Below are 72089 nucleotides of genomic sequence, written 5' to 3' on the forward strand. Positions count from 1 at the left end.
CAAATCAAACATTTTCTTGTTTTTCTTTGGGTGGGTAATGTTTTTTTTTTTAAAAAACAGCTTAGGCCTAGTTTTTGAAACCTACTGATTCAACATAATACCTTTGATGTTTTTGTTAAGCCAAAAAGCATGTTCAAACACGTAAACATTTCACACATTACAGGATTAGGCATTACGAAAGTTGGCCTTTTTTGTGCCAGGTTACATGTGACTAGAATTTAGTAAAAAACAGTCTTTTTAATGTCAAACAAAAATTTAATACACACCAAACACATACAGAAAGTCAAGCAATTCACACAGTGAAAAGACAATCCCCAAAAAACCCAACACCAAAAGCAAACAAAAAAAGAAACAATCAAGAACTGATGAAATAAGTAGCAGGACAACATAAAGCCACAAATGAGGCGATGAAATAATTGATTCCAAAGTAAGATCCAATGTGGCCACATGTACACAATTTAGTGGAGCAGGTAGTAGGCATCGTTTTGTCGAGGTGTGTAAAGGAAGACAAGAAAAGTTAAAATTAAAAAATTAATTTAAAAAAGGAACATTACAATGGTAGATGTCGACATTGTGTCAATTAAGTCAATGTTTGACAATAATTTCCTGAAAAAACGGGCCACCACATCATCGCGTATGGCCCCCCCACATACTGTCCTCCGACCAACCTCGGGGGGGCCATCCTCAGGCAAGGCATCCTCTGGCTGCATTGGGACACCACTCCTTATGGCGATGTTGTGAAAGATCCCACACAGGACCACAATTTTAGAAACCATAGCCGGCAAATACATGAGTTCGCCACCAGAGCGGTGGAGGCATATGAATCGGCCTTTTAAAAGGCCGATACAGTGCTCCACCACCTGCCTGGTGGCTGTAAGTGAGGAATTATACTCACTTTGTGGCCATGGTGTGGGAGCCAAATAAGGAGTGAGCAGCCAGGGCGTGCAAGGGTAGCCACTGTTTCCTGTAAAAAAACAAATACAACAATCAGGATCACTGTGTATCAAGCTTTGCATTGGTTTCAACTAAAGGGCTCCACTTACCCAGAAGCCACGCATCACCAGCTTGTAGGTTGTCTAATTTATGCCAAATCCCTGATTGCCGGATGACGAATGAGTCATGTGCACTCCCGGTTAATTTTGCATTCAGGGACAGGATCTGGAGGGAGGCATCACATACCACCATTACATTCAGTGAGTGATAGTGCTTGCGGTTCCTAAAAATTGCCTCCAGCCGTGCTGGAGGCTGAAGTGGTATGTGAGTACCATCCACAACCCCTATGATGTGTGGGAAGCCAGCTATTTGGTGAAAATTGGCCTTCGCCACACTAAGGGAACCCATATCCAATGGCATGTTAATAAAATGATGGAGGTGCTTGAAAAGGGCCTCCATCACTGCCCTCAGGATCCTTGAAAAGGAGGATTGGGAGATTCCGGCCACTATTCCCACCGTGGTTTGTAAGGATCCTGAGGCACAGAAATGTAACACTGCCATTAATTGCGTAAGTGGTGGTATTGCTGTAGGACTGTCAATTTGCTGCTCCAGATCACTCTCTATTAATGAGAGAGTGTCTATGATGATTTGTGGAGGAAGACGGTATCGTCTTAAAATCTCATCATCGGGCATTCCAAAAAGGGTGACACGTGTTCTATATATCTTGGGCCTTGCACGCCTACGATGCCTACACCTGGGACGAGGTTGAGGTTGGTCGGGTTCCGGAAGCATGACCAAAATAAGACGACCAACATCAACCTGAAATGGTAAGCCAGGTAGTTAATGTTTGTGGAAAATGATCTTTCAAAAAAATACTTATCTTTGCCGCAAAATCCAAAGATGCTTACATGCCGGGGTATTGTCATGAGTGCAACAACCTACATTTCAAAATTAGAAATTCGGTTTAGAATTTTGGGGGGACAGATTTGAATTTTTAAAATTTTGCAAAATGCATTCAAAGATAGGGGGGAGCACACATTATTTTGAAAATGCACCCTACATTGAGTGGACAAACAAGAATGCCCAAATTTATAATATAAAAATCATTCTTGCGCTAAATAGTTCGCATTTTTACATGGGGAATAAGGAAACATTCTTGTGCTAAATAGTTCGCATAAACAAAGGAAATATATTTGGCTAAACATTACGCTATATTTAGTGTTAATACATGATTGTTAAACCTAGAAATAAAACAGTAATGTACAAAATATGGCCCTCATTCAGAGCCGTACGCTCTGAGCAGAGCGCACGCTCTGAATGAGGGCCGGGCTCCATTTTCATGGAGCGTCCTCCTGGACGCTCGTATAGCTGTGGGTCACCACCCACAGGCTATACGAGCGTGCTTTGTGATGGCCGCGATGGTCGAGACCATCGCGACCATCGAAATTGCGAGCCGGAGCCTGCGGTTGAGGTTTCAACTGCAAGCTCCGGAGTGATTTTGGCTCTATCAGAGCCAAAATCACTCCCACTGACATCACTAGTGATGTCAGTGGGCCGGCTTCTGATGGGAGGCGTTCCCGTGGGAACGCCCCCATCAGGGAGGCATGCCCCCGGCACGCCCACCAAAGGGGGCATGCTGTCAATCAACATTGACAGCACGCCCCCTTTGATCGGACACAACGAGCGAATGACTTTCCTTCGCTCGTCGCGTCTGGCGCATGCGCACGACGGAGCTCCCTCCGTCATGCGCATGCTCAGTCCATAACATCGACCCACTTGCGAGCGGACAGCCGCTCGCGAGTGGGTCTGAATCAGGCCCTATATGCGAAGACTAACACCTCAAATTTTGAAAATCAGGAAAAAAGATAAACTTACAGAAATTCGACTAATAAGTCAAAGTCCAAAAACTTCAATGGGGCCCAGCCAAAATAACTGTAAAAAAAAAAAAAATTAAGAACATTTGGTTTGTAGATCCCTTATTTTTTAAAGGAGTTGTAAAAAATACTTACTCAAAAAATATCCGACAAAGAAAATAACCGCAATAAAAAAAAGCGAACGGAAAATCAGGAAAAAAAACCAAGAACCAACTACTATGCCAACAATCCGCCTCAATCCACTAATCCCGCCAACAATCCACTACTACACACGAAACCTCCAACAATCATCACCCGCCACCTCGACTCGAGTCGCCAAAATCCATAAATAGTCTTTATTTTCCCACTCAAATTAAGGACGGATCATAGGAGCGCACAATCAATGATGAGGTTGAATAATACGGACGCATGTATAAATACGTCACGGAAAATCAAAAACGGTCTGCTGTAGTTCAAGTTATTGTGCTCAAAATGGCTACAGAGCAGCAAAACAATGGCCAAGAGGCGCCTGGTAAGTATTTGACTCTTTTCGCTTAAATTATTATTTAGACCCCGAATATAGAGAAAGTTGAACATCTAAATTTAAACAATGTTTTTGAAAAAAGGTGTTGAGGATGCCATGGAAGAGGCTGCTGGGCCGAGTAGGCCAACAAAAGAATCCAAAAAAAAAAGGCAGCCACAATTCACAAGAAAGGAGATGGAGGTTTTGTTACAAATGTGTGTTGACATCCTGCCACAGGCAGATCGGAATATGGGTGCAAGCCAGAAGTGGAAAATGTGGGAGGAGATAGCCAGTGCTGTCAATAGGGTGGGTGAGTTTGAACGTCTACCCTGGGATGTCAAACGCCGGTACGTCAAAACTACATTTTTTTCAAAAGTGGTTACAGGGCCAAATACTGCAGGAATAATGCCAACTTTTTCACCCACAGATGGACCGATTATAAATATCGGCTGAAACAAAAACTGGCGGACAGGGCTAGGCATGCAAGGGGGACAGGTGGGGGTCCCACCCCTGTGTCATTGGAGCTTAATGACTTGGAAGAGCTGGCACAGGGGTGTGTGCAGTATGAGGAGGTGTTTGGCGTGTCCAACATGGATACGGACATGCCAGACTTTGCGGCTCCTCATGTTGTCCCAGGTAAATGTTGTTATGTTACCAACTCTGAAATGTGTTTGTGAGAATATGTAGATTCTAATGTTACTCTTTTCTCATTTTTCTCAGAGACACAGGCGAATGAGTCTGCTCCAGAGGGGAGCCTTGGCCGCAGAATTTCTGCTGGCTCTGCAGGGGAGGAAGCAGTAGATCCGGCTGGGGACCCTGCAGAAGCCAGTCAAGGGCAATCCCCCTCGCAGGCAGTGGCCCTCCTCACGGATCTCAATTTTAAATCGGATCACCACACAGAGATTCTGCTGAGGATGGACGCCAGTCTGCTACGGGTGGCGGAGGCCATGGAGCAAAATGCTTCGGCCAACGTGACCATTGGTCAGGCCTGGCGGAAAATACCAGGGCCAACATCCGAATTGCCAATGCCCTGGAGCAGCTCGATCGCCAGCACATGGTGGAGCCGCCCTACCTTCCTGCCGTAACATCAGGATCCTCCACCTCTGGCACAACAACAGCCATCCCTCCAAATGTGCCTAGCCCTCTGCCTACTCCAGAGGCCCCAACATCTGCCTCTGGAGAGGCCAGCCAAAGGACATCCCGGACCCGGTCAGGCTCCCACCCTACCCCAGCCAAACGGGGCAAAAAGCGATGACAGCACTGGCTAATTTTCCCACAATCCTTCTGTGCTTGCCCCATATTCCTTAAGGGCCAAAACTTCCCTCTCCTTTCTTGTGAATTGTTTTTAATGTGTGTTATTTTATTTATGCAAAATGCCACTATTGTTTTTTTATTAATTTTTGGCACAATTTTTGACGTAAGCCAGAACTGCAAACTGGCAAATTAATAAAAAAAAAACAGATTACAAAGGGTTAAAAATCATTTAGGAGTTTAAAGGAACACTTTGCCCAAACAAAATGGATAAGAAATTTCCGGGACCATTAAAAATGTGGCTAAAACACAAACATGATGACAATATTGTTGCAATAACACAAAACCCCCCCCAAAAACCCCCAAAAAATAAAAAATAAAAAAATTGGTACGCTATTTGATTGTCTAAGCCAGAAATTAGCAGCTGAGTACTTCACCTGTGTACGGTTTTGTGCTACTAAAAAAAAACTAGTTGCTAAACACATTACAAGCTTGTTTTCAATTCTAAGTTGATTGCTTTTCTGGCCCGAAATGATAAATCGAAGAAACATCGAAGAGGCACGGGAGGGATGACGAGACCATCGACATTGTGGTAGAGTATACCAGACCACAAGCTGTGCGAGCAGTTTGAACGGAAAGTGGATCAGACAGTGACGTATGACTTGTTCCGATCACATTTGCCGTTCGCATGAGATAATTTAGGGACGCCCACAAAATGCCACGCCACGCCTGCGTTTTCCCATCTCCACCCCCGTCACCGCCCCAAAACAGCCTGTTCTGTCAATCACATTTGACATGTCACTTCCTGTTCGCTATTCGACAAACGACTTAAAAAAAGCTCGTAATCAGCCGTACGCACATGCGCAGTGTAACACCGGCGCATGCGTGGTTTAACATCGGAACGCTACGAGCGTACTGCTGCTTACGAGCGGCTCTGAATGAGGGCCCAAATTTGCTGAAGGCCCTGTTCATCATAATGTCACTGCAGCTGTGTAAAGGCATCTGCTGCTTCCCAAAATGGTAAACTAATGTAAATTCACAGTACTAATGAAGCTAGACATTATCTGCTCAAGACACAATAAATAATAAATCAATCAATCATTCATCCAAATAAAAAACAATGACATATATAAACATAGATGAAGTACAGTACAAAAAAACACATTACCATATTATCATTGTGGATTTTACCTAATCTCGTATGGTTGTATATGTCATCATTTATATATTTGTATGATTAAATTATTTTTTATTTCATGTACATTTTTTTATTTCATCATTTATTAGTGCTATGCATTTACATTTGTTAATAAAATTTTACTTATGACAAACTATATGGAGATGTATATAGAAGTCCCTGGTAACTATTTACACCCTACAGATAATTGTATATAAGTGAGGATGCTTTGCTGGAGGTGGCCAAGAGAAGTATCACAAATTGGCACTTAGAACTGTCTTACCAGGGGGTATATTTACTATGGCTCGATTTGAGATTCATTTTTATGAACTCTTTTTTATTTGTCTTTGAATTCTTCTGAGATTGAATTGAACTCGAACAGCAAAATCCCTTAGCAAATCTCAAAATTACTAATAATGGATTTTGCTTTCAATTTTCAACTCGAATTCGATCTTGTTTCAGTTTAAGAAGGGATTTGCTGTTCGATTTTGCTTGTTCATGTCCAAATTGAATAGCAAATCCCACTCCAAAACGAACTGCAAATCCCCAAATGAATAGAACTGCTTCATGCTTTCATTTTCAGCATGAACAGTTAGTTTTCACACAGATACATGCATACACCAGTGTGATGCCTGCATGTATCTTACTGTAACAAGCTTGGAAAGAGTTACTGTTTAAAAAAAAATGATGTGGGCCCCCCCTAAATACACAAACAGCCCCAGACTTTTCATAGCTAGTCCAAGAAATTGCGTAGGGTTCCACTGTACTTAGCACAAGCCTCAGATCCGGTCATGGTTCTGGGAATACAGGGGAAAAAATGCTTAGGGTCCCCCTGTAATTCCCACAACCAGCACCAGATCCTTTCTAGCTTAATGTTACAGCCAGGGAAACCCTAACACTGGGTTCCCCAGCCGAAACATTATTATTATTATTACATTTTTTTATAGGGCGCCACAAGAGGTCCGCAGCGCCATACATACAGTAAAGGGTACACAGAACATTACATTACAATACAGTAACCAACTTATAAACAGAGCACAAGTAACAATTAGCAACACAATTCTCCATACACAATACAGCTGGGAAGGTGAAGGCTGTCATAGAAGTGCTAGAGAAGAAGGCTGTGAGACAGTGAGGAGGAAGACCCTGCTCCTACCAGCATGCGGGGCATTAAGGGCTTGCTGGTACCTGTAGTTCACCTGTAAAGAAATGTTTAAATAAACACAATACACACACACCGTGACAGTATAGTTTTATTACATACATACATACTCACACATACTCACCTACATAACCTGGACTGGTCCCCTTCTTCCTGTAGGCATCCTCGACCTTGGTAAAATAAAAAAACGAGAAACGCAACCCATGCAATAGTCAACAACCATGATGGTTGTTACCTCCCGAATTAAGAGCTCAGATGCGGCTTCTTCCTTTGTAGAACGTGTCTGAGCATTCATTGGCTGAGAGAGGTCAGCCCCCACCTCTCAGCCAATGAACGGCTCCCTCCATTGAAGTCAATGGAGAGCCGCAGGGTTACGAAAGTTGATTCTGCAGTTCCCACCATTTACTTCAATGGTGGGAGCCGTTCAGTGGCTGAGAGAGGTGGGGTACGACCTCTCTCAGCCAATAAACGCTCAGACATGAGCTCTTCATTCGGGAGGTAACAACCATCGTAGGATCCTATTCTCTATGTGAAAACATCGATGTTTTTCAGAAATTCGATTTAATTTCAAACTCCTTTTTCTGTTCGATTTGACATTTGATTTGGCCTTTAGTAAATCCTTTCATTAAAAAATCAAACCAAAATCAAACCAAAACCGATTGCAAAATCGAATACACAACAAAATCGAACTTTAGTAAAGTTACCCCCAGGTCTGGAAACTTGGCCTGGCAGCCTGCTCTCTTGTTCAGCGTGCTGCCCGCCTCCATGGCGTCGCATGCTGGTGGCTCACTAGCTCCAGCTGTAGTATCTGACATTGGGACAGTGCTCCGATTTCTCCCAGCCAATTAATGCATGAAGTGGCCGGACTCTGGAGCCTACACAAACAGCATTGCAGCCGTGTCGTCAGGGTCGGCCCAACCCTATTTGATTCTGTACACACACACTCGCCACACTCCACAAACATCTGGCATTTTGTAACCAGAACTTCTTGAGAGCTGAGCTAAATGGCATTCATCAACTAGCAGTCCCTTTCAATGATCCAAATCTGTTCCAAACAATATTGTAAGGAGAAGCAATAAGCAAACTAGTTTTTACATTATTTTTTGTATTAATGTTATATAAGTATAAATCATCAAATTATAAATATGACTTACTTGTCCTATAATAGATTCAATTAGACAGAAGTTACTGTTTCTTCAATGAAAAGAGAGCAACAACAATGCTGGTCCTGCTCTCTTCCTTCCTACACCCTTCAGCCAGTGCAGAGAGTGGACACTGGAAGCTTACCAGCTAGAGCCACTCATCCATCTCTATAACGTCTCAAAAATTGTTGAACCATAGTCCAAGTTAGTTCGTCCTCCGAAACCAATACAGATTACACTCTACACAGTCACAGCCAGTTTGCCATTAAAACTTTGCCAGGCAGCTGAGCTCTGTGTTCTTTACCTAACATGACCTTTTAGGGGTGGTCCACTGCTCATGGATAGTGCTTACCTCCAGAACCAAATTTTCCAGCCAGACTCTGCTTTGGGTCATGGGTGATGTGTGGGCAACCATGGTTTGCCTTTATATGTTGGCCTGACCTTTTTCACTGAGCCACCCTGCTAGATCCCATAACAGCCAATATGTAGTATTAATTCTGAAGGAAAAGGAAAGCATTTACACACGACTTTGTACAACATGACTAAATTGTCTTTGAAATAACTTTGTTATGCCTTTACACAGAGGTAGAAGAGTGTAGAGAATGTCCTGTTCTTCAGGAAAAGAGTCATTACACCAAAGACTATTCCATATGTTGACAACTATAAGAGACCATTGGTATTCTAACCATGCGTAAACAACCGTGTATTTGCTGTGCAGAGTAAACACTCAATGAAAACTCTTGTTGGTATTATTGGGAGATATGTCTTCTTTTCCTGTTCATGACTTTTTAAAAGAAGTTGAACTTCTTTATTTACAAGCTGGTTATTGTAAAACAGTTCATGAACAAAGCCCATTAATCATCGGCACATAAGGAAGGCCTGGTACAATAGCTGATCTTTGTTACTTTACACACATCTTAGGCATCACTTTCAGGTCAAGCATGCATACATCTCTTTTTCATAGAAATGAGTTTGCAAAAGAGAAAAACTAGTGAATGTATAACATTGAGAAGACATTGCAATGTTCTCGGTGAGAGAAAGAGCTTGCATTGCAGAGTGTTAAAAATAAATGATAAAGTCATGTAAAACTAAAAGCAAAAAAAGAGGGAGAGGGTGCTATAGAAATAAAAAGTCACTACTTAATTAATAAAGTCTATAAAACAGCAAGGCATTTCATGGTCATTTCTGATTCATTAATTGTATATCTTAACACATTTTAATATATATATGTACAGTATATACATATATATATATATATATATATATATATTAGGGATGTGCAGGCTCGGATAGGTTCGAGTTTGCACGTGGAGTTCGGATTTTTCCCTCCAAAAAAACGGAACTCAGAACGAGGCAAAACGTCATCTTACATGGACGAACATCATCATTCCTGGACAAAAGACCAGGAATGATGATGTTCGTCCATGTAAGATGACGTTTTGCCTCGTTCTGAGTTCCGTTTTTTTGGAGGGAAAAATCCGAACTCCACGTGCAAACTCGAACCTATCCGAGCCTGCACATCCCTAATATATATATATATATATATATATATATATATATAGGTAACACGTGGACCGGCACTCCTAGCAGAAGGTACAGCAGCCGGGGTGCAAGCTCCGTTATGACAGGCAGAGGCAGGTCACAAATTCAACAAAGTAGTACTTGGGGCAGCACTCCACGGACTTTACAGCAACACACACTTGAAGCAACGTTTCAGATTTAATAAATCTGAAACGTTGCTTCAAGTGTGTGTTGCTGTAAAGTCCGTGGAGTGCTGCCCCAAGTACTACTTTATATATATTTTGCATTTTTGCAGTATGTATTAGGGGAAGTGAAATTACGTAAAGATTGTTTTGTTTAATTCTCCGATATGCAGGGATACTTATATAAATGATTGGGACCTGGTACCTAGAAGTGCGTGACTGGGTCATATGGGGGTATGGCCACGACACGCCCCATCATGGATATGTAATACCTGAGGGGTTTGAATTTGTAATACTACCTTGCAGCTTCATGGCTGTGGCCACAACAAATTGGATGCACCTCCCTGGCTGGCCCAAGCCCCAGGACAGGCCTGGGTCTTTGTACCAACCCCACTCCCTTCACTGTGCCAGTGTCGATAATGCACATATAAATTAGTGATTTGCAGAATAAATTAAAGGACTGTACAGCACTATAATTAATATATATATATATGTATTTATATAGTGTACAGCATTATAAATAATATATATATATATATATATATACCGTGCGGCTTGAGAAAAGTATAATATATTTAATCACAACACAATAAAAAAACAATAAAACATTTTGTATTGCTAGATTTGGTCAAAGACCTTATTGACTTAATGGTTTCTCTTCTCAATTAATGTATTTACAGTACTTTGTTACTTTATTTATAATACTATTGATTAAATAAAAGTTGTTGTTTTTAAAAAAAAGTTAAAACATACTACAGTAATATGCAATCATAGGGCAACAATGAGACCATGTGGAAATTCCCCCAGTATAAAACTGCCAAGTCTTCAAAATGTATACACCGATTCTTGGTATGGAGCACTAAGGCTCAAAGGGTGAATGTTCAATCCTAATTGACCAGTATATTAAACAGCTGTTATATTACCGGTTTGCAGTCGGGATGCCGATCGTCGGTATCCCGACCTTCTAATCCCGGCAAGGGTCTAATGACAGGCATCGAAATCCCAATGCCTGCCATTTTATCTACGCCAGGAGCTCGAAGCCCGGCATCCCGATTGAAGGTAAGCCGGGTACGGACAGCTGCGGGGGGGAGGGTTAGGTTAGGGACTCCCGGGGGGGGGGACTTAGGGTTAGGCAGCCCCCTGGGAGCGTTAGGGTTAGGCATGGGGAAGGGGGGGTTAGGGTTAGGCACCCCCGGGGGCAGATTAGGGTTAGGCACCCCCCTAACGCTGTGGGTAATTCTGTAAAAAATAGTCCTCCACTTTGGGTTTTCAATTTACAAATAACATACCGTTCTTACGTATAAAATGGAGTATGTACTACCCAAAAAGGGTTCTTTATCCTTTATGTAGCTGAGTATACACAGGAATGGAATTCTTGACTTATTCAAAAATATATTATCAATAATAGTAAGAGATGACTTTGAAACCAAGTGGTTTCTTTAACCTATAAGTTCTATTTTACCGTCATTTAATTTTTATTAACTGAACTTGATTGTTTATTATTTTATTTTATCATCTCCTCTTTTATGTTTTATATTCAATATTTTTTAAACTATTTATATGAGATATAGGGCCAAATGTAATAGGTAGTCTGTTTTAGTAACAGTACAAACTCGCACTTTCTCGCACTTTTAGAAAGTGCGAGTTTGTACTGAAACTCGCAAATTCAATAGCCTGCGAACTTTTCAGCTCGAGGCTACTGCATTTACGAGTTTAGGCAAGTTTAGGACTATGTAAACTGACACCTTTTAATGCGAGTAGCATTAAAAGGTGCGAGTTTTAGAGAAGCCATCACAGATCAGTGAGATCCGTGATGGCTTCTGTGTGTGTGTGTAAAAAAAAAAAAAATGTGCACCCCCTCCCCAAAAGCATAACCAGCCCCGGGCTTTATAAAGCCTGTTCTGGTTCTAAAAATACAGGGGCCAAAATGCGTAGGGGGCCCCTGTATATTAAGAACCAGCACAGGGCTTTGTTGAGCTGGTCCTGGTTCTGGAAAATCAGGGGACAAAATGAGTAGGGGTCCCCTGAAAATTCCAGAACCAGCACCGAACTCTGTCTAGCGGGGGGATAATGCCACAGCCAGGGAAAACCTTTCACCGGTTTCCCCGGCCAAAGCATTACCCCTGACCGCTAGTCAGTCCAGGCCGGGGATCCCTGGGGAGTTGGGTACCCCCCCAATAAAGGGGTACCCCTCTCCAGGGCACCCCAGGCCTAGACTGATAGCCCGGGGCTATCCCCGGCACCCTAGGGCGGTGGGTGCCGGGTTGATAGTGTAAAGTGTAAAGTGTAAAATTAAGTTTTCAATATTGTCTTTATTTGTAGAACCACAAGTACCAGCAAGCCTCCCCTGCATGCTGGTATTTGGAGAACCACGGGGCATTGCGGGCCCGCTGGCACTTGTAGTTCCACAACTAAAGAAATACGTAAATAAACAAACATACACCGTGAAAGTATAATTTTAATAAAACATACATGCACACTCACACTCACACTCACACATACTCACCTAGTATCCGAAGTAATCCATAGGGGTGTACCTGAAAAAAAAATCCATACTCACCTCTCCTATGCGTAGATCACGTCCACTTGTCCGAGTAGGCAATCCAGGGGTTAAAATAAAAAATCGAAAAAAAAACTAACCATACGGACTGAGCAAAGGTATGTGTGTACACATACCTTTGCTCCGCGTAAATGACCGGGGCACACGTGTGCCCCGTCAGTGAAGGGGCCGCCAGCCAATCAGGGAGCATCTCCGTCGGAGCAGCTCCCTGATTAGCTGAATGCGGCCAGCCTGTGTGTTCCATAGACGTCTATGGTGAGAAATCCCCATAGACGTCTATTGTGGGAACCGCTACATCGTAGCCGCAAGATTAATTGAGGTTAATCTTGTGGTTACATCACTGATACAATGTCGCAGCAGTGGGTGTGTGGAGCAGTGGCAGCAACAGGGCCATGCGCAGAAGCATCAGTGGGCGACAGAGGGATTCACTGGTGCTGGGCATGCACCTGAGAAAATCAAATCAGTAAGACAAAGATGCATGGACGTATCAGTGAGATCCATCAAACTCACTGATACATCCCACTGATACGGAGTTGAAATTTGGCATGGGCTGGTAGAATTGTCGCTCGGTGCTGCTTGTCAAATTTCAGGGCAAAAACATAAAAATTGGGGACTTGGGAGTAATCTAAATTTCCAACTGTCAGTTTTTTCTGACACTCAATTAGGACCACTTTTCTGCTGTTCTCTATGGTGGATTTTTGGAAAGGCATAACTCAGGGTAGGGGGCAAATTTAGACTTGGGGCTTGTTTTAGTAGGTAACTATTGTTCAACGGTAGGTGTCTCTGGGGTTTAGGTAATTGAGAAAGTTACAGTTTTAAAACTATTACCTCATGAATCCGCCATTATAGAGATAAGAAGTTTCAACTTGATATGCAGCCTCAGTAGGAGCCTCCATTAGGTGTACTCACTGTGGTTTCACTTGAGTGCACCAAGATGGCAGGTCAGTGTGAGCGGTAGCGGTGGATGGGCTTGGGGGAAAAAAGCAGCCGTAAGTTATGGCAGAAACCCAGGGGGGCAGAAAACTTTAGCTGTGGCCGGGACCCCGGGGCGTTAGTGGCTGCGGTGGAACAGGCAGAAGGACTTGGAGGAGGTAGCAGCAGACAGATGCAGGCTCGGATCTGAAAGATCCGTGATACCTGCATCTGTGTATAAATAAACACAAAAGCACGGATGGGATCAGTGACACCCGTCTATGCTTCTGTGATTAAAAAAAAACCTGGGTAAAAAAAATAAAATAAAAAATGGCATGGTCCCCTCCCCAAAGACAACAACCAGCACCGGGCTTTGGAAAGCCAGTACTGGTTGTGCTAAATACAGGGAACAAATGACATAGGTTTCCCCGTATGAAGCACAACCAGCACCAGGCTTTTCAGAACCAGTCCTGGTTGCCAGAATATGGGGGACAAATGACGTAGGGGTCACCCGTATTCAGCACAACCAGCACTGGTCTGTGAGCCGGTCCTGATTCTGGAAAATACATGGAGAAAAAATGCATAGGGTCTCCCTGTATTTACCAGAACCAGCACCAGACTCTTTCTAGTAGGGGAGTAAAGCCACAGCCAGGGAGCCCTTTCACTGGGCCTCCCAGCCGAAGCATCAACCCTGACCGCTAGTCAGCCCAGGCCGGAGATCCCTTCGGAGCAGGGCTTCGGCTTCTTTGCTTAGTGGGTGGCAGCCTGTGTCAGCTCTTTTGCATGGCTGCTGCCCACTAGGACTTCTTACGTCTTAGCCAGGCGGGCGCCAACCCGCCAGGGCTTCGGCCTTTTCGCACTGGGTCCCTTAGCTGCTGCTTCCGATATTGTAAGGAGCCGTGATCGGCTCGCGGAGGCCATCTATGAAATTCCAAGATGGCCACCGCGAGCTAATAACGGTTCGCAACGTCATTGGTGGTGGCTCCCGGCAGCTGCGGGACACGGTGCCTGTGCGGGTGTCAGTGCCAGGCCTGGAACTGAGATAGTTTAAAAACTGTCACTTTCTAATTTACCTGAACCCCAAAAGCACGTACCCTGGCACAATAGCTACCTAATAAAACAAAACCCAAGTCTAAATTCCACCCCTACCCTGAGTTATGCCTTCCCAAAAAAACCCCATAGACGATAGCAGAAAAGTTGTCTTGTTCAGAATGTAGAACAATGTGACAGTTGGAACTTTAGATTAATCCGAATTCCTCAGTTTTAATGTTTATGCCCTGAAAATTGGCATGCAGCATCGTGCGACAATTCTACCCGCCTCTACAAAATTTAAACAGCTTTTGAGTTGTAGCCCCTTAAACACCTTGCCCCTCCCCCCTTTGGAATTCTCTACGGAGAAATCTGTTTTTTTGGATGCAGCATTAATATAAGAGCATGACTGTGCCCTTATAGTATATATATAAAGGGGCGTATCTATAATGGGTGCAGGGTGTGCGGGGCACGCGGGCCCCTGGCTCCAGGGGGGTCCCGCACTGCACACCCTGCACCCATAATATACTTACCTCTCCGGAATCCCACGTCGGCGTGTAAAAATCCCACGTTTGCCCCTGCAACCATAGAATATCAGTGTACTTGCCAATAAAAGCATTCCCCCCATAGTTTTTCATTGATTCTATGTGGATTGAAGCATTGAGCCCTGCTTATTTGAGTTGTTTCTGCCTCATGATTGTGTTCCTGAGCTGATATTGACTTGTCCTGACTGATTACAATCATGTTTGTATTGTAATATTCAGACCTACTTTATTCCGGAGGAGATCAGTCTAGTCACCACTTTCCAGTCAATGCAGTAAAACCCAATGATTGCTAAATGAATAACCCTGCATCTGCCAAGAAATGGAGCTCACATACTGTACGTGAAAAAGCACTAAAAATATCTGCCCTGTGATTAGCAGCATGATGGCAATTAAATGATAACATGTCATCAATGTAAAACATACCTACTCTCCTAAAATACCAGGGGGACTCACAATTTACTGGGTAGTCCACGGTGTTGGTGGTCCATCCGCATCCCGCCCACTTCCTAGGGAAGATGACAGGATGGGGAGAGTAACTGCAGGATTTGCAGGTCTTTAGGGAGGGGTCGGGGCCAAAATGATGCAATTCAATGAAAATTACGTGACGCTGCTGGCCCCCGCCACTCATTGGCTAGCTGTAACTAGCTGTAACTTCTCTACCAGCTTCTCTCGGAGAGGAGTTACATAAAGTATTGTATTATGTAACATGGGACTTTATTTTAAAATTATTTAGTTACTGATAAATGTAGTTTTTGGAAATTACTGTAGATACCTTGTTAAATATCTGTACTACATTTGCCACACAGAAGTAAGCAGAGGTACCATGATTTAAAAATAACTTTTACAAATATTAATGCTATATGTTAGTTCTACAGCAATAGTAAAGTCACAATAGTTATAAACATTAATCCTGGCACTTAATAACATAATGAGCTTAGCGGCTTATATGTAATACAAATAACATTCCTTATCACTGCTATTTGCGGTGATTTCAGAACAAGTTTTAGGGCTATTAGCAGCTGTCCCAGCGAAGTCTAAAACCTGTACTTTTGCCGCTAAAGTAGATGTGAAAGGTAACGCTGTTGGGTTCTGTTCTGGCAGTATCCTACCGTGCATGAGCGACCTTACATCACCTTACGTGCGCACCATGAGAGCCGGAGGAGCCAGAGGGATCTAAATCGATCACTTTGGACTTCAGGAGAATTTTCAGTATGAAAATGGATTTTGCTTTCAGAGTCAAGGCCAAAAACTATTAATTGTATGGGGACTGCAGTGTAATCCAATACTAACAGTGACAGAGGGAATATCTGCAATTATCCTTAATAAATAGACTTTTTACTTAGTTTAGTGATAATCTGCTTACAGATGACTTTGCACCAAAGTTACTACTGGTGCAAATGTACAATGATGATGATGATGACGGTTATAAAAACAAATGAATTGATGGGGGTGGTACTGTCACATAAAAGTACACAACTCTGCATACAGGAGCATATATGCATGTTTATCTGTGCACTCATTGCAGAAAAAGTACGACCGACTCACATGTACTTTGCATCAGCCCCAATGTGTTTGCAATTTTCATACTATTTCGAGGTAAGAGATATTTGCAAACAGCCATAAAAAACTGTCTTTAGGAAAACAAATCTATCTATCTATCTACCTACCTATCTATCTATCTATCTATCTATCTATCTATCTATCTAAAATCATATGTCCTGACTGAAAATCTGGGAGTATAATCCTTCCATGACGTAGGTGCCCATGAAGAAGGGATTTTTAGAAATTGACTCTTAAGGGGATGAAAAGGGCTAAAATGTTTCCTCCCCTGTGCAATGTCCTGCCTGACTTTCTCATCATAGTTGCAGCACAGTTCAGAATTCAAACACCAACTGTCACCCCAAGTGCTGCCAAACATCACTGGCAGTTGGTGTGGTTCCCCTATTTGAATAGTGACGGAGGGAAATGTGTTACTACAGAGGTGAGAGAGGAAAATGTGTTACAACAGCAGTGAGAGGGGAATGTGTTACTATAGAGGTGAGGGAGGGGAATATGTTAATACACAGACGAGGGAGGGGTATGTGTTTCTATAGAAGTGAGGGAGGGGAATGTATTACTACACAGGTGAGGGAGTGGAATGTATTACTGCACAGGTGAGGGAGGGAAATGTGTACTATACAGGTGATGGAGAGGAATGTCAAATGTGTTACTATGGGGTGAGGGAGAGGATTGTTACTACAGAGGTGAGGGGTAAGCAAGGGTAATGTGTTACTACAGATGTGAGGGAGGGAATAAGTTACTGCATGTGTTAGTGAGTATAATGTATTTCTATACAGGTGTTACAACATGGGCAAGGAAGGAAATGTGTTACTACAGAGGTGATAGTGGATAATGTGTTACGACAGAAGTGAGGGAGTGAAATGTGTTAGTGCACAGGTGAGGGAGGATATGTCTTACTATAGCAGTGATGCATTACTATAGAGGTGAAGGATTAATGAGTTACTAGAGTGGTGAGATGGAAATAGAAACAGAAAATATCTAAGGTCTACCTGGGTGAAACCGGGTACATTAGCTAGTGTATATAAATATAAACACCATTGTTTTTCTTATGAAATTCTGCATGTTTGATATGTCACATAACGAGAGTATATTGATCATAAATGCAGTGGGAAGTGGTTTGGTTACCAGAAGCACCACCACCCTGAGGGTATAACTTCCAAAGTACTGGAATTTCTAGGATTGCCTTGTAATGTAAAATAGAGTGCCACATAAACAATGCACAGAACACTGGTCATTTATACCATGTTATTATAACCCCTTAAACTTAATGAGAAACTTCAAACATTAATTTACCCAAGTCTATATAAATTTCCCACAGAAAACACTGAACAGTAATCATTCATTTTGCACTAAAAATAAATGCACCAAGCAATAGGAAACTATTAGCTTTACAAAAAAAAATCCTTCCATCCTCAATTAATGTAATAAATATTCCCAAAATTATTATAATAGTCTCTCATGTACTATGTGAGAAACCTAGTGGTGGAAAATAAACTATATACATAAAGATTCTTTAACATATGGTCAGATATCTTGTCCTCCTATTTACTGATTTATCTTACCTTCTAGGAACTAATACATCAGTGGCATTCATCATTTCTATATAATTTGCTGAGGAATGCTTTGTATCAAATATGTTTGCCAATCTGTGAAATGAAACACAATTTGAGTGATACTCATGATGCATATGTCTTGCATTATTGTTCATAGTTAGGGAAATGAATGTCTCCATGAAGAAATGTTGGTTTAATTGATATCTGGCATCTCAGTCAATGGCCTGACAGCTGTAGAGCATTTAGCAGAGTTAGTCCTGGGATTAGGATAGAATATCTACGGAAATCATCTTGTCTGTAGCTCAGACGTCATGCTCGGGTGCACAGATGACTGAGAAAGTGAATTCATTTCAGCTGCACCTGAGATAAAAGAAATTAAAACCTCAATGGAATCTTTTAGGTACACCACTTTTCTGAGGCATATTCACTATATGACAGCTGGGGAAATAAGGACAGACATAGGGAAGATGACACTACAGATTTTCAACTATGAATATATCTATACAACATATTGTATAAGTAGATTTACTAATCTTTAATTAGGAATATGATCAGGATCTTTATCCATCACCCATTGGTTGATTCCTCCTTTCAGTCTCCTCCCTTCCATGTCCTCCATTCTTACTGCGTATTTGACAAAATTACATTTTGTACAACCCCAGTTTTCCCCACTAATTATGTAAAATGAAGTAATTGATTTGAATGTATGTTTAACATCACGGACAAGACGTAATAGGATGTGAGTTCTTTGTGTGAACTCTGACCTTCTCGCACATTTAAAGTTGTTTGTCTCACAACTTGACAAATGTAATAGCCTGCAAACTTGTCAGTTCGAGACTGTTAAATTATACGAGTCCAGGTGAGTTTTCTCCTATGAAAATGCTGACCTTTTAATGCGACTAGCATTAAAAGTAGAGATGAACGGGTCCGGTTCTCTGAGAACTTGACCCGTCTGAACATAGTGATGCCAGGCAGGATCCGCGTCGGATTTTCACAGGTTTTGGATTGCATATAAGTCCCTCCCCATGGTGATCGGTGCCATTTGCTGCAGAGAGGGTGGGCTGTGTGTGCTTAGTATGCTGTCCATCCAAGGGTGTTCTGCCCATCCAGGGGTGTGCTATCCATCCAATGTGCTGTCCATCCAGGGGTGTGCTGTGCTGTCCATCCAAGGGTTTGCTGTCCATCCAGTGTGCTGTCCATCCAAGGGTTTGCTGTCCATCCAGTGTGCTGTCCATCAAGTAAAAAATATTTGTTAAAAAAAGTATTTTTTTTTGTGCTGTACCCCAGTGTATCCATATAAGCACTGTGTCACAGAAGGCGGATGTACCCCCCCCCCAGTGTATCCATATAAGCACTGTGACGTTCCATGCTGTACTGCAATGTATGCTTCTGTACCCCAGTGTATCTATATAAGCACTGTGAGGCTGCAGGCCATACCCCAGTATATCCATATAAGCACTGTGATGCTACAGGCCGTACCCCAGTGTATCCATATAAGCACTGTGATGCTACAGGCCGTACCCCAGTATATCCATATAAGCACTGTGATGCTACAGGCCGTACCCCAGTATATCCATATAAGCACTGTGATGCTACAGGCCGTACCCCAGTGTATCCATATAAGCACTGTGATGCTACAGGCTGTACCCCAGTATATCCATATAAGCACTGTGATGCAACAGGCCGTACCCCAGTATATCCATATAAGCACTGTGATGCTACAGGCCGTACCCCAGTATATCCATATAAGCACTGTGATGCTACAGGCCGTACCCCAGTATATCCATATAAGCACTGTGATGCTACAGGCCGTACCCCAGTATATCCATATAAGCACTGTGATGCTACAGGCCGTACCCCAGTGTATCCATATAAGCACTGTGACACTGCAAGTCATACCCCAGTGCATCTGTATAAGCACTGGGACGCTGCAGACCATATCCCAGTGTATGCTTCTGTACCCCATTATATCTGTATAAGCACTGATACACCCCTGTATTTTCCATAACCAGCACAGGACGTTTTTTAGTGGGGGGTGTGATGCCATAGCCGGGGAACCCTTTCACCGGTCCCCCGGCCAATGTATTACACTTGATCGCTAGTCAGCCCAGGCCAGGGATCCTGTGGGAGGTAGGGACCCCCCAAAAAAGGGGTTCCCCCTCTCCAGTGCACCCTAGGCCTAGGTTGATAGAGCGGGGCTATCCCCAGCAACCCTGGCCGGAGGGTGTCGGGTTGATAATGTAAATGTATGTATTGAAAATGTATGTGTTAATTGAGGTGAACCTTGCTGTTATCAAAGGCAACAATGTAGCTGTTCCCACTATAAACTTCAATGGAGCTTTCCCAGTTTGTATTCTATGGGGAAAGCGTGACAGAAAGGCTGACCACTCACAGCCAATCTGCGGGCAGCTCCTCCGGAGGCTAATTGACTGGTTGCTCTTGCAATGACAGGACTCATGTGGGTCCCGGTCATTCATGCTGAGGAAGGGTATGTGTAAACACATACCCTTTCTCCTGTCTGAGCTGGTTTTGGGTGCCTGTCTTTTTGCTTTTAACCCTGTGAATGTCTACTTTGACAGAAGAGGACGTGATCTACATTAGGAATAGGTGAGTATGGATTTTTTTTACAGGTGTCGTGGATTCTACTGGACAAGTGGCCATGAATGGCTACAGGGAATATAGGTGAGTATGCGTGAGTGTGCATGTATGCTTTAATAAATTTAATTTCACGGCGTGTGTGTATTGTGGTTATTTTAATATTTCTTTTACAGGTAATCTACAGGTATCAGTGCTCCTTTAATTCCTCACATGCTGGTACTTGTGGTTCTCCAAGTACCACAAAAGACTATATTATTACTTCTTTTTTAACACATACATTTACACTATCAACCCGGCACCCACCAGCCACGGGTGCTGGGGATAGCCCCAGGCTTGGGGTGCCCTGGAAAGGGGGAACCCCACCTCCCCAGGGATCCCTGGCCTAGGCTGACTAGCTTTGGCCAGGGGACCCAGTGACAGGGTTCTCCGGCTGTGGAATTACATCCCTGCTAGAAAGAGTCTGGTGCTGGTTATAGAAAATACAAGGGACTCCTACTCATTTTGTCCCCTGTATTTCCACAACCAGGACCAGTTCAACAGAACCTTGTGCTGGTTCATAAAATACAGGGGACCCCTAAGCATTTTTTCCCTTGTATTTATGAACCAGGACAGGCTCAACAAAGCCGGGGGCTTGTTATGCTTGCGGGAGGGGTAGGACACATGTCATGTTTTATTTTTCACTGTTTTCTTTTTTTAAACTAACAGAAACATACACGGATTTCACAGATCTGTGCATCTTCCTGTGTAACTCTGACCTGCTCTCGCTATCCCTAAGTAGGTCTGTTTTTTTCCTAGTTAACAGGCAGTAATAGTGTGCAAGTTGAACACTCGCACTCTATTACATTGCTTGCCTTGTATGCTCACAATGGCAAATATCTGATTGCGTGTTTTGCTGTTGTGAGTTGCGGGGGGGGGGTTGAGAAACACGCGAGTTTGTATGTTCTCACATCCTATTACATAGGATGAGTTCTGAAAATGTGCGGGTATAGCTCAATACTCGCTCATTTTCCAACCTCATGCCCTAATACATCTCGCCCAAATTGATTACTTAAGCACAGGTTATTTTATTAAGGGATGCAGTGGGGAAAATAGGAGTAAAACAATGTGTCCCTAGTAAAATCCTACAATTTTGATAGAACTCTCACACAGTATATGCGTCAGTGTGATTTCTGTGTGCACCCGAGGCTGTCAGTGACAGCCAGGAGTAATCCAGTATCAGTAGAACACATACTGTAGTAAGTTGTAATATCTTATCTGGAGATTCTGGTACATACACTCACTTAGTACTGATAATTTGTCTTTGAAAACTGGAGTGCCAACCAGTGGCATAAGTTCATGTCAGGTGTACGTTGGCAAAATAGATGATGGTGCCCCCCCTACCCCTGTGTGTCTCTAGCTCCAGACAGCACCCCTAGTGTCTCTCCAGCCAGGCCCCTCTATATCTCCAGTCAACCACCATTGCCAGCTCCCTTCTCTTTGTCTCTCCAGCCAGCCACCACTGTCTGCCTGCCAACACCCTCTCTGTCTTTCTCCAGCCAGCCCCCATTGTGTTTCCAGCCAAACCCCATTGTGTCTACAGCCTGCCCCTGCTGTCTCTCCAGCCAGTTCCCATTGTGTTTCCAGCCAGCCCCCATTGTGTCTCCAGCCAGCCGCCATTGTGACACCTCCCAACCCCTTTCTCTTTGTGTCTCCAGTCAGCCCTCACTGTCTCTCCAGCCAGTCCCCTCATCCCACCAGCTCCATTTACCTTCTCCTGGGTCTTCTGGCTGTGTCTTCTTGCTCCCCTACACACCACAGTTCTACTCTAACTGCCACGATGCATATCTGAAGGCAATGTAGGCGATTGGTTCAATAAAGTTTTTTTTTGTTGTGATTCTCAATAACCAAAGAAACTTTATTGCACTGCCACCAGTCACCGCTTGTGATGCCTGAAGAGGAGACAGTGGCTCAGCGTCCATGGCTACCCCGCAAGTAGATCCTGGCAGCGGTTATAGATTGATTTATTTGTGTGCTCCTGCTGCCAGGCACCCGGGGGCCAGTGAATCCACTGCATATTCGAAATCAGCTCGAAAAATACATTTTGATTCAGTTTATTAAGTTCATGTGAAAGAAAAAAAGTTTATTTTTGTAGACCAGTGTAAGCAAAGCTGTGTAGTACAACTAGGGGTGTGCACCAGCCACTTTTCGTGTTTTGTGTTTTGGTTTTGGATCTGGATCTTTCTTCGTGTTTTGGATCTGGATTGGTTTTGCCAAAACCACCCTTCTGTGTTTTGGGTTCTGGGTTTTGGATCTGTATTTTTTTGAAAAAAAGATAAAATCACAGAATTCGTGGGTTTTTCTGCTCCCGTGCTATTATTAACCTCAATAACCTTAATTTCCACTAATTTCCAGTCTATTCTGAACACCTCACAATAGTATTTTTATGTCCAAAAGGTTGCACCGAGGTAGCTGGATGACTATGATAAGCCCATGAGTGGGCGGCACAAACACCTGGCCCATCTAGGAGTGACACTGCAGTGGCAGACAGGATGGCAGTTTGAAAAACTAGGCTGCAAACAGTACATAATGCAAAGAAAAAAAAGAGGTGCAAGATGGAATTGTCCTTGGGTCCTCCCACCCACCCTTTTGTTGTATAAACAGGACATGCACACTTTAACAAACCAATCATTTCAGCGCCAGGGTCTGCCACATGACTGTGGCTGAAATGATTGGTTCATTTGGGCCCCCACAAAACAAGCTGGCAATTAATCTGTCCCTGCACAAACTGGCTCTACGGAGGCAAGATGTCGTCCTCATCCTTCTCATTCACTGACTCCTCACCCTCTTCAGTGTTGTGTACATCCTCATCCTCACAGAGTATTAATTCGTCCCAGCTGGAATCCACCACCACAGGTCCCTCTGTACGTTATGGAGGCTGGTCTCCCTGGAAGAGTCGATAATTAATTTTTATGAACATCATCTTCTCCACATTTTGTGGAAGCAACCTCCTACGCCTTTCGCTGACAAGGTTCCCGGCTGCACTAAACACTCTTTCGGAGTACACACTGGAGGGGGGCAACTCAGGTAAAATAGAGCCAGTTTGTAGAGGGGCCTCCAAATTGCCTCTTTTTCCTGCCAGTACATGTACGGACTGTCTGACATGCCTACTTGGATGCTGTCACCGATGTAATCCTTTAACAGACAGACGCACGCTTGTCGCTGCTGCTTTGAGGATGCAGGTGCGGCTACTGCGCATACATTTCACACACAAACACAGAAAAAAAGAAGATTATTTTATTTTGGTTGGAGCGCACTTTGGGGGTTACACCACCCTTTAACAGACAGATGCACGCACGCTTGTCGCTGCTGCTTTGTTGATGCAGGTGTGGCTACAGCCCACACATTTCACAAAGACAGAAAAAAAAGAAGAATTTTTTTATTGTTTGTGGAGCGCACTTTGAGGGTTACACCACCCTTTAACAGACAGACGCACGCTTGTCGCTGCTGCTTTGAGGATGCAGGTGCGGCTACAGCCCACACAATTCACAAAGATAGAAAAAAAAGATTTTTTTTATTGTTTGTGGTGCGCACTTTGAGGGTTACACCACCCTTTAACAGACAGACGCACGTTTGGCGCTGCTGCTTTGAGGACAGTATCATATGCGGTGACAGTAGACTTGTCAGAATTTGTTGGCACGTCCTTCAGTCCGGACCAGATGTCGAAACCGGCCCTTGACTTATGACACAGGCACACGCTTGGTGCTGCTACTGTGTTGATGCACGTGCGGCTACATCGCACACAAGTCACAAACACAGAAAAAAAATAGTTTTTTATTTTTTGGAGCACTTTGGGGGTTACACCACCCTTTAACAGACTTATGGGAAACAGGCGCATGCTTGGCGCTGCTCCTTTGTTGATGCACGTGCAGCTACAGTGCACACAATTCACAAAGACAGAAAAAAAATAAGAATTTTTTTATTGTTTGTGGAGCGCACTTTGAGGGTTACACCACCCTTTAACAGACAGATGCACGCTTGTCGCTGCTGCTTTGAGGATGCAGGTGCGGCTACAGCCCACACAATTCACAAAGACAGAAAAAAAAAAAGAATTTTTTTATTGTTTGTGGAGCGCACTTTAAGGGTTACACCACCCTTTAACAGACAGACGCACGCTTGTCGCTGCTGCTTTGAGGATGCAGGTGCGGCTACAGCCCACACAATTCACAAAGACAGAAAAAAAAGAAGAATTTTTTTATTGTTTGTGGAGCGCACTTTGAGGGTTTCACCACCCTTTAACAGACAGATGCACGCTTGTCACTGCTGCTTTGAGGATGCAGGTGGAATCTAGACGGGATTTGGAACCGGGGACACACTGCCTCCATCAATTATCTAAATCTCACTGCACTAATGGCGGATACCGGACACACATCTAACACCAACATAGCAGTCAAGGCCTCAGTTATACGTTTTGCTTCTGGATGACTGCTAGCGTACCTCCTCGCTAAGGACTGTTGGAGGGTCAGTTGTTTAGTAAAAGTAGTGGTGTTCCTACTTCCTCTCTGGGATGGTGGTTCTTGATCTTTCCCTATTTTATTTTTATCGGAGAAAGTTTGGTCCTCCATTTATGTTATATTGATATATACGTGCGGCTAAGGCGCACACAAACACAGAAAATAATTTTTTATTTTTGTTGGAGACTAGTGCACTTTGTGGGTTACACCACCCTTTAAGAAATGAGCCAGCCGGCCCTTTACTTATGGGACACAGGCGCACGCTTGGCGCTGCTCCTTTGTTGATGCACGTGCAGCCACAGTGCACACAATTCACAAACACAGAAAATATTTTTTTATTTTATTTGGAGTGCACTTTGGGGGTTACAGCACCCTTTAATGGTCAAGCCAGCCGGCCCTTTACCTATGACACAGGCGCACGCTTGGCGCTACTTTGTTGATGCACGTGTGGCTACTGCGCACACAATTCACAAACACAAAAAAATATATATTTAAATTTTTTTTGGAGTGCACTTTGGGGGTTAAAGCACCCTTTAATGGTCAAGCCAGCTGGCCCTTTACCTATGACACAGGCGCACGCTTGGCGCTACTTTGTTGATGCACGTGCGGCTACTGCGCACACAATTCACAAACACAAAAAAAAATATATTTTTTTTTTTGGAGTGCACTTTGGGAGTTACAGCACCCTTTAACGGTCAAGCCAGCCGGCCCTTTACCTATGACACAGGCGCACGCTTGGCGCTACTTTGTTGATGCACGTGCGGCTACTGCGCACACAATTCACAAACACAAAAAAATATATTTTTAAATTTTTTTTGGAGTGCTCTATGGGGGTTACAGCACCCTTTAACGGTCAAGCCAGCCGGCCCTTTACCTATGACACAGGCGCACGCTTGGCGCTACTTTGTTGATGCACGTGTGGCTACTGCGCACACAATTCACAAACACAAAAAAATATATATTTAAATTTTTTTTGGAGTGCACTTTGGGGGTTAAAGCACCCTTTAATGGTCAAGCCAGCTGGCCCTTTACCTATGACACAGGCGCACGCTTGGCGCTACTTTGTTGATGCACGTGCGGCTACTGCGCACACAATTCACAAACACAAAAAAATATATATATTTTTTTTTGGAGTGCACTTTGGGAGTTACAGCACCCTTTAACGGTCAAGCCAGCCGGCCCTTTACCTATGACACAGGCGCACGCTTGGCGCTACTTTGTTGATGCACGTGCGGCTACTGCGCACACAATTCACAAACACAAAAAAATATATATTTTTTTTTTTGGAGTGCACTTTGGGAGTTACAGCACCCTTTAACGGTCAAGCCAGCCGGCCCTTTACCTATGACACAGGCGCACGCTTGGCGCTACTTTGTTGATGCACGTGCGGCTACTGCGCACACAATTCACAAACACAAAAAAATATATTTTTAAATTTTTTTTGGAGTGCTCTATGGGGGTTACAGCACCCTTTACCGGTCAAGCCAGCCAGTCCTTTACCTATGGGACACAGGCGCACGCTTGGCGCTGCTCCTTTGTTGATGCACGTGCAGCCACAGTGCACACAATTCACAAACACAGAAAATATTTTTTTATTTGGTTTGGAGTGCACTTTGGGGGTTACAGCACCCTTACCCTTAAACGGACAAGCCAGCCGGCCCTTTACTAATGGGGCACAGGCGCACGCTTGGCGCTGCTCCTTTGTTGATGCACGTGCAGCCACAGTGCACACAATTCACAAACACAGAAAATATTTTTTTATTTGGTTTGGAGTGCACTTTGGGGGTTACAGCACCCTGTAACGGTCAAGCCAGCCGGCCCTTTACTTATGACACAGGTGCACGCTTGGCACTACTTTGTTGATGCACGTGCGGCTACTGCGCACACAATTCACAAACACAGAAAAAATATTTATTTTTTTTGCACTTGGGGGGAGCACCCCTGATGGACAGAGCACCCCCTGGACAACACTACAGCACCCCTTTAATACTGGGACACTGCACAGGACTTTGGACTATGGACAACTGACTGCACAACACAGTCCAGCCAGCCCCTATGGACTTTGGACTGGAGGAGTTGACACAGCCCCTATGGACAGCAGCAGCACAGCGCAGCACAGCACAGCACAACACTACACTACACTACACAGCCCAGCCAGCCCTAACTCCCTCCCTCTCCCTTCACTGTCCACAGCCGAGTGAGAAAATGGCGCCGACGCGGGTAACTTATATAGAATCCAAAACCTGCGAGACCCGGTAGGCGGGATTATGACGTTTTGCCTCGATTTCAGATCCGAGTCAGGCGGGAAAAGTCGAGTCTGACTCAGATCGGCCTCGGATCGGGGGGGCTCGGGGGGGGTTCGGATTTCAGAAATCCGAACCCGCTCACCCCTAACTACAACGGTACAATACAAAATACATTAGTTGCAGAATGCACTACTCTGCAATCTCCAGTTATAATTGATGCCTAATAGCTTCCTAGATAGCAAATCTAAAATACTAAAACCTGTTTATTGAGTTAAGTTGGTAATGTGTTTTAGGTTTAGAGTACCTTTGCTATAAAATGTATTGGTTAAACAGGCAAATCAGCTCTTAACTTTGAATTCAACAGGATAATTATTTAAGGCTTATAAATAGCCTTTGGCCAGTAATAATTACTTTGTTTTTGTTGTGCTGCTGATTGTTTTGACAGGTTAAATTATCTTGTTTTGTACTGGTTGCTCTCTAGCAGAAAATACGTACGTCATCTATCACTGATAGTGTATTTTGTTTCCCTCCAAATCAATCTCTGCAATTGGACTACAGTTTAGTATATGACCTAAAAAAACTACCAAACATGGGAGCTTCTATGGCAACATTCTTCTCTATGCTGAGCTCATTAAAGTTTATGGGCATTATTTTATATTCTGTAAGTGTCCATGATGGTTTTAAATTCCCACAATACTGTAAAACTTGTCATTAAAAAATATCAACGTCGAATTAAATATTGAATCATTGTGTAAACTTAAATTGTAAAATATATTTATAATGAAATTTGCAATATTTATTATTTACAGTAAAGACTGTTTAAAGGAGTTTACAGCCGATTGATATGCAAAGTATATTTGAACGACTGTGTGTTAAAAATTACCATACATTTATTTATCACTGAATAAAAGATATATATACATGACATGTTAAACATTATAAATGTATACTGAAAATAATATCATAAAGAATATTTGAGCTAGACCAATATGTCCAATAGACTCCAAATCACTGGCAATATCAAATTGCATCAAACCATAGGAATTAGTGTCTTCCCTGCTTCCTAAGGGAATGACTTGTGATTGTGCACAGCATGCAATAGTCCAGCTAATATTCAAACCTGATTGCTGGAAGCTCGTATACTGTAAGTAGAAATTTGGAATCGGTGTATGAGGTCTGCCTAATAAACCCAAGAAGGTGATGTCAAACAGCAGAGGGAGGTCCAAATAGGTATAATAACCAGATAAGAGATGGACAGGTTTGGTTTCCTAGAAAGAAACCGAACCCACCCAAACTTACCAATTATGAGTGAATCCGAGCCGTGGCTCAGGTTTTCCCGCCAGGCTCAGATTCCAAAATGAGGCAAAACGTCATCTTCCCAGCATCGGATCTCACATGTTTTGGATTAGATATAAGTCCCTCCCGTGGTTATTTAGGCTCCATTTCACAGCGGATGCTGGATGGTGAGCACAGTGCATGCACACATCCCAGAGCATTATATTCTTTTTTACTGTTGCACACACACAGTCCCCAGAGCTCCTCCTTAATACACAGGGCAGCCAGTATTATTTTCTTTTACTGGTGCACACAGCCTCCCAGAGCTCCTCCTAATATACAGGGTAGCATTATATTCTTTTATTGGTGCACACAACCCCCAAAACTCATCCTAATATACAGGGCAGCCAGTATTATATTATTTTACTGGTGCACACAGCCAGAGGAGTAGCTTGGAACCATGGCGCATGGAGAAAGTGCATGTCATAGCGCTCCATTCCCTGTACTGAACTGTGCCAATGGGGTATGGCCAGCCTACAGGGGATTACTGAAATGAAGAGAAAAACAAAACAGAAAACAGTTGCAGTATCACCCTCATTACTTTAAATAGCAAAGCAGAGACTTTTTTTAAACTCACACCTTAAAATTGAAGTTTAGGATTGTACCTCAGATGTGTCACTTTTAAGTCCATTGAAGCACAATGACTGAATGAGGAGAGAAGGAGGGAGGGGATCAGAGAGGAAAGTGCCAATCAGAGAGGGCCAGTGACAGAAGCCAATAAGAAAAGGAGCAGAGGGGTGGTGACAGAAGCCAATAAGAAATGAAAGAGGAGGGACAAAGAGTCGATCAGAGAGGGGTGGTGACAGAAGCAAATAAAAAAGGAGAGGGGAGGGGCAAAGCGTCGATCAGAGAAGGAAGCCAATAAGAAAGGAGAGAGGATGGGCAAAGCCAATCAGAGAGGCAGAGAGGGCCAGTGACAGAAGCCAATAAGAAAAGGATCAGAGAGGGGTGGTGACAGAAGCCAATAAGAAAGGAGAGAGATGGGGCAAGGAGTTGATCAGAGAGGGGTGGTGATAGAAGCCAATAGGAAAAGGACCGGAGAGGGGTGGTGACAGAAGCCAATAAGAAAGGGGAGTGGCAAAGAGCCGATCACAGGGTAGACACGGGAGGGAATTAAAGAAGTGGGAAGTGAATGTAATCCATCTGACAGGAAATGGGAGGTGACAGAAGATGATCACAGAGGTCGGAGGGGAGGCAATCTGTGCAGCTTGAGGAGCATGAAATGTAGAAACGGATCTCTGATCCGTAACTTATTTAGGATATAGTGCAAACAAACATGAGATAAAACTAACAGCCAGCTGTCACACTGTGCAGCACCCCTGAATTCCGGAACCCTGGATGGCACCCTCTGTCCATTTTGGCGCCTGGAGCTCATGCTCCACTGGAACCACCCTCGCTACTCCCCTGCACACAGCCCTCCAGAGCTCCTCCTAATATACAGGTAGCATTCATTGGCGTTAACCTGTTATTGGTGCACTGCACAGTCACACTGGTGCAGTAACTTAACTGCCCACAGTGTAGCCCAGAGCTCCTGAATCCTAATACATGGCAGCATGAACCCTTTATTGGTTCACACTGGTGCCCGCAAAATATTTTGGTGTGTGCCACCATTACTATAAGTGCAGTGATTCGTAGCAGTGTCTAAAAAAAAATGAAAAGATGAGTATAACAAAAAAAAAAAAAAATAAAGAAAACTTGTGTGTGTTCAGGGCTAGGTTGTGGCACCATTTTAATAATATAAGCAATGTGAGTCGCATTGTAAATGTTATAAAATAACATAGTATGTGCATTCCACTACAGGGGTGTGTTACCCAATTAGGAAGGTGGGAGGTAGTATGGAAAGTAGGTCAACCTCCTAATATTTGTTTGTGAAAGATAGGCTGATTTGGAGTTTGCAGCTCTGCAGTGCAACTATTAATGTTCTTGGCTTTTCTTTCAACCCTTGTGAGGAATCATTGGCTATTAACATTGTATTTTTCATGACCTTAAATGTAATTTTCTAAATCAATCAATTATAATCAATTAATCAGTCAATCCATCCTTTACCTGCCTTCCACTACATACATACTCCACCTCAATTTAGCTGTACTGCCCTTGGACCCCTGATCTAGTTCTTGATTAATGAAAACATTCTTGGTTTCTATGGGGTCATATAGTTTATTAAACTGCCATCCTGTCTGTTTCATAGATGTACTATAGTGTTTTAAACTGACGTGCATTTGTGCTGTTGCTCTGTTGCTTAGTTGAGCCAGACAGCCTTTGGCCAATATTGGTGAACAATATTGTGAGCTGTGAGGTGGTTAATATTGACTGGAAATTACTGGAAATTAATGTTATTGAAGTTAATAATACTCACGGAACAAAAAAGGCCCACATTACACGATTTTAGCTGTTTTTATAAATTTTTTAAAAAAATACAGTTTTAAAACCAAAACACGTGAAGGTGGTTTTGGCCAAACCAAAACACGATGATGAATTAGAGCCAAAACCAAAACATGTGGGTTGGCACACATCTCTAATCCAGATTATATTTCAATAGCCTTTAGTGATAAAGGGGCTGATTCAGAGATTTACGTTGAATTGATATTCAACCAAATGTCCAATTTTGTTAGATCTGCACAAATATATCCTCATGGAATTTGTTCAATTAATTTTGCCCTATGTCATTAAGGATATAAATGTATTGCTTTTTTTCCAATAAACAAGGCTTCATTTGAACCAGGGGACACATATAATGTTTGCAAAGTACCCATGCCACTCATTCTGCACTCCTTACCATTACCCATTAATGTTTTAATCAGTGGCTACTCACACAGGCACCATATTTGCACACAAAAAAACAAAATTCTGGATATATGGCTCATGCTGGGGCCATATTTTCAGTGGGAGGGGTCTATGTTGCGCATAGCCCTCTCATATCTTAAAATACCATTGTTTGAACCTTTGGCATTTTTACTTTATTGATTACTATTGCCATAACATTATCTGTCACAAACTAGAACCCAGAAGGATGTGTACTCCACTTTTTCTAAAGCAGCGCGACGTGATGACAGAGGTCACGCTGAACAGCCCGACGCTAGCTATGCCACCGACTGGACCACCCACCCATCCACCTGTCAGCCCGCAGGAAGAAAGCCATGCCATCCCACAATGAAAAAAACAGCCCAGATTGGCCACCCTAATCTCGAAATAAAGGGGGTGCCGGCACTTAGAATACCAGCGGCAGAATCCCGACACCTGTAAGAATCCCGGTGCTGTCATCCAGACCACCGAAATCTCGAAAATAAGTAGCAGGGTCAGGGGGGAAGCTTAGGGGTGAGGCACTAGGGGGGAGTTAGGGTTAGGCACTACGGGAGGAGAGTTAGGTTTAGGGTGCAGGGAGGGGTAGATTTAGGCACTAGGGGGGAGGTTAGGTTCAGGTACAGGGGAGGGAGGTTAGCGTAGGGAGAGTGGGAGGGTTAAGATACCTACCGACAGGTGTCGGTATCCTAACTGTCGGGATACCAGCATCAGGGTTTTGACAAAAATAGTTTTTTCTGCACATTTCATTGGTATTTTGTGGAATAATATTATTAATTATACTAATATTATAATAACGCTGTGTCTGTTTGTTTCAAGTTGGCACAGAAACTACTGAATATATTGTCATTTTGTAGAGGAAACTCATAGAAATAACCTGCACTTCATCAATGCAAGACATAAGTGTGTGGCACCATGCGCGCAGCCGGTAAGGGGTGGGGGGAGGGGTGCTTTGGGCCTGCATTTACTCGAATAGGATAGGCTACTCAGCAGTCAGTGCAGAGGGCACACAGTGACATTAGTGTGAGTGGTGGGTGAAGGTGCTGCTGCCACCAGTCAGTATAGTGCTGCTGGTCACGTGGGTCACTCCTGCGACAGGGCTCCTACGCAAAGCAATACAACTAGAACACTTTAATAAAAAATTTTGGTAGATGTGATTTCATCATGGGCGAAGCTGTGGGCAGCAACTAGTTTATAATATATTTTAAGCATACTTTTCTTTTATTCAGGTGCTGCTTTTTATGGCAACTGCACGCAATCTGATTTACTCCATTTATGGCTGTAATAACCATGCGACATCATGTGTAAAAATATTTTGTTTGAATCTAAAACATTGGTTAATTCCCTTTTTTTGAGACGCGCAACAGATATTTGCCTTTGTTCTTCTGGAATAACAATGCTCCAGTTTCTTTATTAAGTGCAATTTTATGGCGGTTTCAGTAACTCTTCAGAGACAGATGTACTGCAGGAAATCATACTGTACATACATAGTAGTAAAACAGTAATATGTCTACAGCAGTGTTGTTACAGTATTTGATTGTGCCTAATTGTGCAGGGCATTTTCTGTCTATGAGTGTACATTAGCCTCACAGATGAGCTAGACCACTTACATAGCTATGGAATGTCAGTGTGATGAATCCTGTCTTACAATTACATTCTAGAAACACCCAAGTGATACAATTACACACTTTTAATACTATACTTATAGATGTATATACAGTGTAAAGATGCCTCTTCAACCCACTACTTTAATATTTGCAGAAAAATGTACTCCTGAAAGGAATTACAGAATGTAAGGAAGAACAGGTAAACCAGTAGAGTGAATTCAGGGGGTCATTCAGACCCGCTCGCGAGCAAATGACGCTCGCAAGCGGGTCGATGTTTGCCGAATGCGCATGCGCACGATGGAGGGAGCTCTGTCGTGCGCATGCGCGAGACCCGGTGAGCGACGAGAAATACGTCGCTCGGGGTCTCGCACCAAAGGGGGCGTGCTGTCGATGGTGAGTGACAGCACGCCCCCTTTGGTGGGCGTGCCGGAGGCGTGGCTGCCAGACGGAGGCATTCCCATGGGAACGCCTACCATCTGAAGCCGGCCCCACTGACATCAGTAATGATGTCAGTGGGAGTGATTTTGGCTCTGATAGAGCCAAAATCACTCCTGGGCTTGCGGCAGTGAGACCCTACCGCAGGGTCTCGTCGCAAGCCCGATGGTCGCAATGGTCAAAGACCATCGCGACCATCTTTTTGGCCGCTCGCATATGCTGTGGGTGGTCACCCACAGCTATGCGAGCAGCCAGGAGGCCGCTGCATTTTCAGGTAGGAGGGCACTGATTCAGAGCGAGCGCTCTGGTCAGAGCGTTCAGTTCTGAATCAGGCCCTCAGTTACTTATCTATAATGGGAGGTGAGTGTGCGGTGCACTTGGGCCATGGGTTAAGGGGAGCCCTGTGCTGCCCAGCCTGTACCCAGGACACTGTTTTTGTAATGTGTGCCCACCCCTCTACTTCAGTTCTTACCATTTTTCCTGTGAAGTCTTTGGAAAGATGGTGCCAGTCCAGAGTTACAGAAAACACTTGCATTGTACCAATGATATAGAGAACGAACTAGTAGTATAAAAATGCTAACTATAAATAAAATTATGGTATATTTGATTAAAAGGAAACTGTGTATTGTATTGCTTTCTATGTTCTAACCTACAGTATATATGAATCATGTTTTACGGTTATCAATGATAACTTATCATTGACGCTTGTGTGTGCAATGGGAGAGATGATGAAGATGGAAACAATAGTGAAAGAGTTAGAGAGTCTTGGGAAGAACAATGTGGAGAAAGGAGGCAGTCTTTCTGCGTGCTGCTATGGAAAATGAAGGGTAATACAATCCATAGAACAAAAATGTGTTGCAACGTGCTGCAGTATGGAGCAGATGGGATACCGCAGCCGGAAACATCTGAGAGGGAGGAAGCAGCCAGGACTAAGACATCTAGGATGTCCATCTAGACATCCACTTTTGGGGGATTTATATGCCTTGTAATCATCCGCAGTCCGGTACGTGGCCCATCCATTGTTACACTTACTGTTTATCACTGTTGGCACAGATTTTATCATCTTGTTTTTAGTGTGTTAATAACCATGTGACTGTATGACGTTTAATACAGTATTGGAGCCTTTTTTCCCCCATATGACTCATGAACATGAGGAATTGGAAGACTGACTATAAGAGACACTATTCCATGCCAGTGTATTTTGCATGTAAGAGCAATACCAAATAGGAAAAAAATAAAAAAAATTCTCTGAACCTACAGCATTGCTTTCTATTATGAAATGGAAGGGGCACTTACCTATTCCGAATCACTGGGTGAACATTTATTGAGATAATACAATATTGTATGTATTTATTGTTTTTTTATTTTGGGTCCAGACTATAGGAAACCCTGGAGTGTGGTGAAACCTACATATAGACTATGGGCCTGATTCAGACCCACTCGCGAGCGGCTGTCCGCTCGCAAGTGGGTCGATGTTATGCACTGAGCATGCGCACGACGGAGGGAGCTCCGTCGTGCGCATGCGCCTGACGCGACGAGCGAAGGAAAGTCCTTCGCTCGTTGTGTCCGATCAAAGGGGGCATGCTGTCAATGTTGATTGACAGCACGCCCCCTTTGGTGGGCGTGCCGGGGGTGTGCCTCCCTGATGGGGGCGTTCCCACGGGAACGCCTCCCGTCAGAAGCCGGCCCACTGACATCACTAGTGATGTCAGTGGGAGTGATTTTGGCTCTGATAGAGCCAAAATCACTCCGGAGCTTGCGGTTGAAAACCTCAACCGCAGGCTCCGGCTCGCAATTTCGATGGTCGCGATGGTCTCGACCATCGCGGCCATCAAAAAGCACGCTCGTATAGCCTGTGGGTGGTGACCCACAGCTATACGAGCGTCCAGGAGGACGCTCCATGAAAATGGAGCCCGGCCCTCATTCAGAGCGTGCGCTCTGCTCAGAGCGTACGGCTCTGAATGAGGGCCTATGATATGATGAATGCTACATATTCCATTTAACACATGCAGGATCTATTATTGGGACTTTGGACTGTGTTTTGACACATACATTGGTGCCAGATTCACCTACCGGATTTCTATATACTGTATCTTGTTTTCTGTTGTGGTGCATTTTTTTAAGTATGACATTTTTGTGTCTTTTAGTTATATTGAGTTTAATATATTTTTCCTCCTGTTGTGAAGTTTAGAAATACTTTGAATTTATAATTTCCTCCATGATTATGAGATTATGAAGACCAAGGCATTACAACTGTACTGCAATTTGTTCCACTCATTAAGAGCATAAAATAACACCTGAACACTAATCGTTTATCAGCCTTATTCATTCATTAACTAATCAGAAAAAATATTCATCTGGAATATGTCTTGAAAGGATTCAAGTGGCTAATGCTACAGTAAAGACAGTAATCATTTAGCCATATGCAGGCTATAACCTGTCTGTGGTGTTGTATGACATTCCTACATCCTACCATCATGATACAGACATAATTGGAAGCAGTCATTGCTTATTAACCCTTTCTTGATTGGCCATTGTCTATCTGTGCTGAACACTGAGCTGACATGAAGATAAATGGCAGCCTATATTTTCTGTAATGTATAACTACAAAAGTGAGTAAAACATGGTGAAATATTTAATTCTTTTATTTAAATTGACAATTTTTAAAACAAGCTTTCCACAGCTGTTCTCCTTTCGTCATGTCACCAATACTGCCGGACTTACTGAAAGGACAGCACCCATCTAAATCTTGTTATTCTAAGCTATAGCTACTTATTATTAGGAATACATAAGTAAAAATGGAGTCAGAACTCTATGTTAATGAATACATTGGGTTGAGAGAAAGTTTTATTTCAAACAATAAATATATTTTTAAATTATAGCAATTGGTTCTTGTCATCTTAGTGCATCTAACCATAGAAAACGGGGTTATCACTGGTTATATGGCCAAATGTAATAGCCCATGTGGTCGATTCCAGCGAGATAGTCATTGGATTAAAAGCGGCAATTACTTAAAAGGCAAATTAGATTGGTTTTGCCTTTAAACCAGTGGTTCCAAACCTTTCTTGAATCATGGTGCCCTAGGGTAATAGCATTGTTTTCATGGCACCTCAAGTTTAAAAATTTCTTATTGAGAAACTCTGCAAAAATGTATAAATTAAGTGTATTGTGCTTACCTGTCATCCTTAGGTTCAGTTATGTGGTGGTGGACAGGGTTGTACTTCTGTTTATCTGCATATTTTATTGCCTATCACATTGACCATAAATTATTTAATTGAGGATGATGGTCCTGGGCCACCAACCAGTTGCACCCATACAAGTACCCCACGGCACCCCAGCATGCCACTGCACCCAGTTTGGGAACTACTGCTTTAAACTAAGTGCAGCTTTAAATCTAATGACCATCAGAGTTGCGCTGGCTCCCACATATCGTGGCCTATTACATTTGGCCCTTACTCTTTCTTGTATAGGGAAGAGCAAAAAAAAAAAAAAAGCAGCATCTGTAGAGCTATTTCACCTTTGATAAATCAGCACATTAAGGTGGGTACACACTGCATAGATATATCTGCAGATCGAGTGATCTGCAGAAATAACTGTTGATGATGGTCGTTCATACACACTGAACGACCCTCATCTTCCAGGCATCGGCTGATCGCCCCGTACACACTTGCCGATGGACAGATATATCTGTAGATATATTGGGCATCGATTGTGCAGCACAGCCGGCGGGATATGTCTGTTAATGAGGTCATTCACAGACATATCGCTGGTACACACTGGCCGGCAGGCACCAAATATATTGGCTGCTTAATTGATTGGCCAATATATCTGTCAGTGTGTATCCGGCTTTCGTTTTTTTTATATGTCACAGGACCTATATGGGTAGATACAAACTCCTAAGACAAATTAGCAGGGATAAAATGCAACATTATAAAGGCAACATTTAGAGTAAACATTCAAGAATTAGTGTCGATCTAGATTAATTTAGCACCAAAAATGCAGTTGCAAAATAAGCCCATAAAAAAAACGTTGCATTTTACACAGCTTGCAAAGTTAAATGCATCTCCAGATAGGTCTAGGTCTGCAAGGATAGAATATGCATTGAATGAAACAAAGAAACTATGTCAGTTTTTTTTTTCCATAAAATAACAGATCTAGATGGCATTTATACACACACTGACAAAAAACATATTCAAATAAATAAAGACAATATTTATTCAATTAGCACATTAATAATTCCCGGACATGGGTCAGTAAGAAGCGGCTTGTCATATGCAATTACATAAAACTGCATATATATAAAATACACAATGATTAGACACAGGCCCTGCCCATAGTAATTCTCAGACTCGCTTGGTATATTCAATCAGCGCATATAATATAGAAATAAAATCACTATTGGTGTGCTAGTGAAAAATATTACTCTCTGTGCTCCAAGGCGAGTAATCGTAATAAACAGAAGGATTTGAAAAGTTTACATGAGCTAACGTTTGCAGAGACTCTCATGTTGGATACACACCTGACAGGTGATCTGCAGATATATCTGTAGATGATGATCGTTCATACACACTGAACGACCATCATCTATCCGTCAGCTGTGGGGTCCCGTTGGACAGGGGGGTGGGTCGGGTGTGGGTCTGCGCCCCAACCTATTGCTGCCGTTATGTGTGTACGGGCGATCGTCTGCTCGTCTGTACACACTTGCCTATGGACACATGTGTCTGCAGATTTATCTGTCCATTAGCTGTTGTCAGGTTGCGGCCTAGGAATGGCCGTTACTCACCTCGGCGCCGGCTTCCCCTGATCTCTCGAACGGTCAGATGCCAGGTTCAGCAGCGAGTGACGCGTTGAGGATTATACAGGGGCGGTACACCTGTCAAACCGTAACACAGGTGTCCTAAGGCAAGCTCAGGGGGGACAGAAACCTCCCGTGGAGCAGAAGGGCAAGGGGTCTGCTAGGACATCCATGTGCTCGCTCATTGATTTGGTTCCTGCGGTTACCATCATGGACACAGTCATGACAGTCTACATCACCTGATTAGCCCTTTACCCAATGGTAACATTGGTTGCTGTCAGCTGACACTATCCTCCAATGGACTGCTACTTTAGGGTGTTTAGCCGGGCTCCACACAACAGGAAGTTGCCTATACAACGTTGTTACTTCCAGTGCATACTTGCTGTTGCAGTATTCCAGGTTCCAAGCTCCTTTCTTCCAGTGATACTCTCCTATGGCCAAATGTAATAGGGTGGGAGTGTGGTATAATAGATAGACAGTAATTAGTTACACAATGTCTAGATAGACACCAGATGTTAGACAGTCAATAGTTAGACAGGGAAAAAAGTTCGGCATGGAAAAAAGTCACACACACTAAAGTTAGACATGTCAAAAGTTCGACAGGTACAAAAGGTCGACAGGGTCAAAATTTTGACACGAAAATGATCGACAAAAATGGTCGACAATTATTTCATTTATTTTTTTAAAGCCCTAATATTCACCCTAATCCTAACCCTCCACTTGGTGCCTGACCCTAACCCTCCCTCCTGGTGCCTAACCATGGGGGTAAGTGCCTAACCCTCCCCTTGGTGCCTAACCCTAACCCTCCCTCCTGGTGCCTAACCCTAACCATGGGGGTATGTGCCTAACCCTAACTCTCCAGTAAGTGCCTAACTCTAAAAATAAAAATGTGTAGACCATTTTTATGCCGATCATTTCCATGTCGAACTTTTGACCCTGTCGACCTTTTGTACCTGTCGAACTTTTTACATGTCTAACTTTAGTGTGTCTGACTTTTTTCCGTGTCGAACTGTTATCCTTGTCTAACTATTGACTGTCTAACATCTGGTGTCTATCTAAACATTGTCTATCTAATTACTGTCTATCTATAGTCAGGAACACGTTTAGAAAATGTGAGAGTTTAGCAGTAAACTCTCACATTGGTCGAGTTTTATCTTCAAAATGGGAAATTATCTGGATGAGAGTCTAAATCGTGAGAGTTTTTTGAGTCTAAAAGCATGCAAGTTTCCATGTTCTCGGACTCTATTGCATTGGCAGAGTTTAAAAAGTGTGAGAAAACTCACACATTTTCTAAACTCTCACCCTATTATATTTGGCCCCGAGTGTTTACCCACGTTGTGGGTGTGTACTCAGTATGTTACCCGAGTACTATCTCCGAAGTGTCATCCTCCTGTGCCAGTTCTGCGTCTGGAACCACAGTGTATGTACTCAGTACATCATCCGAGTACAATCTATTAGTGTCATCCTCCTGTGCCAGTTCTGTGTCTGGAACCAAAGTGTATGTACAGTACACAGTACGTCATCCGAGTACAATCTCCTAGTGTCATCCTCCTGTGCCAGTTCTGCATCTGAAGTTACAGTGTGTGTACTTAGTACATCATCTAAGTACAATCTCCTAGTGCCATTCTCCTGTGTCAGCCCTGCGTCTGGATCAACAGGGTGTCTACTTAGTACAGTACTTCACCAAAGTGCAAAACTTCTAGTATCATTCTCCTGTGCTTCCCTGTGATAGTGTTCTTCCATTTCCCACTTGTGCTGGATATCTGACCAAAGGGCCGCGACCTGGTTGCTGGGTGCAGCTTAAACCCAAATCCCGCTTGGAGGGGTAACTGGTGAACATCGCAAAGTAAGTTAGACTCTGCGCCTTTGGTCAGGTCTAGCCAACATTTGGTACTTGTGGAGGAGGAAGGCCCCATTCCTCTGATTCTTTTCTCAACCTGGGTCCACATCTTATAATACTTCTACAGAGGACCACCATAGCCCGAATGTGACAGCTGTGCAGCACAGCCAATGCGATATGTCTTGAACGCCGATGTTTACAGACATATCGCTGGTACACACTGGCCGAAGGGCATCAGATATATTGGCTGATCAATTGATAGGCCAATATATAGGCCAGTATGTACCTAGCTTTTGTTCTATTCAGTCTCAATGAAGCCAACATAATAAATCATGTAATGGAAATATAATGGCTTCACCAATAAAGCAAATTAAGTAATGGGATTCCTTACCGTAAAGATAATGGAAGTGGTAGTCCTTTGTGCTGTCATATATTTAGCCCTTCTGGGCCTGCTGGAATCAGCAGTGTTGTGAGGGCAGTGATAACACAAGCACGGCAGGGATTAAAATGCCATATCCCAAATGATTAATGCAGGTGAGCAGCAAGCTCTTCAAACAGCATGTAGAGGCCAGTAATGCATGTGATGTTAATAGCAATGTTCCTTGGAGCTCCATGCTGGGATGCTGAGTTGAGTAAATACTGGCACTGCCACAGTATAGCTGACAGGTACAAATGCAACTTTTTAAGAAGCGTATATGTCTATTTTTTTATGGTGCTCCGCTGATCAGCTAAATCAATAAAAAGTAAGCTTTTGTTTATGATTTATTAAAAAGCACAATAATATTTATCCCCTCTTGTTAGTTATTTATCTAAGAATACTCATCGATGGTCATAAATCTGAAAAATCTTGAGATAAAGGTTAATTATTTTAAAGTTTGCGAAATAACAGATGTACATTGTAAAAATGTAAAGTAAATTTTCAGTAATTAAAATTGATGTGTATTACACTCTTACTAGTTCTGACCGCCATATACTACAGACAGCATTAATCTCCTAGTGCCTGATTTGGAGTTTGGAATAGAGGGACTGATTCAGACCCGCTCGCGAGCGCTCAGTGCTTGCAAGCGGGTCAATGGATAGCGACGGCCAAGCCGTCACTCCGGGTCTCGTACCAAAGGGGGTGTGCTGTCGATGTTGAATGACAGCACGCCCCAGCATTTGTGGGCTACATACAAAAGCAGCCAGTACTCTGCATGCAAAAAAAGTATTTGCATCCCCTGCATTGCAACATGGTTTGTCCAGGTACATAGTTACTTGCTTTATCTTAGTCTATTCCCAACTCTGAATCAGGCCCCTAATTACATCCTCCAGTCTCCTAAAAAAAAAATCATAATTATCCCCCATTAAATCATTAACACTTGACCCCCTTTTTTCTTAGTATTAACGATCATAAATTATACCCAACCCCTCCCCCCATACCCTAACTTACCTGTAGGAGATCTCTTCTGTTGAATCTGTTCCTCTCCTGTTGCAGTTACACAGCAGTGTCCAGGAAGCAACATCCTGTTAGGCAGGTCCAACCGAGGATGCTGCTGTCAGTGAGGAGTGAGCAGAGTCATGCTGGGATTGACTGGGGAGAAAGGGGCCATGCAACCTATTGCTTCAGAACACAGCCCAGAGAAGGAGATATCTGTGCTGGCTCCGCTACCTCCATGGTCTCCCAGCTCTCTGGCATCGCAGCTGAGGCAGCTGCAACTTCGGATCCCCTGCTGGTGCCTCCCTCCCTCTATCACCTGAGGCACACGCCCCGTCTGCCCACCTCAGCTATGCCCCTGGTGTATTATTTGTAATAATATACGCTTTTCTGATGGTGATTACAGTGTAAGTGTGAGTATAAATACCTCATTCCACAATTATTACTTGTGATCATCTCTCTCATTGGTCCATTAACCATGGATTCTAAAATGGGAGGATCACTCATTATGATGTAAACTTTTGACAGCTCTAAATTGATCCATTTACTGGGAACCATTTATTTGGGTCAATTATTACCTATTGAATTATATTATTACACCAGTATTCACTCAATAGGTAGCTTGATTTATTACACATATGACATCATATCACATAACAATCATCACAAATGTGAGTTTTGGATTACAGTATTCTAAATCGAAAACAACCCTGTAGTAATATGTAATATGTTTATAAAATGCAATACTATACTACAAAGAATCAATATTTGCAACTAATGTAGCTTGAGCTAGTATAGGGGAGACACAGCATACAGTATATACTTCCAGTAACATATAACTAACAAGTGGTATGTACTACAACTAGAATCCAACTTGTGGTCTTTACATTTGTCGTATGAATAGATCTCAGTCACAAATGGTACATACTGTACACATACAACATACTAGTCCTCTACTAACCTCACAGTACTAGACCCACATTCTAATCTATGTGTGCTATGCTATTGTTACACACATTCTCTCACAAAGCAAATTTTGCAGACAGAGGTAAAACTCAGCTAGAGAAAGTCTCCAAACATCAGCGATAGATTGTATTATAGTCATTTTGTTACCAAGAAGAATGTCTCAGACAACTTAGATCAGTGGTTCTCAACCTCAACCTTTATGTTTCACCAACAGGTCATATTCTGAGGACTTCTGCCCGTGGAAGCAGGTACGATAATTACTGACCCAGTAAAATAGATTAACTCACCTCTGCATGATTAAATTACTATTTGTGTAATTAGACTCTGGGCCTGATTCAGAGCCGTACGCAAGTGGATGATCGCTCGTAAATTCAAGCGCTCGCTCGTAAGTTCGCTCGTAGCTAATCTTCCGCCCCAAAGTCTCCCAACCCCATCTCTAGCTAACGAACGAGCAAAATTGCGACCGTCCATCTCCAAATTTGGTTGCAGGGAACGCTCGCACAAGTCCAAACCGGAAGTGGGCCTGTCAGTTTCCATTCCCTGCTCGTTCATTCTGCATACATACTTTAATCGTATCATGCCAATCAATCTATTAATTAGCTTAATTGCTCTTCACATGTTTGCAATCTGTTTTTTTTTTCATTTTCAATAAACTTTATTCTTGTCCGTGTGTGTCATTTTTCCCGCAGAGTACGTACGGTTTCACCAATGGTTATTTTTTCAAAACTACATGTTGTAACCAATGATACTATTGTTTTCATGTGTTTGTGATAGGCATATTTTAGTTTATTAATTTCTTTATTTAAATTAGCTTACGCATGTCACTGCATCAAGCTTATCATAACTCACATTATATTTTTTAGGCTGGAGGACACATGACTCATACAATAACCAATAGAATGGTTCCTGTTAATTTACCAAATACATTAGCCAATCAAATTTTTTCTCATGCCTTTATTAAAACTGTTTTGTGTAAAAAAAATCATTGCCATCATGAGAGCCTCCGCGTTTACCAGGCGGGAGCTTTTGGTTCTAACGGAGGTGATGGACCGGCGGATCACCAGCCAGCCTCCCCCCATCAGCAACCGCCAGAAGCGATCCGCCTATGCGGAGGTTCGCCACCGCCTGCGCTCCTTCGGCTCACGCCGAAATATCGGTCAGGTAGAGCGCAGGTGGTCGGATCTGTCACACATGTCCAAACACTCATACTTGGGTAGTTATTGTTTACCCTAACAAGGGTACTTCGTCCTTTTTGTGGTCGCCTTTTTGTGTGTTCATTTGTAATTTAGTATTTATCCCATCTTTGCATTTGCCAGTACTTTGTTTTTTTCATCACAACTGGATCTTTGTTTACACTAGTTTTTTTTTGGAGTTTGTTTTGTAAACTTATAATGTAAGGTGTCTTTTTTTTTGTGTTTTTTTCCAACAGAGGACCAGAGGCGGATGCATTGTATGCAGGAGGGTTTGGCCACCTTGCGTGGCCACATGATCTCACTGTTAGTGGTCCTTGGCGGCGGCCCTTCGGAGATGATTTTTTGTTTTCGTTGTTTGTTTTTTTCCAATTATTTGTTTGAAAATAAAATTTCTTTGTATTTTAACGAGTCTCATTCCTTGTCTGAAACAATTACATGGTTTAACCTTCCATAAGTCCACTATTTGATCATGTTCTTTAAAGTAAGGTATATTATATTGTACAAAGCGCTAGTAAGTATGTAAGCTGCCACATTAAACACCTCACCATACCAATAGGTTATTAGAATTTCAAACATTTTCTGGTTTTTCTTTGGGTGGGTAATGTAAATTTTCTAAAAAAGCTGCTTAGGCCTAGTTTGGCAAACCTACTGAATCAACATAATACCTTTGCTGTTTTTTGAAAGCCACAAAGCATGTTCAAAGACTTAAACATTTCACACATTACAGGATTAGGCATTACGAAAGTTGGCCTTTTTTGTGCAAGGTTACACGTGATTCTAATTTAGAAAAAAACTGTCTTTTTAACGGCAAACAAAAATTGAATACACACCAAACACATACAAAAAGTGAATTGTGACAAGCAATTCACACAGTGAAAAGACACTCCAAAAAACAACCAACACCAAAAGCCAACAACAAAAGAAACAATCAAGAACTGTTGAAATAAGTAGCAGGCCAACAGAAATCCACAAATGAGGCGATGAAATAATTGTTTCCAAAGTTAGATCCAATGTGGCCACATGTACACAATTTAGTGGAGCAGGTAGTAGGCATCGTTTTTTCGAGGTTTGTAAAGGAAGACAAGAAAAATAAAAAAAAAAATTAAAAATTAAAAAAGGCACATTACAATGGTACATGTCGACATTGTGTCAATTAAGTAAATGTTTGACAATAATTACCTGAAAAATCTGGCCACCACATCATCGCGTATGGCCCCCCCACATACTGACCTACGACCAACCTCGGGGGGGCCATCCTCAGGCAAGGCATCCTCTGGCTGCATTGGGACACCACTCCTTATGGCGATGTTGTGAAATATCCCACACAGGACCACTATTTTCGAAACCATATCCGTCAAATACATGAGCTCGCCACCAGAGCGGTGGAGGCATCTGAATCGGCCTTTTAAAAGGCCGATACAGCACTCCACCACCTGCCTGGTGGCTGTAAGTGCAGAATTATACTCACTTTGTGGCCCTGGTGTGGGAGCCAAATAAGGAGTGAGCAGCCAGGGCGTGCAAGGGTAACCACTGTCTCCTGTGAAAAAACAAACACAAACATCAGGACCATTGTGTAACAAGCTTTGCATTGGTTGCCACGGAAGGTGTCAACTTACCCAGAAACCACGCATCACCAGCTTGTAGGTTGTCTAATTTTTGCCAAATCCCTGATTGCCGGATGACGAAGGAATCATGTGCACTCCTGGGGAATTTGGCATTCAGGGACAGGATCTGGAGGGAGGCATCACATACCACCATTACATTCAGTGAACGAAAGTGTTTTCGGTTCCTATAAATAGCATCCAGCCTTGCTGGAGGCTGAAGTGGTATGTGAGTGCCATCCACAACCCCTATGATGTGTGGGAAGCCAGCTATTTGGTAAAAATTGGCCTTCGCCACACTAAGGGAACCCATATCCACTGGCATTTGAATAAAATGATGGAGGTGTTTAAAAAGGGCCTCCATCACTTGCCTCAGGATCCTTGAAAAGGAGGATTGGGAGATTCCCGCAACTATTCCCACCGTGGTTTGAAAGGATCCTGAGGCACAGAAATGTAACACCGACATTAATTGCGTAAGTGGTGGTATTGCTGTAGGACTGTCAATTTGCCATTCAAGATCACTCTCTATTAATGAGAGAGTGTCTAGGATGATTTGTGGAGGAAGACGGTATCGTCTTAAAACCTCATCATCTGGCATTCCAAAAAGGGTGACAAGTGTTCTATATATCTTGGTCCTTGCACGCCTACTAGGCCTATGCCTGGGACGAAGTTGAGGTTGGTCGGGTTCGGGCAACATGGCCAAGATAATACGACCAACATCAACCTGAAATGGTAAGCCAGGTAGTTATTGTTTGAGACAAATGTGAACATAAAAAACAACTTATCTTTTCCAATCAATCCAAAGATGCTTACAGGCCGGGGTATTGTCATGATGTCAAAAACCTACTTTTTACAAGATGAAAAAATTTGTAATTTTATTTTCAAATTAAAAATTATTCACCAAACAATTTTAAAACCATAAATATATAGAAGGGAGCACACATTAGTTAGGAAATGCACGCTACATTTACAGTGGTATTCAATATGGGATAGATAAGTCCCTTTTTGCGTTAATTTCGCAATTCAGACGTCATTATCTCAGGTTTTACTTTTACAATGTAGTCAATATCAAAGACTTCTTAAATTTTTGAAAAGGCGAAGTGATAAAACGGGGAGAAGTTTACACCATTGAATAGGTGTGGCAAAAAAGTGCAGAATTGGGGTTTAGGGGTGCAGACTTGAAAAAAATAGCCGGCTCCCCTGACATTGACATTTAACAAAGAACTGTGTAAACCCAAAAAATTACACAATAAATAGGGACACCACCCAAAACTAAAAAAAAATTGGGGGTGATAAAATAATCCATGATGAAAATTTGCTAAATAAAATGCAAATATGTTCAGGGCTATTCTGCATGTATGCGGCAAGTGTTTTGAAGAATAGAATTATAGCGGCAGGTGCACAAATGCTGATTTTTCTAAACGCTTACTTTAGGGACACCAAAATATGCTAGTACCCATTTTCATGTCCCCCAAATTTGATGTGACCCCTTAAAATATTTTAGGCAAATTCCAAAGTGCTCTTCTGCATCACTTGCTCAATGTCGGTTAAAAAACACCTGCTGCGTCAAATTAAATCCCCGAGTTTAAATTAAAGGCTAAAACGGGGGTACCCACAGTGTGCCCCCATGTTTTCCCAACTTTAGGGGGGTCTTACAATTTATTAATGGAAAACTTCTTAATTTTACGCAAATCAAACTAAGGAGTTTACCTTTTTTGCTAATTTTATATTGAATAGGTGGATAAGCGGGAGCGCGCACCAGACTTAACGAAACAAAAAATGCCAATATGAAACGTTAACTTCGACAGTGAAGTTAACATCTCCTTTCGGAGTTTTATTAGCGTTAAGTCTGTTGCGTGCTCCCGCTTATCCACCTATTCAATATAAAATTACCAAAAAAGGTAAACTCCTTATTTTGATTTGTGTAAAATTAAGAAGTTTTCCTTTAAAAAATTGTAAGACCCCCATAAAGTTGGGAAAACATGGGGGCACACTGTGGGTACCCCCATTTTAGCGTTTAATTTAAACTCCGGGATTTAATTTGATGCAGCAGGAGTTTTTTAACCGACATTGAGCAAGTGATGCAGAAGAGCGCTTTGGAATTTGTCTAAAATATTTTAAGGGGTCACATCAAATTTGGGGGACATGAAAATGGGTACTAGCATATTTTGGTGTCCCTAAAGTAAGTGTTTAGAAAATTCAGCATTTGTGCACCTGCCGCTATAATTCTATTCTTCAAAACACCTGCCGCATACATGCAGAATAGCCCTGAACATATTTGCCGATTGTTTTACATTTTTTTTTTTTTTGGGACCCCCAAATTTACCCTAAATTTTTGGAGGTATCCCTATTTGAAAACAAACCTTATTTTAACACAGTGCTTTTTTAAAGGACATTCTCAGGGGTGCAGGCTATTTTGGTTAAAGCCTGCACCCCTAAACCCCAAATCTGCACTTTTAAAAGACACCTATTCAATGGTGATAACTTATCCCCGTTTTTTAACTTCGACTATTCAAAAATGGAAAAAGTCTTTGATATTGAATACGGTGTAAAAGTAAAAACAGTGATATGAATGCCAAAACATTAAAAAGTGCGATATTAAGGCCAAAAAATACTTAACGCACCCATATTGAACAGCCCTGGTAGTGGTAAAACATGATTTTAAATTTGTTACAGGCAAAAAACATTAGTGCGCTAAATAGTTCGCATTTTTGACTGGTTAAGAAGGAAACATTAGTGCGCTAAATAGTACGCATTTTTGACTGGTTAAGAAGGAAACAGTGCGCTAAATAGTTCGCATTTTTGACTGGTTAGGAAGGAAACATTACTGCGCTAAATAGTACGCATTTTTGACTGGTTAAGAAGGAAACATTAGTGCGCTAAATAGTTTGCATTTTTAACAAATTAAAAAATGGAAATATATTGCGCAAAACAGTACGCTATATTTAGTGTTAATACCTGATTTTTAAAAATAAAAAAAATACATTACTTGGCAAAACATATGCGAAGACCAACACATCAAAATTGTAAAATCATGAAACAATGAAAACTTACCGAAAAGCGACAAATAAGTCACAGTCCAAAAACTTCAATGGGGCACTGCCAAAATAACTGTTAAAAAATAAATAAATAAATAAGTAAGAACATTTGTTTAGTAGATCCATTAATTTTTCCTAGAATTTTTAAAAAGACTTACTCAAAAAATAACCAGAAAAAAAAAAGCGGACGTAAGAACCAAAAAACAAACACAAAAAACCAACTCCAACAAACCGCCTCAAACCACTAATCACGCCAACAATCCACTCCTCCAAGCTGAACCTCCAACATTCATCACCCGCCACCTTGACTCGAGTCGCAACAAGCCATAAATAGTCTTTATTTTCCCGCTCAAATTAAGGACGGATCATAGGAGCGCACAATCAATGATGCGGCCGAATAATGAGGACGTATGTATAAATACGTCACGGAAAGTCACAAACGGTCTGCTGTAGTTCAAGTTGAGGTGCTCATAATGGCTACAAAACAGCAAAACAATGGCCAAGAGGCGCCCGGTAAGTATTTGTCTCTTTTGTATTCAAGGATTATTTAGAACCATAATTTTGTGAACATTTTACAACAAAATTTAAAACATGTTTTTAAAAAATGGTGTTGAGGATGCCATGGAAGAGGCTGCTGGGCCAAGTAGGCCAACAAAACCAACCAAAAAAAAAAGGCAGCTACAATTCACAAGAAAGGAGATGGAGGTTTTGGTCCAAATGTGTGTTGGCACCCTGCCACAGGCAGAAAGGAATATGGGTGCAAGCCAGAAGTGGAGAATGTGGGATGAGATAGCCAGTGCTGTCAATAGGGTGGGTGAGTTGGACCATCTAACCCGGGATGTCAAACGCCGGTACGTAAAAACTACATTTTAAAAAAAAGTGGTTACAGGGCCAAATACTGCAGGAATAATGCCAACTTTTTCTCCCACAGATGGACCGATTTTAAATATCGCCTGAAGCAAAAACTGGCTGACAGGGCTAGGCATGCAAGGGGGACAGGTGGGGGTGCCACCCCTGTGTCATTGGAGCTGAATGACTTGGAAGAGCTGGCACAGGGGTGTGTGCAGGAAGAGGAGGTGTTTGGCGTGTCCAACATGGATACGGACATGCCAGACTTTGCGGCTCCCCATGTTGTCCCAGGTATATGTTGTTATGTTACCAACTCTGAAATGTGTTTGTGACAATATGTAGATTCTAATGTTCCTCTTTTCTCTTTTTTCTCACAGAGACACAGGTGGATGAGTCTGCTCCAGAGGGGAGCCTTGGCCGCAGAATTTCTGCTGGCTCTGCAGGGGAGGAAGCAGTAGATCTGGCTGGGGACCCTGCAGAAGCCAGTCCAGGGCAATCCCCCTCGCAGGCAGTGGCCCTCCTCACAGATCTCAATTTTAAATCGGATCACCACACGGAGATTCTGCTGAGGATGGACGCCAGTCTGCTACGGGTGGCGGAGGCCATGGAGCAAAATGCTGCGGCCAACGTGACCATTGCTCAGGCCCTGGCCGAAAATACCGGGGCCAACATCCGAATTGCCAATGGCCTGGAGCAGCTCGTTCGCCAGCACATGGTGGAGCCGGCCTCCCTTCCTGCCGGAACATCAGGATCCTCCACCTCTGGCACAACAACAGCCATCGCCTCAAATGTGCCTAGCCCTCTGCCTAGTCCAGAGGCCACAACATCTGCCTCTGGACAGGCCAGCCAAAGGACATCCCGGACCCGGTCAGGCTCCCACCCTACCCCGGCCAAACGGGGCAAAAAGCGATGACAGCACTGGCTAATTTTCACACAATCCTTCTGTGCTTGCCCCATATTCCTTAAGGGCCAAAACTTCCCTCTCCTTTCTTGTGAATTGTTTTTAATGTGTGTTATTTTCTTTTGGGCAAATGCCACTATTGTTGTGTTTGTAATTCTAATTTCAAATTCAACTGAAAACTGGCAAATGCACATGAAAAAATAAAAATGTGTCTAAAATATAAAAACATTTCAAAATCTGCTCCATTGTATTGTGACATTATTCTAAAAATGGTTTATAGGTAATCCCGGCCAAAAAACAAACAAACAAAAAAACCCATTAATTTTAATTCAGATTCCAAAGGGTTAAAAACCATTTAGGAGTTTGAAGGAACACTTTGCAAAAACAAAATGGATGCGAATTTTCATGGCCCATTAAAAATGTTGCTAAAACACAAACATGATGACAATATTGTTGCAATAACACAAAACAAAAAAAAAATGCAAAAAAAATTTTTTTTTCAAAAATTGGTACGCTAATTGATTGCCTAATCCAGAAATTAGCAGCTGAGTATTTCACCTGCGTACGGTTTTATGCTACTAAAAAAAAACTATTTGCTAAACACATTACAAGCTTGTTTTCAATTCTAAGTCGATTGCTTTTCGGGCAAGAAATGATAAATCGATTAAACATCGAAGAGGCACGGGAAGGAGGACGAGACCATCGTCATTGTGGTAGAGTATACCAGACCACAAGCTGTGCGAGCAGTTTGAACGGAAAGTGGATCAGACAGTGACGTATGACTTGTTCCGATCACATTGGCCGTTCGCATGAGATAATTTATGTACGCCCAAAAAATGCCTCGACACGCCTGCGTTTTCCCATCTCCACCCCCGTCAACGCCCAAAGCGGCCTGTTCTGTCAATCACATTTGACATGTCACTTCCTGTTCGCTATTCGAAGAACGACTAAAAAAAAGATCGCAATCAGCCGTACGCACATGCACAGTGTAACACCGGCGCATGCGTGGTTTCACAACATCGGCACGCTACGAGCATACTGCCGCTTACGAGCGGCTCTGAATGAGGGCCTCTGTCCCCTGCCAACAAAAAGCAGTGAATTGCGCACCTAAGAAGAGGCGGTGAGGCCCAATGACTTCTGTGTGCACAGGAGTATACCGTAGGTTCCATGACGAAGGTATGTATGGATTTAAGCAAAGGATGCTTTAAAAATTAGCAACATAAAAAAATGCTAAATTGGACCAAAAGAAACTATATCTGATGACCTGTATAGGAAGGCATTTCCTCAAATCACAGGAGGAAACAACTAAGAGCCTGCAGAATGGAAAAAATCAGCCCAAAGATGCATATCCACTAGATGATATAATGAACGATTGAATGATAATGATACCGTTATCGTTCAATCGTTAATTATATTGTCCAGTGGATATACCATCAACGACCAGCGATGCGTCGCTCATCGCTCGAACCAGCTTTCCAGCCTGACGATATTGTCAGGTTGTGCGGGTTAGGGGATGAGGGAGGGTGCCGGCACTGAACGATATCGTTAATGACATCGTTCAGTGTGTGTGCTCACTGTTGTTAAGGACACTGAGCACACTGCTGGGGACACACTAAACAATATAGCTCATGGAGAGAATCGCTTAGTGGATATGCAGCATAAGGATAGGAGGAGTAGAGTAGGTCAGTGGCGTAACTAGGGTATTTGGAGCCCAGGGCAAATGTTAAAATGGAGCCCCATTGCCCCCGTATGCGCGTGCCTTCGGCACGCGTGGCAGAAAATGGGCATGGTCACAAGGGGCGGGGTCACTTAACAATGGGGCGTGTCGACAGGACCCATATACCCCTTTCTTGTCACATTCCTTTCCATATGCACCTTAACCCCTGTAGTGCTCCTTATACAGTCCGCCCTATGCAGTGCCCCCAGTAGTGGTCCCTATTATGGCGGCCCACAGTAGTGCCCCTTGTACAGTGCCCCCAGTAGTGGTGGCTCTTATGCAGGCCCCCAGTAGTGCCCCTTGTACAGTACCCCCAGTAGTGGTCCCCCTTGTGCAGCTCCCCATTAGATCCCCTTATACAGTGCCCCCAGTAGTGGTCCCCCTTTTACAGGCCCCCAGTTGTGCCCCTTATTCATTGCCCCCAGTAGTAATCCCCTTTATGCAGCCCCCCTGTAGTGGTCCCCACTATCCAGTGCCCCTTGTAGTGGTCCTCCCTATTTAGTGCCCCCAGTGCAGTGTCCCTTGTGCCTCCAGTAGTAAGCCCCTTATACAGTGCCCCCAGTAGTAGACCCCCCTTATACAGTGCCCCTTATATAGTGCCTCCAGTAGCAGTCCCCCCATGCAGTGCCCCCAGTTGTGGTCCCCCTATGCAGTGCCCTTTATATAGTGCCCCCAGTAGTAGTCCCCCCAATAATTGCCCCAGTAGAGGTTGCCCTCAGTACTAGTCCCCCCAATAATTGCTCCCAGTAGAGGTTGCCCCCAGTAGTAGTCCCCCCAATAATTGCCCCCAGTAGAGGGTGCCCCCAGTAGTAGTCCCCCTGATAATTGCCCCCAGTAGCAGTCCCCCTGTATAATTGCCCCCAGTAGAGGTTGCCCCAGTAGTAGTCCCCCCAATAATTGCCCCCAGTAGAGGTTGCCACCAGTAGTAGTCCCCCCGATAATTGCCCCCAGTAGTAGTCCCCCCGATTATTGCCCCCAGTAGAGGTTGCCCCCAGTAGTAGCCCCCCTGATTATTGCCCCCAGTAGAGGTTGCCCCCAGTAGTAGTTCCCCCAATTATTGCCCCCAGTAGTTGTCCCCCCGATTATTGCCCCCAGTAGAGGTTGCCCCCAGTAGTAGTCCCCCCAATAATTGCTCCCAGTAGAGGTTGCCCCCATAGTAGTCCCCCCAATAATTGCCCCCAGTAGAGGTTGTCCCCAGTAGTAGTCCCCTCAATAATTGCCCCCAGTAGAGGTTGCCCCCAGTAGTAGTCCCCCTGATAATTGCCCCCAGTAGAGGTTACCCCCAGTAGCAGTCCCCCCGATAATTGCCCCCAGTAGAGGTTGCCCCCAGTAGTAGTCCCCCTGATAATTGCCCCCAGTAGTAATCCCCTCGATAATTGCCCCCAGTAGAGGTTGCCCCCTGTAGTAGTCCACCCTGATTATTGCCACCAGTAGAGGTTGCCCCCAGTAGTAGTCCCCACAATTATTTGCCCCCAGTAGTAGTCCCCCCAATTATTGCCCCCAGTAGAGGTTGCCCCCAGTAGTAGTCACCCCGATAATTGCCCCCAGAAGAGGTTCCCCCCAGTAGTAGTCACCCCGATTATTGCCCCCAGTAAAGGTTGTCCCCAGTAGTAGTCCCCCCGATTATTGCCCTCAGTAGTAGTCCCCCCGATTATTGCCCCCAGCAGAGGTGCCCCCCCTAAATACATAGCAAAAAAATAAAATAAAAATAAAACTTACCTGCATCCACGCTCCTGCTCCGTCTCCCGCCGCAGCGATGTCTGCCCTCCCGGGCGGGCACGCTCTGCATTATGGGAGAGCCGTCATGACGTATCTCCCATTACCCACTGCAGAAGCAAAATAATGCACAATGGAAATGCACAATGGAAATTATCAAAAGATAGGGGACAAGCATTCTTGAAACCCAAGAAATTGATAACATCTGACATGTAAGAGTTGATGTATCAAGCAGTGAAAAGAGTGGAGAAGTGGACTAGTGGAGTAGTTGCCCATAGCAACCAATCAGCCTCTACCTATCACTTTATAGAATGTACTTGAGAAATGCTTCCTCGCAGCTGATTGGTTACTATGGGCAACTTCTCCATTGGTCCACTTCTCCACTCTTTTCACTGCTTGATACATCAACCCTTAAGTCTTAACTAACTTTGACCCCTACTTGTACATCAAGTTAGCATGCAATGCTCCGTCTTACAGTACAGTTCTTATAAACCTTGAGAAATGGAACTGAAAAGCTAATTGCATATGCATCATGGCAACCAATCAGCTTCTACTTTCCATTTAATAGAATGTATTTGATAAATGCATTGGTTACCATAGGGAACTTCTCACCTGGCACACTTCTCCACTTTTTTCACTGCTTTATACATCTTCCCCTAAGTTTACTGTGGAGAATTAGGACATTCCATTGATTCTTGTATGGAGAGAAATTTACCTTGCTGTCTTACCACTAGGGCCGGCTCTAGGGGTGTTCGACCAGTGCGGTCGCACAGGGGCGCCACCCATAGAGGGCATCCCTCCCCAACATCTCGATTTCAGCGTTGTTCCACCCATGGGCCGAAGTGGCCCGCGGGTGGTGAAATCGGGAGGTTGCGGACCCCGGAGTCTGAATGGATGCTGCGCGCATTCGTGCGTCATCCAGTCAGTGACGGGAGAGGTCTGGGGGAAGCCCAGCTAGTGAGGCTCCCCTCAGTCTTGCATTATTTGGAGGCGTGCCATGCGGGCACGCCTCCAAATAATGTCACATAGGGTGTGTGGCCTATGGTAATAGGCCACACACCCAGTTTCGGTCGTGGGAGCTGGCACAGGGTGCCTTGAACCCTGGAGCCAGCCCTGCTGACCACCAACTGCTAGTGTTAATTTTCAGTCCTGGAAAGGGAGTACTGGCCATGATCACCACTCACCTGCAGCGATGGCCTTGCTCTTGGCTGCTCATCAGTATGTCAGTGAATTCAATGAGACCAGAAAGCATATCGATGCTGATGATCTATCAAGTTCTCTCTTGCCACAGGTTGAGGAAGACGATTAGAAAGTACCATTAGAGGTATATCATAACCTGCTAATTGATCAGCTGCCATTAAAATATAATCTAATTTTCAGAGAAATAAAGAATGATCTGGGTTTATCCAAAGTTTTTGACTTGACTCTCAAGGGTCCTTCCAAAATTTGGGAATCATATTTATCATGGATTTACTGGCAAGAGAAACTGATGGCAATTGTCAACATGTCTGGGAACCTTAATGTGTTTGACTAGGTGGATTATACCACTCAAACCTCCAAAGCAAAATCTTGCATGGAGGCCACTTGGGAATTGATACAATGAAGAATTGCGTGAAAAACTATATGCGGTGGCCGGGAATTGTTAGCGAAAATTGATAGTCTGACAAGGAATTTTCAGACTGCACAAAGGTACAGTACAAAATGCTCTGCAGGACTGTTGTTGGATTGTATGCATATTATTGCAGTTTATGCTCACTCCAAATAGCATGAGGTAATTAAATCTCACTACATCAGAGAAAACTATATGCTATATTCTCAGCATGTGCAAAACCCAAATACAGCTTCCAGAAGCAGATGAAGGTGCATAAAAGGTTTATTATACAGAGCACACGTGACTGCAGGGTATGCTGAGCCCTTGAAGGCTGGACATTAGACAGCACACAAAAAATACAATAATAAATAAAATAATACAGCATTTAGGGCTCTATTTACTACAATCCGCATTTGTAATGCAGATTGTAGTGTGTTATTATCGACTGAATTCGCATTGCGAATTCAGGCAATATCACAGGGATTTACTACAAATCCATTGCAGGGACAGAGCTTGCGATAAAACTCTGTCCCTGTGAATCCCCTCCGCACACTAGTCATGGTATTTTCGCAAAAAATACTGTGACAAAGTGCCCGTGCATGCACCGACCGACCATTGCTGCTACCCCCCCCGGTGCTAAGCCCCGCCCCCCATGATCGCAGACCCCCCCACGACCCCCCCTCCCTTAATAGCACTTGCCTGCAGTCATCGGAGCTCCGGTGATGTCTTCCATGCCTCCAGTCAGCTGATATCCCATACTGCACTGGGACCCGATCACCTGATGACCTGGCCGCAGTGCACCATGGGAGACCAGCTGACCGGAGGGAGAACATCACCGGAGAGAACATCACCGGAGCCCCGACCACCGGTCCCTGGAGTCAGGTAAGTAAATTTTTTTTTTTTTTAGCAGAGATCAGCTTGCTGTCTGTTTAGACCACACAGCTGATCACCGTGACTGACTCCCGGCTCTGCTCTCCACATTAGAGCAGGGCAGGAGTCCGGTAACCGGGGGAGACCATGCATAACGCCACCTCCAGGTGGCGTTATTATCACAGGGCTTTCCCTGGTATTTTTTTACAATTTATTTTTAGTAACTTTGGTCGGATCACATTTCCCATTACAATTATGGGAAATGCGATCTGCTTACTAAAAACAAGTGATACTTAGGGGTTGGAGTAGAATTTTATGAATTCTACTCCAATTGCCCTGTAATAACGTTAGGTGATACTGAAATAATGTGAAAAGGGTGTGAAAACACCCTTTTTCACTTTATTTTAGTAAAAATAATGTTAATAAATAGAGCCCCAAGTGTGCATCGTTTGCCAAAAATGCTAAAACAGAGTAACTACTGTACACTTGATGGAATATATTGCATTGATAAATACTAAAAAAAGAGGAAGTTATTTATAACTATTAATTATGATTAATTTCCACCCCCAACACCAGAATACATTAGCAGAGCTACTGATTAATAAACAACTGCACATTTTCAAAGAATTCGAACCTGATGTGCTTCAGGCACAGATTTTAAACTTTGAAGAAACAAGTTCAGGAAAATATAAAATTAATGATGTTGAACACTAGAAGCAGGACAGAAAAAAGCAGTTTATAAATAATTGTACTATAAAGAACGTAATGACAACTAGAATCATATTACAGGATTTCACCTAAATGTAATGTCAGTTCTATTTGTGAATCAGTCCTTGAGGGAAACAAACACTTTAGGTCAGTGACTCGTGGCCGCAATCTGGGTAGCTTACCTTATGGCGACGGTGTTAGCACGGTGGGGTGGCTCGCATTAAGGCTCTACCTCACGTTGTGCAAGCCGCGCATAGGACGTGCATGTCACATGGCGCGGAAACTGTCACTGCATGAGAGACACTGCTAGCAGGCTCGCAGCTGACCGCGTTAAGAGAAGCGCTGACCGGGCACTGTTTGGTGGGAGTAGTGGACAAGGTGTGAGTGTGGGACCAGGCCATCCACTGTCCCACCAGCATAATACATCCAGCAGCACCCTGCTCCACGCTGACATCTCTCAACAGGCATCACAGGTACAGATTGGGCACTTTGAAAAGGGCTTGTGGGACCAGGACATCCACTGTCCCACCTGCATAATCTATCCAGCAGCACCCTGCCCCCCCAGCTTTCAAGAGGCATCAGAAGTACATATTGAGCACTTTGAAAAGGGGGTGTGTGACCATAAAGTGAATGGAGATAAAGTCCCAGCCAATCAGCTCCCAACTGCCATGTCACAGGCTGTGTTTGAAAAATCGCAGTTCGCACTTAGGAGCTAATTGGTTGGTACTTTATCTCTGTTCACTTTATCTCCATCCAAAGCTTAGTAGCTTTATCACTGTATTAATAAATACATTGTTGTATTTCTATGACAAATTTAGTTATTAGCCAGATTTTAGCTTTCAAAATAAAATGTGGCTCTTCAAGACGTCTCATTTTTCTCAAGTAGCTCCCACCCCAATTAAGGTTGGAGACCACTGCTTTAGGTACTTCTAAACTATTTTATGAATAAATAGGTTGTATATGACTAGAAAAGTTTGAGGTAAAAATCTCAGCTTTTATTGTTGGTGGAGTTGGAGCGTTTGTTTTGCTGTGCACAGGGTCTATACACTCTGCAAAATGATTTGTTTTGTGCTAGGACAGACAAAGATGAGATACAGTATCAGCCTATGCCACTTGTAATAAACAGGATTGCCAGATCTTATGGCTAACACCAGTGCATGTGATAAATAGTGCCATAACAGGGCGGCAGTGCGCCATGTGCTGGACCCGCCCCCTGAATGCATGACAATAGCACCAGGAAGCACAGCACTGCCTTGAGCGTCCTCATGACACTCCCGGCTGCTGTACAGGCTGCAGGGTGCCTGAACCCTGCAGCTTGTACCACCTGGAGTGTCCTTTGAACGCTCTAGGCGGTACTGCAGCATAAATACTGGCTGCAGGGTGCCGTTCCAGGCACCTGCTAACCAGAGCAGGGATTGTAGGGCCTGACCTGGATGTTGCCTGACCATGGGCACCACCGATTCCTCCTCCAAACTGCTTCTTAGTCACAAGCACACTACAGCCTGTGACTAGGAAGCAGTTTGCTACAGGAATCATCAGAGCTGCAGATCTCCTGTCAGACTAATCAGCCCCGTCCCTCCTCTCATACCACTTTCCTCACCAGCATCAGTGAGAAGAGACACTGCTAACAACACTGCTAGAAAGCCACCCCCTCTCGCATTGGCGTGGTGGCAGATGGGGTGGGGTGGGTCAGAGAAATTTTACTATGAGGCCCCCGTAGTTCAAGCTACACCCCTGATCAGACCTTTTATCAGTGGCATCACTAGAGGGGTGCTGACCACACCAGGTGTCAGCCTCTAAGGGGTGACACCAAAATTCCGGCTCCTCCTCAGTGACTGTCAGTCGGATGCTGCACTGTGATGTTATTGTGCAGTGCTCGGCTCCCGGTCACTAAGGATGAGCCAGCAGAGTGAGGCCAGTCTTTGGGGGAAGCCCGGCATCTCTAGGAGTGCTGGACACGTCCCCAGAGTGATGAAACTAGTGCGTGCCACAAGGCCACGTCGTTTCCCAACAAGGCCACACCACTTTTTTGGAAGCTTGCACAGGGAGTCTATTTGGTGCATCGGTGTCATGGACCCCAGTGACACCATTGCCTTTATGCTTCTGATTTGCAAAGTGTTTCGTCCATGTATTGTGGACTTTTTCAAGTAGCATGAAAAAGCCCACAGATGTGGGTGAAACGTGTTGCTGCCCGTAAACAGTAACCTCCTGTGTCCAGCTGCCCGCTACTGTAACCTCCTGTGAACAGTCTGCCAGGTTATTGTCCATACATAATCGCCAGTAGCAAAATTACAGAGACTGACATTGATGCCATCAAACCGCCAGAGCGCCTTAAAATCTGACAGCCGCTGTAGTGCTGGAGTGAGACTCATAGCCTTAGGAGTGGAACATTGCTCTGGACAACAGCACTAATCGGATCCCAATAAATCAGGTCTCTATCATTGTCGGATAATTTGGGATACAGATAATACAATAACACCACTGAGCTGGACTATTGACTGACACATTGGCATGTTTATGATATAAGGATTTAGGGCCTGATTCAGCTTGGATCGCAGTTGCTAATACGGACTCAATCAGCTGATTGTCGTGTACTGCACATGCGTAAGCATCGCAATGCGCATGCGCGAACCGGCCACTGCGATTGGGACTGCGCCGACCCATTGCAGAGTGATTGACAGGAAGCGGCATTTCTGGGTGGTGACAGGGGGGTGGTCGGGAAAACGCAGGCATGCCAGTGCGTTTAAACGCAGTTGCAGGGGCGTGCATAAATTATCCACTGCGATGCCGTATGCAGCCTGAAGCCTCATAGTGTGCGATGAAGTTAGCAATTCCTGAGTAAGGTCAGCGCTTGTGCAAGTGTGCGGGAGGCTGCGATGGTACTCGATTGTACCGATGGTTTCACAGTCTTTCTAAACATTACGGATGTGTATAAGGTAAATTGGGCGTCCTTGTGTAGTGCTGTGCCGGCATAGCGATCGCAATGAATTAGCATACTATCGCAGTTGAACTGCATGTGTAATCGCTATTGCATTTGCGGTTGCGATCAGTAGTGAATCAGGTCCTTAATCCCAATTAGAATTACAGGATATATTTGCTATTATTCCTGCCTCCACTTACTTTTTGTATAGAGACAGGACACCAATTTTATACAGGAAATATACTGTTATTATAAAACCGATAGCAAGTTCCACCTAATAGTACATTTCAATGTGACAAATGTTTGTTTATCCAATATTGTGATTATTTATGATACATGTTATGGTATTGCTACAAAGTTTATATTCACCCTTGATATTTAATATATGAGATATCTAGTTAGGTAAAAAATACACAGAATTGTTTAAATGGTTTTTATTTAGTGTCACTGATACACATATATTGCTGTCTACACTGCTCGGTGTGTATACAGTGCATTTGTACACCTTGTAATACTTCTTAACTAAGAAATGCAATTAAAAAGACTGTAGACTAATTTACATTATACACATTTTAGCAGGTTACATTTGGACACTGTAGGTTTGCCTTTGATCGGGACACAGTCAATATCCCGACAGTAGGGATCCCGGCTTAGAATACTAGCGCCGGAATCCCGAAACCTGTCAGAATCCCAGCGCCGGCATCTTGTCCGCTGGCATCTTGAAAGTAAGTAGCGGGGTTAGAGGCAGGGTTAGTAGTTAGGGTTAGGCACTAAGGGGGGAGGATTAGGTTTAGGGTGCATAGGGGGGAGGTAAGGTTTAGGCACTTTAGGATACCTACCAACAGGTGTATCTATTCCTAACCCTGATGGGTTGCCGGCATCGGGATTTTGACTGCCGGGATCCTGAGCGCCAGCAACCCATACCCAACCCTTCTGATCACATACCTTTCACTAGCCTGTTTATCATTGGCATAGTAAGGTCCTAAATGCTTTATGTTTAAAGAGCAATAAATTGCCTACACCATAAAGACCTGTTTTCAGTGAAGTCATTACTGCAGTGGGTGTGGTTATGTAGTTTTAGAGTAAACTTTTTTGTCTAATACTGAAACTGAGTATAGAAGACCTCAACACAGAATGTAATTACTCAAAAAGACATCTTTCTAAAATAGAATTGAGCTAGAAGATCCAACACTACTATATGCCAGTTTTATTTAATGTGTCTGTACTGTATACAGTATAATCCCACGTATACCTAACTAACAAAGCTTTTATTCAATATCCATTGTGAGGATGTGGCCGAAATACCATAGATAAGCGTGAGATAGGAATTAACAATATCTCTCTACACTAGGGGTTCTCAACTCCATCAAGTACCACCAACAGGTCATGTTTTGTGGATGTCTTTCATCATGTACAGGTGATTTAATCTATTTTGCTGGGTCAGTAATTATCCCATCTGCTTCCACAGACAGAAATCCTCAGAACATGACCTGTTGGGAAACTTGAGAGTTAAGGTTGAGAACCATTGCTGTACATTATTTCATGCTATTCCAGAAATACAAAACAATGTTAGATCTTTTTGTACAGTTACTGCTTGCAGGTGTTACATGTTGCATGTGTAGGTCCGGGAAACAAATTATCCACTTCTAAAAATAAAAAAACATTTGCATAGATTTTATGTTTTATATTAAGTAGAAAATTAAAGGGTTAATAAAATAGCGGATGATGCCAGTGATGCTTGTGCATATGCTGCTCCACCAGGAACCCTAAGATTGCGTATTTGAATCGACCCCTTACAGACAAGCTATGATTCACTTTGGCTTGTTGTGTATTGTTCGTGGTTGTGGTCTTGTAGACATCAGCACATAGATATTCCACATTTAGAAATGCCTTGAAACTGTCATACTGTATTTTTCCAATTCAGATGTTGTTATTTAATGGTTGATTGTTTATTTTTAAATTAAGTAATATTTTTTGCAAACAATGTGGCTGATGTACAGTCAGGTCCATAAATATTGGGACATTGACAGAATTTTCATATTTTGGCCTCTATTCACCACCGCAATGGCTTTGAAATGAAACAAACAAGATGTGATTTAACTGCAGACTTTCAGATTTAATTTGACGGTAATTACATCCAAATCAGGTGAACGGTGTAGGAATTACAACGGTTTCTATATGTGCCTACCACTTTTTAATTATATGGGTGTGCGGTGTTGGCCCCTGGGGTGTGCCAACAGAGTTGCAAACTGCGCAGATTTGTGCCTGATGATGTCGGTCCATATGCTGTCAAGGCCTTGCCCTCTTCTCTTATGGGTATACGCCCAGAGTCTACTGCACATGCGCAGGTTGCCGGGAAAATGATGCAGCCGCCATTTTCCTGGCGATTTCCTCACTGCACATGCATAAAGCGCCAAGAAAATGGCTGCAGCGGCCATTTTCTGGCATTTTGTGCACAGGTGAGACACCCGCCGAGGAGAGTTAATAGAAAATATGGGTGCAGGGTATGCTGTGTGGGCCCCTCCTGGAACAAGGGGCCAGTGTACCCTGCACCGATTATAAATACACCCCTGCGCAAAGTGAAGGCCAGCTGCTCACCACCCTAGCCAGCAGCGCAGTCCAAAATTCAAATAGGGGAACCACACCAACTGCCAGTGAGGATATAACGAGTGAGGATGGCAGTTGGTGCGGTTCCCTCTGGAGCTACTATTGCTAGTCAGTAGGTATTCCTGCTTCTGACAGTGGTGTTGCGTACTGTGGCGTCCACATTCATTGTGTCTGTACTTTAAAAGTTGTAAAGAATTTTTTGGGACCAATAGCGAGGGAAACACCCAGCAGTTGCCAACACAGAACCAGGAAAAAACGCTATAATCTTGGAATAAAGCTTTTCTTTTCTAATGCAGTATTATTTACATTACTTTTACTGATTCATAAAAAAGAAGAGTACAGGCACCACTGTAGTTCACCAGCAGCATGTTACATTTTTCAAGTGAACTACTGTATTGTTTTCAAATCTCCAGCTGTGTGGCTTAAGTGAGAACATTTAAAAAGCGATTGAAATGGAAAAAGTGACAGGTCCCTGTTGAACTACAGAGGAGGATTGGAAATGATGTGTCTGCAGGTGTTGATACTGCAGATGTATGTTGGCACACACTAGCAGACAGGCTCTGACTAGGTCGCCGGGGAAACGGAGAGATTCCCAGTGAGCGCCGCTGTTTCCTAGCCATAGCGATAGAGGGTGGGGCCTAGTTAGATCACCGGTGCTATGCACAGGGGCAGCTGCTTGCAATGCTGGGCAGTCATCATAGGCTGTTGACTCACCCAGAGATGGCTGCAGGTTGCAGTACGAGGGCAGGTATACAGAGAGGGGAGGTACTAATTACACGGGCTTGTTGGAGGTGCCCAGTGGGGGCACAGGTCTTACATTGCCTGCCTCTTACCTCTCAGCAGCCCAGCACACGCTGTTGTGTGCTGGGTTGCAGTCGGAGCAGGGAGACTGTTGCCGCTAAGCAGCTGCAGTAGTCTCCTCTCCTCTGCCTGTGTGGGGCCTCCTCCACATTTTTCTCCAGGGCCACTTTAAATTCCCAATCTGCCCCTGTATATATACAATCTTCTAGTCACATTGTAAAAACTGTGCATATATCACAGTAGGTGTCTCTAGGTCAAGGTATACATATTCATATCATATATACACTATAAATATATATATATTTATAGTGTGTATATGATAATGATTTGAATATGTGTATCTTGCCCTATTGACACCTACTGTTATATATGCACAGTTTTTGAAGTTTCTTGCAGGCAGCTCATTTCAGTAATCTTGCTGGGCCGGAGCTAGTTGGAGCGGCAGGGACAGGGCGGAGGGCCGTGGACCCGGTGATGGTGAGTCGGTGACCATTCTCTTATACGTAGGCGGCCCCGGCACACTGACTGCACACACAGTCACGCTCCGAGAGAGCACTGTGCAGACAGCTGCGTAAGACTTTCTGGGAGTGTAGGCGGGACCGCGTGACATCATGACATCATGTGGTACTCGCGCAGTGCTCCTCTGGGAGCACTTTGATCGGGTGAATTTCTTGGGGCAAAGGAGCCCGTCCATGGGCCTAGGTTGCCTAGTGGGAAATCCGGCCCTGCATACAATGCTGCAAATGAATCTCATGGACAGCTTTGTGCAATTGGAACGGATATGGAGAATTGTCAAGGACATGGAGTGTACAAAGGAGAATACCAGCTCTGTAAGTGTTGACGTCACACATGGGGCTATTTACTAAGCAGTGTTAGGAGACAGAGTGAAAAGTGATAAGAAAGTGATAAGGTGCCAGCCAATCAGCTCTCAACTGTCATTTTTCAAACACAACCTGTGAGATGACAGTTTGGAGCTGATTGGCTGGCACCTTATCACTTTCTTATCACTTTTCACTCTGTCTTCTAACACTGCTTAGTAAATAGACCACATACTGTGCGTTTGAAAACAGGGAGAAAAAGGATCCACACAGGAGGCAGTTTTAATCTTAGCAGACTACTAGGATCAAACAGCAATGGAGTCAGGAACATGAAACGTTGGCAATTAGAACAGCAGGATACACGGGGCATAAAGTACATACATCTTACCTACGTGCGGTACAAGTCACGTTAAACATAACGCGTTAGCGACGTGCAACTCAGCAGTGTCAAGCATCTTTGTGTGTAACTTTTTACCTTCAAATTCGTCTTATTATCAAAGCGATGCAAATAGGATGAGCAAGCAGCTTCTGCTGACTAAAATGATATGCGGCATGTGTGCGACTATGGATGTATCTGCATGCAAATTGCTACATTACAGTGTCAGCGGCTGTGACACTGTAACATAGTATTTCACATGCAGATACAGTCACAGTTGTACGCAGAATATAGGCATGCCACATATTTTAATCAGCAGAAGCTGCTTGTGCATCCTGTTTACACTGCTTTGCAAATAAGACACATTTGAAGGTAAAAACCAACATGAAAAGACTCATGAAAAGTGCTATCGAGTCATGACACGGCATATCACGACTAGAAGTGCTGTTTAACGTGCAAGGAAGCACAATGTATGTGGACACTTCTGTGCCTGAGATAAAGAATGTCACTGTATACAAGGAAAGGTAAACCCAAGGATTGAGACCTGATTCTCTGGCAACCAGCAGCTGTTACAAGAGAAGTAGATATAGTGATAGCTAATTCAATCAGGGCATGAACTCATCCTGAATTAAGCTAAACAGCTCAACTGAAACCCATATTAACCAGGCTTCCCATTGTGAAGTGTGACAATACCCTTCATCAGCGGATACAGGGAAAGAGGCTGGGATCACCATCACGACCATTGGTGGTTGATGGTCACGATTGTGGATGGCACTGGGCCTCTGGTCAGCTGAGTATGCCTCAGCTTGCTCAGACTGAACAATTGATTTGCAACACTGGGTGCCGATTAATTCTTGCCACCCACAAAACATTTGAAACGTTCCCTGTGACTACCCCAGTAGTCTCTGACTGAGTCCATCTATGGGAACCTACCTCTCCAAGCCGTCAGTCCTCTTCTCTAGGCACTGCAACCAGGTATCCCTTGGCTTTGAGCCATTGATCCCGAGCATGCTACTGCTGTCACCTCTCTCTTTCTCTCGCTTGATGCTGCCTTGTCCACAGCTTTCCAGGTCTCCTTGTTGGCCTCAAAATCACCATTAGTTCTCTTGCAAATGGTCAGGTTTTTCCTGATGCAGCATTCACAGGAAAACCTGAAGCAGGAGACTTTGTCATGTCATGTGCCACTTCAGCTGACAACTTGCTTGCAAGGAGCTCTTTGCAGCTCTTAAGATCTGTGCCAGCTGGAAAGAAAAACATTACCTTGTACTTAAATCTAGGATTGAGCAGGGTTGCCAAAATATAGTGATTCAATTGCAAGATGTTGCAAACTCTATGGTCCTGGTGAAGGGAATAAAGAACTTGATCTACAAGTCCAACATACTTAGATGAATCGCTTAATTTAATCTCCTCCTTCAGTTTCTCTAGCTGCTTTTCCAGTAGTTTAACTAAAGGAATTATCTGACGTAAACTGGCAGTGTCTGAACTCACTTCAATGGTTACTACTTCAAATAGTTTCAGCAGCTTACATAAAACAGAGAGTATTCTCCACTGTGCTGGAGTAAGGTACATTCTCCCTCCTCGTGTTTTGGAGTGTAGGTTTGTATGGATTTTTGCTGTTCATCCAGTCGCTGAAGCATATAAAAGGGGGAATTCCACCTGGTTACTACCTCTTGCTTCAGTTGATGGAATGTCAAATTGAACTGTTCTTGCAGCTGCTGCAATCTTTTACATGCAGCTGCTGAATGCCGAAAATGGCCAGAAATTTAACGGGCCACAGACAGCATCTTTTTAACCACCAAGTTTATTGGCAATGGGTATGATATCCCAACCATCGGGATGCCGGATATCAATAAACTGATAGCAGTATCCCGATGTTTATTGTGTGTGCAAAACATGGTACATGTTCAAATTCTCCCAGTTATATTGCTTGTATAATATTACTTGTGTTATTGGAAATGACAAATCCTGAGGAGAGTCTTAGCTGGGTAAGTAAGTTTGCTATGACATCCCTGAGTTTTTCCAACAGGTTGACACAATTATGCCTCTTAGTGAAGCTGGTGATACAGAGAGTAGCCTGTATGTGAATGAGCTGGCGTTGTGTTAGATGCTGCTGCTGAAGGCGATACACTGACCCAATGGGATATCACGGTCATGTAATCTTTGGTTTGACCAGTTCCATTTGTCCACATATCTGTAGTTAAGTGGATACTTAGCACAATGGCATTTTCTAGGCCAAGAATAAGTTTTTTTTTAACAACCCGGTACAGACAAGGAATTGCTGTTCTGGTAAAATGGAATCCAGATGGAATTTGATAGCAGGGACAAAGGACCTCAATTATCTGTCTAAGACCAGAAGCTTTGACGGAAGATATTGGACGCAGATCTAATGCTAGCATAGTTTCAGTGATCCACTGTGCAACTGGATGGCAGCTTTCATACTTGCTTCCTCTTGCAAATTAATGTTTCACAGTCAATTGTTGTTTGAAGCTACTAGTCTTCTTGGTCCCCTTCTGTGATGAAGATTTACCCCCAGCAGCACCTGCCCTAGTGTGCAAGGATTCTTCTGGGGAATCCTGGATAGGGGAGGAGTCAGTTAGTCTTTGCAAATTGGATGCAGGAGGACTACCTCCAATTATTTATGTGAAGATTGATGATGAAGGTATTGGCGGTGGAGATTGTGCTGAGATCTGTCTATGCTGTTGGCAACTGATGCTATTATTTTATCACAGCATTTTTGAGATTTTCCCAAATAATTTGCATGAATTTGCTGCAAATTACATAATAGTGAGGGGGTTCCTAGTTAGTTAACGTCCCTACCTCTACTTGATTTGGCTTCACAAACAGCTCCAATGGTTTGACAAATGTTGTCAGGATTTGGGTAAATATTGCACACAAAAGAGGTGTCTTTTTTTGTCTTAGGCCCAGGCATGGCAATGGCCTTCTTCTTCTCACTGGTAAGAACTGCTGCGACTGGAGGCTGACTTACTTTGTGCGGCATTCAATCCAGCGCGATGCTGAATAACCCCGGGACGGGGGCTCCCAGAGCTATTCAATTCAGCGTGATGTTAAGTGGGAGAATGCCGGTTCTCACAACTTAACCTGGGTGTTTAGTCGCAAGAACTGGCATTCTCCGAGTAAAGTGCCAGCCACGCAGCTGTTAGTGCCGCGCTAAGCCAGCAAAGTGGGTTTTTTGTGCACTGATTTGCCTGTTTTAAAGATGACAGCTCTAGACTCAGGTCCTGATCAGAGATGTAGGCTAACCCAATGGTTAACGTACAACTCAGATGTTTAGAGATAAGCTTCTGCTTATGCAGCCTGGCCAAAGGACCTACCACGGTGCTTAAGGACGCTGCACTCAGATTCCAAATGTAACGCAGGAAATATTGTTTAGATTTCAGGTGCTCTTTCATAAACCTTATCTCCACCTTATCTCGCTCCAATATTTGATAAATCTCCCCCTTAGAAATGTCCTGACACTTTGCTTCTGTAAGCTATCTGAGGGGAATCCATGAAATCAGAGAACACGCAGACAGGAAGTGGTCAGGAATTATTTCTCTTATCTAAACGTTTGTACATGAATATCAGTGATGCTACATGCCAGAAATACTTGTGGGACAAGAAGACACAACAATTTTCATTTCTTTCAACAGCTTATAGAAATATACATCCCAATTTCATAAAAAAAAATGGCTTTCGTATACATAATGAAAAAAAGAGTTTCAAAGATTATACATCCTGTTAGTACATGCAGGTTGTGCTACAACTACATTGCTTTTGGTGGTCTAATAGAAAAAACACCAATTTAATGCACCAAATAATACAGGTACCTGCATGGATTATTGTATCCTGTAGAGCTCATTCAGCTACTGTATGATTATATATATATAGTTTAAGTCTTAAAATAAGCTAAATTCCACCATGGTCTGATTGTTCACATAGGAATCTACATCCATATTAAGAAGACATTGCGATAAAAACTAATTGCTTCATTACACTGAAGTGGAATACTGTTATTTTCTTTTGTTTGAAATGTTTTATTATTTTTACTTTTCAGTAAGTGAGTTGTGATTAGTTTTTCTGATCAATCGTTCTTCTGATCAACCTTTTAATAGTTTTTTTTTTAAATCACCACACTTACCTGAAATGTGGAGTCAGCACCCACATGTTCCCTGCGCCTGCAGTCCAAAAGTCACTCTATCATCTTTCACATGGACAGCTTTTGCAAGTCACTTAGGGGGAGATTTAACAAGTCTTGAAGAGAGATAAAGGACCTCATTCAGAGGCGGTCGTAAGCGGCCGCTCGGTCGTACGCCTAACGACTGAGAGACTGAAAAAGGAAGCAATCGCATGGCCGGTCGGTCGCAACCAAAGTGACGCCCATACGTGAACAATGCACCTCCTCTAGCTAACGAGTGATAGCAGTTAGCGACTGAGTCAATCGTTGTCAGTCGCTGTATGTTAATTTTCTTCTGATGGTTGTGGCCGCTTTTGTTGTGTTGATGCCTGCAAAAAAAAAACGCATAGAGAAAGCCGTCACCATGAAATTTATTTATTCTTATTATTCACAAATGCAAACGCAGCAGAATCAATTACAAGCCAATTAGCAGTGTTATTCACTTCAACAATCGATTGTTAGCTGCTTACATTGTGTGGCTCAAAATAGAAACATCAATCCTAACATCAGTTACGTTTGATTACTATCAATTGTACTGTGTGGCTTGCGGGTGCTCCTACCCTACCTTAAGCTGTACGATCAGCCAGGCCTCGAACCTGCTCGCAGATTGATGTTTTACTACTTCCGGCCTTCTATGTTGGTCGTAGCAGGTACTTTACGTACTCCCCTAAAACGCCCTCAAAACGCTGAGGCACGCCTGCGTTTTCAGATCACCACCCCCGTCAACACCCACAAACACCCTTTCATGTCAATCAACTCTCAGAAGCCACTTCCTGCTCATAAGCCGTACGATCTACAGCTATTTGGATCGCAAAGCCTCGTGCGCACATGCGCACAACTAACCGTGCGCATGCGTTGTTTGGAAACATTGGATGCATATGACCGTGCGGCCGCTTATGACCGCCTCTGAATGAGGTTCAAAGTACCAACAATTTAGATTCTAAGGGCAAAATTTACTAAGTGGCGGTTTGACGGCGGTTTCTATCCTATTCTAAACCCCGGTGGTTTGGTGGCGGTTTCTATTCTATTCTAAACCCCGGTGGTTTGGTGGCGGTTTCTATTCTATTCTAAACCCCGGGGGTTTGGTGGCGGTATTGCAGCGGTTTCTAAATGACAGCCCTGTTCTATTCTATTCTAAAATGTGTTTTGATGGCGGCTTTGGCTTTAGTAAATCTGCAGAAAGCAAATCCGCCGCCAAACCACAGTCATAACACATTTTAGAATAGAGTAGAACAGGGCTGTCATTTAGAAACCGCTGCGAAACCAAACCCCCGGGGTTTAGAATAGAATAGAAACCGCTGCAAAACTGCCACCAAACCCCCGGGGTTTAGAATAGAATAGAAACCGCCACCAAACTGCCATTTTGCTCTAAATCTGTGATTTTTCTAGCACGGTATGTAAAATAGCAGAAGCTGATTGGTTAGTACTTTATCTATCTCCAGTCTATCTCTAAATCTCCTCCCCCCCCCTCCCAGTCATAAGTGAAAATACAATTGAATTGAGTAAAATTCTGCACTCCCAGAATTAGGGTGTGCTTTATTCTGGAGAGTTTAGGTACATAACATCAACAGTCAAGACATCATCACCAAAACATCAACATTGTCAAAACATCGACAGTCAAAATATCGGCAGGGACATAACTTAGACATGGTCAAAAGTAAGACAATTAATATTTAGACAGTTTAAAATATTGACATGGACAACATGTGAACAGTCATAATATCGACGTGGCAAAATGTAAACAGTCACAATATCGGCATGGCAAAATGTTGATATTCATAATATAAAAATTAAAAAACTTATCCAAAATATAGACAGGTCCTAATGTCGATAGATATATATCATTATGTTGGCATGTCAGAAGTCCCACTTCTAAACATCGATAGTCCACCAGTAATCATCGATAAAACATTGATGATCGAAATCGGTAGATTAGACCATCAATCATCTGCTGCTGTTCCATCTTCGATTTTAGTTTCATATTGTTATATAGGGTGATCTACACATGTCAAATATTAATGAAAGTAGATATATAAACAGATGTTAATCATAATATTTTGTGGTATATCAAATCGTGTGCCCATGTGGCCTTTCATATATAGGTAAGACGGAAAGAACCTTCAAGGAAAGAATGGCGGGACATCGATCAGCTATCAGATTGGCACTTATCTCCGGACATAGTGACCAGCCTGTAGCCCGCCACTTCCTTAGAACCCCACATTCTCTATCTAGCCTTAAATATCGTATGATTGACCACGTACCCCTGTCCATTAGAGGCGGCAATAGACCTCTGCAACTTTTGAGGTGTGAATCTTTAGCCACAAAAGGATTAAATGAACAAATTGGTTTTAATTTATTGTAGTCCTTTTTCTCTTTAGAATCTTATATATATATTTTTCTTGATTTATTGATCTTTTTGGCTTTCTTTTTTTGATCAGCTCATTTCACCGACGCGCCCTACCGAACCGGGGGATAAATTCAGGTTTTAAGTGAAGATCATCATTGGCACTTTTTGGCCTCAGATCCCGAATTTTCACCTATCGGTACTCACGCACCAGGTGAAGATCCGTCCTTGCATCGGGTTGCAAGGTTCACCGTCCGCCCAGAAGGAAGGAGATAGGTAGTGACAAACAAACAGGGAGAGACAGTACACACAGATATTTCTCACCGTGTCCACTCTTGCTCTTCGTCCGCTCACTCGCCTACAGGTCCCTGTAAGGAGATATACAACACAGCCGTGCAGGGCCTAAACCTATGTCAAGCAACTACACATACTAAACAGCATCACCCTCAACCTACGGTGTGTGTAGAGCGACAGATATAACAACTAAACTTTTGCCCTGCACGGAACACCAAACACAGACTAAATACACAAGAGCAAAACACAGTGCTGTCCCTTTAAATGTCTGCTACCTATCCAGAGCTGGCCAGCTCCTCTTCTCTGTGACTGGGGAAACCACTACCTCATGGGTGGAAGCAGTACCCAGGCCACTTATACCTAATTAAGAGGGGATCCTTTTTGGGGCCTAATGCCCGCTATAGTGCCCCGGGCCTTGTGCCCGACTCATTGCCCACGGGCCTAGTGCCCGACAATGCTCCACGGGCCTAGCGCCCGACAACCCCGGCGGTCTAGGGAGGGGGGTATATGGTGGGCCTCACGGAGGGCCTACCTGCTACGTTGGAAGAGGCTGCGGGGGGCAACTTCGTGACGCTCTTTCACTTCCCACCCCCGCAGTCCTCTCCGGTCCTCAGCCGCATTCTTCGGCCGCTGGCCCGTCCTGGCCAGCGGCGCCGCCTCTTCTTCTCTTCTTCCAGCCGGCGCCGCCTGTCTTCTTTCTTGACAGCGGTGTCTTCTGGCCTCTTCCGCGGCCGCCGCCCCTGTTGCTGCGCCGATCTTCCGCTCTTCGGGAGGTCTTCTCTCCTCCCTCTCCGCCGCCGAACTGCCCTTTCCCGCTCGGCGCCATCTAATACAAGACGGCGCGAGTGGGCGGGGCTATGACGCGGCGAGCCGCGATTGGCTCGTCGCGTCCGCCTCTGATTGGCTGCTGGCCCGCGAGCCAGGTTTGGCTCGCGGCCAGAGCCAAACGCCCGCCGCGCCCAATGCCTCACCGGCGCTGGGAGCAGGTACTCTCTCCCAGCGCCGGCTACCCGCCGCTTCTTGGCTGCCGGGTGCCAAGCTCCGCTGAGCTTGCGCCCGGAGCCAAGCTTCTCCTGGCGTCACAGTACCGCCGGCACTGGTGAAAGGGACCAGGCGGTCCCTTCCCCAGGTGTCCGTGGTATC

Source organism: Taudactylus pleione, unplaced genomic scaffold (assembly GCF_031769625.1).
Source record: "Taudactylus pleione unplaced genomic scaffold, aTauple2 ptg000513l, whole genome shotgun sequence".
Lineage (NCBI taxonomy): Eukaryota > Metazoa > Chordata > Amphibia > Anura > Myobatrachidae > Taudactylus > Taudactylus pleione.